The 52,260-nt window shown below is 37.8% G+C and overlaps 2 protein-coding genes across 2 annotated transcripts; one reads left to right on the top strand and one right to left on the bottom strand.

The window, feature by feature from the left end:
- The first annotated feature begins 9,054 nt into the window (after positions 1 to 9,054).
- Positions 9,055 to 13,200, top strand: mrpl52 (mitochondrial ribosomal protein L52). The gene is made up of 5 exons (XM_038270393.1): positions 9,055 to 9,139; positions 9,374 to 9,443; positions 9,817 to 9,884; positions 12,840 to 12,904; positions 12,991 to 13,200. Exons 1-5 carry the CDS (start codon positions 9,106 to 9,108, stop codon positions 13,138 to 13,140), a joined length of 387 nt encoding a protein of 128 aa, XP_038126321.1. The 5' UTR covers positions 9,055 to 9,105; the 3' UTR covers positions 13,141 to 13,200.
- Positions 13,201 to 31,506: 18,306 nt separating this feature from the next.
- Positions 31,507 to 51,056, bottom strand: mmp14a (matrix metallopeptidase 14a (membrane-inserted)). Its single transcript, XM_038270322.1, has 10 exons — positions 50,618 to 51,056; positions 39,395 to 39,543; positions 38,852 to 38,974; positions 38,390 to 38,697; positions 38,149 to 38,310; positions 35,709 to 35,848; positions 35,412 to 35,550; positions 35,169 to 35,319; positions 32,157 to 32,272; positions 31,507 to 32,046 (listed from the first exon to the last, which is right to left on the bottom strand). The coding sequence occupies exons 1-10, from the start codon at positions 50,693 to 50,695 to the stop codon at positions 31,739 to 31,741; spliced, it is 1,674 nt and encodes a 557-aa protein (XP_038126250.1). The 5' UTR covers positions 50,696 to 51,056; the 3' UTR covers positions 31,507 to 31,738.
- Between the last annotated feature and the right edge of the window lie 1,204 nt (positions 51,057 to 52,260).

Below are 52,260 nucleotides of genomic sequence, written 5' to 3'. Positions count from 1 at the left end.
AAAATTTAAATGAATAATTAATTTATATAATGGATTGGAGAGTCTAGTATGGTGGCCCTGAAGTGCAAACTGCAACTACAAATCTAAAAGCGCAACTACATAAAGGAAATTGCAACTACATAAAGCAAAGCGCAACTACATTAAGAAAAACCAAACTACATAAAGCAAAGCGCAACTACATTAAGAAAAACAAAACTACATAAAGCAAAGCGCAACTACATTAAGGAAATCGCAACTACATAAAGCAAAGTGCAACTACATTAAGAAAAACAAAACTACATAAGGCAAAGCGCAACTACATTAAGGAAAACACATTTACATTAACCTACCGGAAAAGGTAGGTACCAGTGGGAAACATGAGACATCGCTGATTGGACGACGGCGCCGTTTGACCCTTGAACCGGAAGTCATTCTGCCTGCTGCGGCTTTTGAAAACATGGATATTGTCGGCGCCCCAAACATAGCTGCCGTTATCCAGGAACATTTTGAATCAGGACATACGTACGAGGTGATACTGGATATGCACAAGACTAATCACGAAATTTCAGTTAGTTTGCGTCCACTGAAGACACACTTAAAAGAAGCTGGACTGTTCAGACGACGCAACTTCCGGTTCAAGGGTCAAACGGCGCCGTCGTCCAATCAGCGATGTCTCATGTTTCCCACTGGTACCTACCTTTTCCGGTAGGTTAATGCAATTGTGTTTTCCTTAATGTAGTTGCGCTTTGCTTTATGTAGTTTTGTTTTTCTTAATGTAGTTGCGCTTTGCTTTATGTAGTTTTGTTTTTCTTAATGTAGTTGCGCTTTGCTTTATGTAGTTTTTCTTAATGTAGTTGCGCTTTTAGATTTGTAGTTGCAGTTTGCACTTCAGGGCCACCGTAGTCTAGTTTAAGTATGCATATCATATTGTGGACAGGAAGCTAAAACATGCTCCAGGGGTTTAGAGCATTAATTCTTTTTTATTACTTTTATTTTTTTTATAGTTGCCAGATCAGTAAATTTTGTGTTTCAAAGATGGTAACTCAATTTTGATTCGTGTTAATGGCTTATTTTAAATTTCACCGAATGTCTGTACAGAATTAACATGTTGTATGGACTTGCAAAGACTTCATTAAAGAAAACATTAATCATTTAAATGAATAATTAATTTATATAATGGATTGGAGAGTCTACAGAAGAATTTCAATTTCCAAGTTAAAATTTAAGTAAAAATGCCCTGAAGGACAAAATTCCAATTGTTATTAGCCTTGACATCCCAACACACTGCATTAGATAAAAACACACTATTATAAATCCCAAAAAATTAACAGAACAATCTTTTACTTTATACCTCTTTACACCCCAGTTACAATAGACTGAAAATCAGATTTTACAACTTGACATCACGACCATTTTTTAGAACCTGATTTTGTGATATCTTATATTTCAAGAATGCAATACGTTACCAGAAACACTTCTTTTTTCAATTAAGGAGAATGGATTTTTTTTCTTCTTCTTTTTTTACTCACTGGCACTTACCAGGCTCCATATACTTACAATTTGCTAGGACTTCTTAAGACTTAAGCAATCATTCACAAAAGCTTCTAAGAGGATGAAAGCGAATGAAGATCATTGTGTTAAATGATATGCTGTCAACCTTTGATAGTAATTGCCTTTGGAAACAAACATCAATCCATCTTAAATATGCCAAGCCTCTGAAAAATGTCAACTGAGGCTTATTTAATCTGCACCTCCACATTTGGCATCATACACTGATGTTAATTTTCAAAATGATGAAAAAAGAACTTCTCCTATATTATAATTAGTGATAAATGAGGCCTCCATAGCAATTAAACCAACATGTATAGCTGAAAATGAAGGATTAAAACTATCACTAAATTAGGGTTGTATGAAAGAAAAGCATGTTTTTATTTTTAATATGGGTAAACTGTCTTTATTAAACATGATCTTTTATTTTTTTCAAAGATCACAAGAAGAGCTTAGTAGTTGCATGTTTATCTTTGTTTTGCTTTAGTTAGCACTCTGAAAGCAGGGAGCCAGTCAACACCTACTGCTCCAGGGTTAATGCTTATTGTGAATCATCTCTTTATACGGATGCGGTATATTGAGTCATTTCAATGGAAAATAACTTCCAAGCCAGACCATGATAAAAGAAAAATAACAAACAAAAGAAAAAAAATGCTTTGGTCCCTGTTTTCCCTCATCTTATTGTAGCCTTAAAGGTTACTTTCTGCTGTATCAGTGTAGCTTTCAGCTTTTAACCATTGTACAGATGACCTGCTATTCTTAAAACAAATAGATTCCGTGTGTTTATGATCTCTGGTGTTTTTAAACCTCTTTATTAGAAGGAAAATCCTCTGTGGCAAATGCAAATATACAAAAGTTTTTTTCGTTTAGTTTTCAAGACAAGGTGACAGAGGATTATTTTACAGAATCCTTCTGGGAGGCAAGATTTAATAGAAACATACAAACCTAATGTTATAAAACCTTTATGATTTTTTTTTTACTGGCAGAGGGGGTTCAACTGTCAAAGCTCAATCTAACTTTAAAAAAAAGGTTTTTTTGTAACCTTTAGAACACGTTGTCTTTCCTGAGATTGCACAGACTAATTTTCTTTTTATGAACTTCAAAGGAATTATAATAAATTAATGTTAGTGTTTGCTACAGTTAACTTTACACAGAAACATGGCATACTGTCTTTTTATATTCAATTGTTAATTTTCATGCTGTTAATAAGAAATATTAATGAGTTGTTTAAAATCTGTTTTTTTTTTTTTTTTTTTTTAACACAACCACCACTTATTATACAACATGTTTTTATTACTTTAATTTGTAAATATTTCTAGAAATTTTAATTCAAACTTTTTTTTTTTCACTAAAACCTAAAAGATTTATTAATGTAATGCCCCCACCCCCAGAAGCATGGCGTTGTTTAGGCAACCAGACTACTTTCTAGGGCTGTGGAATGCGCGCAGGGACACAGCGGGGTGTGATGAGGCTGCTGAATTTTTGCAGCTAGTCTGAGTTCTCCAAGGACGATTCAGAGTAAACATCCCGCCACTGTGTGAGGACAACCCGGCATTAGTCAGGCCTGATTCCGGCCTTTTTGTGGCAGTTAACGGACACACCATAACTCAACAAGCGCTGATATAGTACCACTGTGTCCGGTTTGGTGTGTTTGAATAGCCTTGTTGGCTAACTGTGTCCCCCCTCCCTTCCCCTCCCCTCCCCTCCGCACGCGGTTCACCGAGGAGGCAGCGACCGCAGCCTGTCTCTGCCGAACCAAGCGTTCCATCCCGGGGCTGCAAGTGGGAACTTGTCTGAAAAGCTAACATGAAAATTCTTTAGAGCTTAGTCCCGGAGCTGCTCATTCAAAAGCAGCACTTTGAAGAGCTTTGAGAGCGGCAGGCCTCTGTCAGTCATTGTTCCAACACAATTCACTCAAGAACATAATATTTGCAGATGAGCTGCAGCTTCTTCCACCTGCCCTCTGTCTCTGCCTGTGCTTCTCTAATTATCTTCAAAGGCCGGTTAGGCACGCACAATTTAACCGCACACCCTTTAGTAATTAAACTTACCAAGAGGAATGTTGGCTGCTTTTTTTTTTTTTTCTTTCTTTAAGCAGCTTTGAATGCATACAAATAAACACATAACATCAAGGCTGGTTGTAGACGGGGGGGCCAACGGGTGCCAGCGCCCCTGTAGAACTGGTCCTGGTTGTGGCCGCTGTACTGAAAACATAAACAGCAGAAGTTCAAATATAAACCAGTTTCTCTAAACTTAGACAGATTTATTTAGACACATTTATTTTGTCATTTTGTATGAATGAGTATAAATAAAAATAAATGTATTTTAAAACAGCTCTAGACAATTTCATTTTTGTAAAATGCAGCCTTGAAAACAGTAATAAATACATAAAAATATGATTGTATATTTACAGTTCTAACACATATATAAATTTTTATGAATAAAATAAACAATTTTACACAACATTCAGCAGTCTAATGTCAGTGGGGAAGAATCTGTTATGGAATCCACAGGACATCGTTTTAAAAAATGGGTTTATTAAATTTGTTCATGGAGGTGGTTAAGATAATTTGGAGATGTGATTATTTATATGCATAGAGCTTTGAATTCTGAGTTTCTAAGTTCGAGCCCAATTGATTGCCACTCAGGGTCCTTGAGCCAGACCCTTAACCCCAGACTGCTCCTTTGGCACCGCACCATGGCTGGCAGCCTTAACAAAAAAAACTAGGGATTAGCGGCCTAGGAGTTAGGGCATAGAGCTTGGAATCCTGAGATCCTAAGTTCAAGTCCCACTCCCACAGGCTGCCACTCTGGCTCCCTGAGCAAAGACCCTTAACCCCACACTGCTTCCCGGGTGCAGCACAATGGCAGCCCACTGCTTACCAAGGAGATGGGTTAAATACAGAGAGTGAATTTCATTACTCTGTACTTGTGAGAGTGTAATGACAATAAAAGCTGGAAAAGAAAAAAAAAAAGTAAATCAAGAAAAACTTATATCTTATTTCAAGTGCATGATATCTAATCATCTTATTTTAAGGGTCAAAATCCTCCTTCCTTTGGCAAGTCATCTTATTTACCTTCTCTAATTAAAGGCAGGAAAGACGATTCTGTGGCGGAAGATATGTCCAACGGCTGCTTGTGTATTTTTGAATTTGAATTTTTTGTAAAAATGCTCTATGCTGGAAACGCCTCCGTCGGTAATTTGTATCTCACCTATAGAGGCAGCAAAGAGGCAGGATGCACCTAGTCAGCAGGAAATCTAGAGAAGAAGAGGTGTCTGCTGGCATTATCACTGCGAGTTATATTGGCTCTGTTCGAAAACCTAGGACGCATCCTTAGAAGACCGGATTCGAAGGCCGATTACGTCATAGCGCGGCGCCGAGGTCTGGTCGGATTCCAAGAGTCCTCGTTATGCGGCCTTGAAATGCGTCCTTCTTTTTGCCCGATTTAAAGGACGGGTCCGATGTATCCTCGGTATTCTTGGATATCCCAGGATTCATTGCGAGACCAAGCAAGCTGTGATCAGAGGAAGGGTTACTTGGCGCTGAACAGTGGTGAAAATTGGAAGTTCAGTTTAATATAATACAACTCTGTGAATAGTTCCGTCTGAAATGAATGAAAATAGTTGTTTTAATGGTTATTGAGTCAGATATGTGGCGGTAATGTTTGGTCTATCTAAAGGTTTTAATCTGTTACTGTGTAAATGGGTTTGGCTGTAATTTAAGGATAGATTCTAATATATCTGCAGGGTGGGGACTATAAATCTGATAGGATTTTTATCTTTTTATTGCTGTTTTGCACAATATGCTTAACTTTGTATTTTTTGTTGTTGAATATTAGAGATTTTGCAGATATATTTTTTATACATACATTGTTTAGATTTACTTATATCTTTCTACCCCTTTTATAGAATAGAATAGAAAATCCCTTTATTTTCCCACAATGGGAAAATTTACAGCAGCAGAAAGATTATTGAAAATGGTCACACAAATGTGGACCTTAGAAAAATGTATAAGAATAACATAATAGGGAAGAGTTAAAATATAAACAATAAAATACTGTAAAGTGTTTTAACAATATAAAAATGGGAAATAAATAACCAATATGCAGCTATGGACATTTTTACAGTGATGGATATTTGAAAATAGCAGCAACATCAGAGATGTGCAGAATGACAGCAGCAGGTTATTTAACTGACTGAGGTTTATATCATTACATTTGATTTTATTTGTTCCAGCTCCCGGTGGTTGGAACATTTATTCCACTCTGGATTCTTGTGAGTGTAGTCTTCGTTCACCTCACAATAAAAAATAAATAAATAAACAGTTTTGAAAACTTCTGTTTTCATTCTTTTCCTGCTTTGTGTGTCAACGTTCACGGTTGCTATGCAACAGAGCATACGGCGGTAAAACCCGCCAAAGGGTAGACCTGGTCGAATTTACAGCCAAAACTCTTCCGGTCTCCTTATTTTCAAGGACTTCGAAGGATCCAGTCTAGGTAGACCGCGTCCTTGGAGGAACCGTCCTAGGTTTTCGAACAGAGCAATTGACAAAATTTAAAGGCTTTCTTTTCCTGTTAGGTTTGTCGTGATTGTTTTTGGTCATTGATGCCTCAGTTTGCACAAAATTGGGGAACAAATAGCTAAAAAAAAACTGCAGCAGAAAAAAAAAAGCATAGGAGTACTTCTTTGTGCTTTGCTGCAAAGGCGAATCGCTAGCCAAACAGCATGTGATTTATGCTTGGAGCCTACGTAAATAACATCATGGCGCAGGTATGCAAAATATTTGATCGACAAACAAGTAGCCAATCCACTTTGGACAGTAGGCAAAGTGGATTGGCTGATGTTTTCAATTCAATTCAGTTTATTTATATAGCGCCAAATTCACAACACATGTCATCTCAAGGCACTTTACAGTTCAACCAGATCATACAGTCAAATTGATTCAAAGTTTTCTATCTAAGGAAAACCATTTGATTGCATCGACTCATTGACTCAAATACAATCCCTCACACTAAGCATGCTTGTAGCGACAGTGGAAAGGAAAAACTCCCTTTTAACAGGAAGAAACTGCCAGCAGAACCAGGCTCAGTGTGAGCGGCCATCTGCTGAGGCCGACTGGGGTTCAAGGAGACAAAAGCAGAGACACAAAAAGCAGCTGTAAAAGGCGGCTCCGTCCAGGAAACACACAGCCAGGCAGACGAGCTCCAAGCCAGCTCCCATGTCAGAGGATGAAGAGAGCACATCCAGCCAATCAGAGAAACAGGACCACACTGGAAAACAGCCCAATCTCCAGCATTTTGTAGGCACCACCACTTTTTCTTTTTTTTTTTTTTTTTTGCGAGGGGGCATAAATGCAATAAGGCTTCCATCAATTTAGTCATTTTAGATGAATCTGGACACTTAATTTCTGAGGAAAATCTTCTTTCATACCTTTAAGGACTAATACATTGATTTTAAGGAACGTTTAATTTTTTAAATACTTTTTTGTAATGTAACACCAAATCAATTTGTTATGACTACATGCAATGAAAAACGAGACTGTTAAGGATTTGTTACTAAGACCAATTAAACATTGCAACTTTACAATTTACTTGAACAATTATTTTAGTATACCGGGTAATAGAAATTACCAGTTTGTGACTCACGTGATAAACTAAAAAGATGTGCTCTTGCTTTGTTCTTTTTTGTGTGTTATTCTTTTGTTTTCTGCCCCCATGTAAAATCACTATTCTGTGTAAAACACCAGAACTTCCTGCTGTAAAACGATCCCAACACCATGATACAGTCACTTCTGTACTTTACAATGAGGAGGCTGCTCTGAAGGCATTTAAATGTTGCCCGTTTTATATAAAAAAAAAATGTAAAAAAAAAAAAACTACAGATGATCATTATGAGATTAGAGAGGTTCTTTTGTTGTCTTTGGACTCTGTTATTACAACAACATTAATTTGGTTCACTGGCTGCATAATAAAATAAACAAAAGACATAACAAGGATGTAAGTAAAAGTCATAGAAAAAACAATGATAACATATGAATAAATAAATGACAATAAAGCTTGCCTAAGTCTATGAGGAATGGGCATTTATAAGCAAGATCTATGTGACATTTTAGCATTAACAAAAAAATGGGTAAACAAACAGGCAAGACAGTCTGTTTATATCTAGATACTGAATGTGGCAGAGACAAAATAAAGTAATGAACAATGTCTAAGAGCTGAACTGCACATATCCTCTGCACTTACAAGCAGGAGGTAGATACGCATAATTAGGATACAGAAGCCATGAGTGTATTTATAAACAGTGATTAAGGTTTTTATTTTGTGATTAATGGCTTCTTATAAGACTGACTGATTGATTTAAAATGAGACGATCTGAAATACAGCTCCAGTGTTGTTGCTTGGCTTAAGCTTAATGAAAAGTTATCTTTATAAGCATGCCGTTATGTGTATAAATGTTCAGTAAGCAAACAAATACCAGTCTGTTTATTTAGAAAAGCACATTGAGAATTGGAAGAAGGGGGATTCATTATCAGAAGGCCTTAATAGACTTAAAGTCAGACATGATCTTATCACAGAGAGAAACACTGACATTTAAATGAATTTAACTTTATCAACTCACTTCAAATATAGTGCAATGAAATTGCAGTTAAAATTGTCATCATTGTTCCCCAGGACGTCGGAAACTCTTAGGTTTATTTAGGAAAATGTCCTGTATGAGGGCAGCGTAAACCGATATAGTGACAGAGGTTGATTTGCATGCCAAACGTAACTGCATTCAAAGCTGGCTTACAGATAAAAAGAGAAGCAGAGATGCTCTGTGTTGAATTTTGTGGACTTCTCTACATGATGCAAATTTCAATCATGCTTTAATGGTTAGTTTTAGCACAGAGCCATACTAGATGCTAAGTCGGGTATGTTCGCAATTTATAGCTTGTTTTACTGCAGCTTGAGAAAGAAACTGGCATTCCAGTGTCTCCAATTTATCGTAGGCTAGGGCATTAGTGTTTCCGGGACATTGTAAGCTTTTTCCCTTCATCTGAGAGGAATTGTTAAGTCAAATGTTTGAAACTTGGACACTGTTGAATCTTTCAACAGATCCTAACCGAACAGGGAAAGAGATATTCAAAAGGATAAAAGAGACTGACATTCATTTTCTCTGATCTTCCCTAGACTTAAAACTATCAAAACATTTTGCAGAATGCTTAAAGCAATGTCTGTGAAAAACTTTGTAGAAATTAATCTAATTTTGTAGAAATCATTCACAGACATTGCTTTAAGCATTCTGCATTCTTGCTTCTATATATTCTATCTACCCTGTGTTAGTAAGAAAAAAATGCACAGAAATTGCAATTAAAGCTTTTGCATTGAGCTTAGATTTCTGTGATATTGTGCATTGAAACTTCATTCCAGCCTGAAAACGAAGGTTTAAATAAATATAATTCATTGTAATGATGATTCATTATAAACCATGGCAAATACTTTCAAGCTGTGTATATTGCTGAAGTAAACGGAAATAGGACCAGGGCAGAGTGCGTCTTTAGCGCCCCCTGGTGGTCATTACTTAATAGTACAGGCAACATGGCGGCGCCCGTCAGGACTTTGTGCTGTTCAGGTGAGACAGAGGTTAAACTTAAAAGCTCTTCATCCGGAATATTGAAGAGTTTTCTAACTGCCAATATCTATTTTATATTGTTGTTTTTATTTTTGCTGTTCATAGTTTTGCTTGTGTTAACAGTGGAAGCTAATTGCTAACGCAGATGCTAACTGTTTGTATCAGCTTATATCAACTAGCAGCTTTTGGAGGTTCGGGTTAAATATTAACTTTTCCTTCATTTTCTCTTTGAAGCTCTGAGGCTTTCCAGCAGACACTTTAGCTCTACATGCGGAGTACAAGCTGGACAAAAATGGAGAACGGAGTAAGTTTTGCAACCACTGCCGCATTGCATTGAAATATCACAAATTTCTAATAAAAGTGGTTAAAAATTGTATTAGAATTTTATAATTTTGTTCCCAACTAAATTAAATGAGCTTCCAGACAGATTTAACAACATTCGGCTTAGAAACTGCTTTGTAATTTTGCTTTTAAACACATAAATTATACTGAAATCACTAACCTGAAACATCTGACATGAATGGATTCTGATTTATAAACAGCTAATGCTGAATTAAGTTTGCTTTTGGATACAGTTCCATTAACTTTGTTTTTGCTGCTATTTTCAAGCTAAATAATGATGACTGGAATTGTAATAATTGCATGGAGAATTGTATTGCTTTATCTCTGTTTTGCAGACATGGACTGTCCAGGAGTGGCACAGAGTATGGACCCCTGACGGATCTGCCTGATTGGTCATTTGAGGGTAATTAATATAAACTGTGATGATCTAAATGGAGGTTAATGTAAGAAGTAAGGTTGTTGTTCACTGTAGGTCAACTGTTAGCTGATTACTGGTTTCCTTTGCTTCTCTTGCTGTCTTTCCTCTGGATTCTTTTTGGGGTTCAGAAAAGAGCAGATCTCTTCCTATTTAATAGCAATATTTGTTTTATATATATATATATTTTTTTTTTCCCCACCTGTTGGAGTCCCATTTCACCAGGGTTTCCACAGTCATACATTTTTTATATTAAGGCCTTAAAGGCACACTATGCAACATTTTTCAGTTAATTAATATGTTCCATAACGTTATGGATGACTAAATGAGTCATTTCAGGTTGAACAAAGGTATTCTCGGCCGCCCTGGTGGTCTGTGGGGGAAATACTGCACCTGCAACTGCAGGAGCACCGACCCGCACCCACAGGCTCAGAAGTCTCGTGAGAGTCAGTCTTGCTTTATGGCGAGAACTGCTACACCCCCCAGTTATAAGCATTCTCGTTGCTAGCACAGTGGCAATCTTTGTGCAGTTATGCTACGTTCACGCAGCAAAAGCAGCAAAATCGCGTCTGCCTCTTCATTTTTGCTGCTTGTACCAGTTAGTTCTGACGCGCGGCTGAAGCAGCTTTGCTGCTCTGGCTGCGCGGTGCAAAAGTGTGTCTGACGCGCGTTGGGCGGAGCTTCACTATCCTTTCTCTGCCTTGCAGCTATATTTGCTGTGATCAGTGGGAATAAAGTAGTTTTAATGTGTTTAAGTGAGAAAATACACCTGAAAACGTAATCAGTGCCGTCAGTTCATTCAGATTGTTATCCTGCCTTCAATATTTTTTCTGTCGGAGCCACTCAGACCCCCACATACCAGCGGGGCGCCGACAGTATGGATCCCTTCATCAGCAGCGGTTCACCGCGGCAGCTGGTAGGTGTTTTTCATCTAAATAATCCAAACTGCATATTCTGCCGGCAGATTTCTGCATTTTAAGTTAATTTAGGCGTCAATAAACTGTTTAAGAGGAGTGATCATCAGCGCTGTGTCTCTCTCCCTGCGTTAAACGCACCCGACGCGCTGCTTCAGCTGCTCAGACGTGCTGCGCCTGGTGCTCAAAACGCGCCGCGGGACCTTTTGCTGCGCCTTGACGCGCGTCAACCATTGACTTTGCATGTAAACTCGCTGCTTCTGTCGCGCCAGCTGCGTCCAGTGTGAACGCAGCGTTAGTCATTCGGTGCTAAGCTCAAAACAACCGCGCCTGGCTTGACGGAGAAACCAGGAGAACAGCTGTGCATATTTACGACAGTGCACTTTTACTTTCGCCCTCTGGAGGGAGCCTCACTGGAAAATCAACACCGGTTGCATAGTGTACCTTTAATTGGTATTAAAATTCATTAAATGTGGTTATAGTGCCTTTTAAAATGGTTTATGTAAAAAAAAAAGAGAGAGAAAAAGCTACAGAATGGGGAAAATGCAAATTTCAAAAGGCTGCAGCCTGTCCATGGTAAAGATGATGAAGGATTTTGCCATGTTTTCTATCTATCTATCTATCTATCTATCTATCTATCTATCTATCTATCTATCTATCTATCTGTCTGTCATGGGTACTTGTTGATGACGTTAAAATTATTTCTAAGGGCATTAAAAGAGCATTAAATTAGAGTTACTCCTTCCGGTATAAACCCTGTGTACAGCCTAAAGTGAACAAAGTTGCAAAGAATAGAAACATGTAAACAAAGTATTTTACTACTAATAATAATTAAACTTTATTGATCTTACATTGGAGAAATTTCCCTCTCATGCAGCCATTGTGTGGCGCCTGGGGAACAATCAGGGGTTAAGGGTCTTTGCTCAGAGAGCCAGAGTGGCAGTCTCTGGGAGTGGGTTTGGAACTCACAACCTCAGGATTCCAAGCTCTGAGCCCTAACCACTAGGCTGTCACTGCCACTTTAAATTTAAAAGTATTAGAATAGAATAGAAAAAAACTGTATTGTCCCAAAATGAAAAAATGATGGCGTTACAGCAGCAAAAGATTAAAGCAAACTAACTAACAAATGTGGCCCTTAAAAAAAAAAAAAAAATGTATAAAATAGCAGAATAAGTGAAATAAAATACTATACAGTGTTTTGCAATATAACTATTGTGAATCTGGAAAGAATAAGTATATAATAATAACATTCTTAGTAACAGCAAATTGGATATTCAGCCATAAATATGTAATTAAGGTATTATTTGATGGAAAAGGCCTTTTGAAAGTGAACATTTTCCGAATTTTGTCTCATTACTCCAACAAACTTCAGAGTATCTAACTGAAGTAATAGAGAAACCCAAATAGGGATTACATCTTGTTTTTTGTTTGTTTGCTTAAACCAAAACAACATTTGATTATTTTAGGAATGTATCTACCAGGTTTGCACATCTAGGCTAAGTCCTCTTTGCAGAATAGCTTTGGTTGTTCTTTCAGGATGGATGAAGCATCACTCTTAGTTTATAAGTTCAAGTCTTAACACAGAATCTTAACGCAATCGACGTCTGAACTTGATGCTGTTTGTTCACTATAACAATCCTCCAAAGCCTCCATAAAGCAGCTGGAATTATCATTGAATTCCTTACAGGGTGGACTCTGTTTAGCAATGGGGTGATTGTTGAAGACGACTGAAAGGGGTTGGGCTTTATTTAAGGTTGTTCTGTGACAAAAAAGGGAAGAAGTTAAAGGCATGTAACACCTTTGGCAGGCGCTGTATGGGTGATAATCCCCGTGTTGGAGCCCAGCTCGGTTTCACACTGAGAAGAAACAAACCATAGAGTTCAGTTCTGATTCGCTCCACTGGAGCTCCTCTCTGTACCCGTCACATTTTTTTATTATGTTTTGATTTTTTTAAAGACTTAGAGGGGGAAATAATATATTTAATCCACATTTTGTTTTATCATTGATCTCTGTTATAATTTGCCAACAGACGGGCGTCCGGCACCTCCACTGAAAGGCCAGCTGAGGAGAAGGAAAGAGAAAGAAGAGTTGGCCGTAAGCACCACTATTAAAGTCTCTCTTTGTCGCTCGGCTGTTTCCTTCTCCTTCACACCCATCAGCTCCCTTCTTTCTTTTCTCAGAGGCGTATTGTGATGCTGAACTCTGAGGTGGACCGAGGAATAGAAGTCTGGGAAGAGAAGCAGCAAGAGGCCAAACGGATGGAGGAGCACAAACAGTCTCTTTTACTAAAACCTAAAGGGAAGTTGTTAATAAAGAAACCCAGGAGTTAGGAACTGATTATTTGGTATTTGTTTAATAAATGCTGTTTCTGTTTTGTCAAAAGTAAAAAATTTTCTTGTCTTTGTTGCTTCTGGATTAAGATGGTTGGGGGGGAAAAAAAAGAAAGACAAGTGCTGCATTGTTTATACTCCACCTCCACTAGATGGCAGCATTTCTCCCTTATGAAAAAAATTATTTTGTTGCGGAAAAGGACTGTTTAGCATAAAGCATCACTTATTTACATCCCTTTTACTGAAAACTCAGCATATCATACCTTTTTTGCCTAGATAAAGATGTATGAAATGCTTTTTTTCTCTAAATCATTTTATCTTGTGTTCTCCAGAAAGGATTGTTTTGCTCTGCTAAGACATTTAGCTGCTGCTGAAAGCAACATCTGCTTTAGAGGTTCTGAGAGCTGAGGCAGGCGACCCAGTTAACTGAACGTGTCCAAAATGAGTTCAAAGCTTTTAAACACATATAGCTTTGAATTTTTGTTCAGGAAAAGGAGAGTCGGATCTCTTAAAATGTATTTCTAACGACCTCAAAAGAGCCATTGAAGACAATGTATTTAGCTTTTTGTTGTTTGCAGAGTTTTGTTTTCCACTGCCACTCGTTCAGACTCGTGCTAGCAGAGGGGAATATTTACTAAAACTTCTGTTCTTCCTGGAAAAAAATCCACCAACATCAGTCCAATAACATGGTGTGTAACAGATCGAGAGCTTAGAGAGGAGCCCTTTAAGTGTTGTTATTGTAAACAACCATTAACATACCGCAGCTGTTGCCTGTCTACAGTTTGACCATCTATCTGTTTACCTTTCCAAATAGGTTTTTGATGCATATAAGGCAAGAAGACTTAGCAATAGCTAAGCTTCTTATTTTTTTCCACATAATAATCATACATGGTTCATGTCACACTTGGGGTTTAGAATAATTGTTGCAGTTTAAAACCTGGCTTTAATCTGATGTTTTTAGTGTTTCCTGTTGCTTAATAAACAGCTAAAGCTGCACTTTGTCAAACTTTTTTTTAGCTTCTTATCCCCAAAATAATAAAGTAGCTGCTTAATTTCATAACGGATGCCTTAAATAAAGTATTAATGTAAAATGATTTTATATCTCTTAAAACAGTTCAAGAAGTAAAATAAAAATCGATGTTTAGACTGACTTTTTAAAGCTTTTGTTAATTATGAAGGTTTTAAAGCTCACATGTAATGAAAACATGTCTAAGATTATATTACATCACAAGGTTTTTATGCAGATGTGTTCAGTACAGTTATTTTTAATATCTGCATAAAGTCTTATAAAAACAAAAAACAAAAACACTTTTAATCCAACAATTGTGCTTCAGAACTGATTGTAAATAGGCTGGTATAACGGACCAAATTTAAGCTCGTTTTTATCTGTCTCTAAACAGTTGAAGATTTCTGCTTTAAACACTCTTTAGTTTTTCTGCGTTGACTTCCTTCCACTTCATATGTTTGTAAGCTAATTTAAGAAGTGAGATTCCTCACTGTGGGATCATTAAAATCTTTTCTCAAGTGGTTCTCAAATGCTCCACAGCCTGACTGCAGCATCTAAGAGTCGGTCCTCCTTTGATCAGAGTAATGGGATCTTGCCTTTTTTTTTAAGCTGTTCAATGGTTACAACATCATGAAAAATATCCTGGGTCAGTTTTTCTTTTCATCTCAGTAGTTTCATATCATAAAACCAAACTGTTTAATATTTGATCCAGAAATGGTTTCATATGTTTCATTGTAAATTGAACCAAAGCTGGTTCTTCTTCAAACATTGTTCCCTCCCATGTTCATGATCTACTGTCTGCAAACTGATTACTGCCTGAACAGTAAAATCCCTTAATTTGAACCTGTCTGTCAACATGAAGTAGGTTGACATAAATAAGTCTAAATAAGAACAGATGACAAATAATGTTCTGATAGTTACTAATCTGGAAGTCTTTGGGATTCCAGCAATCTATAGAGCGAGTGAATGCTATCATTGAACCAGGCTCGGACTGGTAATCGGTGATACCGGGCATTTGCCCGGTGGGCCTGTCCTAATTTCAGCGTGCGAGGGACGACCCTCCTTACATCATACCAGGCCCAACACTTACTCTACGACCAAAGCTCCTACCTGTCACAGTAAATAATTAAAAAAGCTTGATTAGTAATACAACATTAACTACTAAATGATGCATGCAATATGTAGCCCTTCCTTGTCATGCACATTCTTGAGACGGTTGGCATATGGTGTCATTTTCTATTTTTTCAAACTGTAAAATCCTTGCAACAAACTAAATTATAATAAAAGTAAAATGCTTTCTTTAAACCAAACTAAGATGTTCCTCTTATATTTTCCAAATTTATGTTTGAATATTTGGCAAAAATATGTTGCAGTGCATGATGGGTTTTTGCATCTAAAGGCTAACGTTTCCTAGCCTGGGTGCCATTCCGAACTTAGTCCCGCCCACAAAGTTTGAGGTCGGGAAGTTCGGTCTGGCTCTGCTCCATAGTAGCGCAAGTATGATCGCCCACTGTCAGGCGATCCAATCAAATTGTCAGGGCGGACTTTATACGATGATGGACAGATGACCAACAGTAACCTAATCAACCACGTGACCAAAGCGCGCATGGGTGACAACAATAATGGCTGCTGCTGGAGAGTTTAGGTGAGTAGATTCTGCTATTAGGTCTGTTCTAGAAGATATCGACAGCAAATTAATTTTAAAAGAGGAACAGAGAAACACGATCAAGTCTCATCTTCTTATTATAGGCGTGCAACTGCACGCTTTGATTTTTGTGGACAACAACTATGCCTCGCTTAACATACGTCACGCACTCCGTTGCTCTTATTGGTTGTAGGTCTGTCCAATTGAGTGCAGAGGCATTTTTTTTCCTGGTTCGTTCGAAACACGCCCCATAATCGCAGCTCTATGGAGCAGTATCAGACTCATATTCTGACTAGAATTGAGTCGGACTACGTCAGGCTAAACGTTTCCCGTCTTACGTGCATTGTTGCCAGGTTGGGATGTTTCCCAATCTGGCAGTTTATGATGGCCGTCTATGGGTAAAACATTTTTTTTTCTTTAGATTAATTGCCTAAGAGATCACTAGACTTTGGATCAAATTGGGTGAGATTTCTTATATCCAGGCGGTTTATGAAAATTTTTTGGGCTGGAAAACGTGAGTCAGTGACATCTGCTATTGGTTATGGTTGTCGTGTGATGCTTGAAGATAGATTGGTTAATCCACAATGTGTATTCGTATTGTGTTTCACATCTGAGATGGGTCCATAAGTAGGCCGGTGTAGATGGAAAAATCCCAGGGCCGAAAATCATTCCCAGTCCGAGCTTACATTGAACGCACATAACATCAGAGCCTACCCAGAAGTGGCTGATTAAAGGTATAGTGGAGGATGTTCTTTTTCCGGGTGGATCATCAAAATAACTCAATCATTCTGGTGATATTTTTACGTAAGGCCATCCTACGTGCTCGTCCCCATCTTCACTTACCAGTAATGAGTCTGACATAGTGGAAAAATTGCAAAACAGCAACTTTTAAACAGAGCGTGCATGACTGAAATGGACTTGTGCATACTCTCACACACGTTTAATAGGCGTTCCCTCTCGAGGGTGCAGGTACAGGGTTGTGCATGTGCATTAAAAAAAAAAAGTGGAGAGGATGGGTCTTTTTAAAGATTCATGAAAATATCTCTAGCAAAATTACTCCTAAAGGGCTTTGACGATTCATTCAGGAGGTTAAAAGAACCCATAATATCACCTAAAGCCACACAACCCTCCCACACAACTCTTTGAGCCAGTGTTTTTAATTCATAATTTAGAGAGAAACTGGAGAAAAAATGGCATTCTTGGTAGCGCTCCAACAGCAAAACCACCACCATTTTAATGACCCCAAAGACTTTTGGGAATGTATTCTACAGACTGACAAACCAAAAATTTCTGACCTCAAACTATTCAAGTATGTTCAAAACAGACTGATTCAGTAACATGCTTGTAGCAGTTTGTTGGTCGGGACATAGAAGCCCTGCTGTAATCGATGGAGCCATGAAAGCCGCTCATTACCAGGAAATCCAGAAGGAGAAAGCCCATCTTTCTTTTAGTTCTTTCTTTCTTTTCCATCTTTTTTATACTATTTTTCAAGGCTTCACTTTTAAAAAAGATGAAATTGTCCATAGAGCTGTTCCAAACTAACTTTCTTTTTGTTTTACACTTGTGTAAACAAAATGACAAATAAAATCTAAAGTCTAATCTGTCAATAAGTAACCGTTGATACAGCATTGAATAAAATCAAATGCTCCTCTAAATGGAATAAATGAAGTCAAAGTTCAGACCTCGATTTTATGGCAACGCTGAATTACGACCATAAATGGACGATTGCTCCAATGTGGTCAAAATAAAAACAAGTGAACAAAAAAGACTGGCTCAAAATTCTTTGGGGTTGATTACTTTTCCACGTTGGGTCCGTTTGGTTTTGATGACTCCTCTCCTTCAATAAATCATCTAAAATGAGATTCTTTTATTTACTCAGCTTGTCCCTGTCTTAAATGTGCTTAATGACCTTAAATATGTGAGACAATAATGCAATAAAGCAGAAAAAAACATTTTTCGCAGAACTCCATTAGTGGGAAATGTAATATTACATAATTTCCTTCATAAATTTATGACCAAGTGGAAGGTCTTTGGGGAGTTTTTGGTCCTATTTGCAATGAAGTCTGTGGCAATGTTGCTCAGCTGTGTTTTCATGTAGTCAGCATTAAATTGGTGTGACTTTAACTCATAAAGGGACTGTTTACAATCTGAACTAACCCTCTCCTCTCCACCACTCCCCCGCAGACTCTGCTCACCCTGACTTTCAGGTTTTCTTCTCCCTTCTTCGTGGTTTTTCTTTCTCTCTGCCCTGACTTTTTGTTGCAGACTTCAGCAAAGCCTCACTGTAATTAGGGCAGCTGCAGCCGCTGAGTTGCAGATTCTTTCCTGTGGATATGGGAGGGTTTGTCCCACCTCCCCTCCTCCCTCTTTATTTCACTCAAAAAAAATTTTTTTTGTCATATTTGACCTAAAAAGAGCTGAGTGCAATAAAACCTCCAATAAAAGCTACGTTTTCTCAGAGTGGTCACACCTGCCCCTTCAAATTGAGAAATGCAACACCCCGTTGTTTTCCCCCCACGTTCCTTTTTGTGCAAGGAAGGCCCTTTCTTTCAGCACCCCCCCTCCACCCTTTTCTTCTCCTCTTCGTGTTGTTTTGGTTTTAGGGAAATGAGAAACAGATGTTGCTTATTGTGCAGAAGTCAGCGCTGAAGGGAGGTTTAAGGGTAGAGGCTGTTAGGTGAGGCTAAAGGACGACACAGATGTGGTTTCTTATGAGCATCAGCCCACAGATCCAGACACAGAGTGGTTTTCCTGGCACATCTGAAGCTGCCTTGGGACGGGGGGTGGGGGGTGGTCTTCTGATCCAGCAGCCTGGCTTATAAAGGCCTCTTCCTGACCTTGGTGTTCCTAGAAAAAGCGTGGGGTAGCATCTGTAGCATGTCTGAACACTTTGAACTCTACATGACTTATGAGAGTGGCCTCTGCTGCCTGTAATTATCCCCGTTTGTTGCTTTTAATACAGCGCCGTCCTTATTTCGAGCCACTTTCCACTGACAAAGAGGAGTATTTCCTCATGATTTCTAACAATAGTTTTAAATGCCATCAATGTTTTCACTCTGTGTCCAAAAAAACAGGCTCCAATGCAGAGTGTTAAATTGAGGCCAAACGTGCAAAAAAAGGGGCTAATAAATTAAAAGTAGAAAGTATGCAGAGCCATGATGTAGGTAACCTAAGCAGACTTCCAGGTCAAAATGCAAGCAGCCATCCTGGCCACTTCCTGCCTGGCATGAAGAAGGCATGCAGCGCCTGATGGTTTGTTTCTGCAACACCCAGCCACGGTGTATGGGCTCCAAGGTAAAATGGCTGACGGTGGCAAAGGAAAGCGAAGAAAGGAGAAGGGGGAAAAAAATGGCTCATGAGTGAGAGAAAAAGCAGAGCCGATCTTTCCTGGAGGATGAACATCATTCCAGATGAAAACAGATAGCATGAGGAGAAAATGTGATGCTGGCCAGAGGCGGTGAGGGTTTATGTAGCTGATATTTAATCGACATTACTTTAATAAAACATGTCCACCTTGTATTTCACTACTGTTCTTTGGATTTAAAGCATGCAGAAAAGTTTTTTTTTTAACCTCTACTTGTCAATTTTCGAACAGATTAAGTTCAGAGTTGATTATGTTGAAGGAAGGTCTAATTTAGAGGTTCTGGGATCATAGAAACCAAAAAGAATTAGTTGGTGATCCTCCTCATAATTTTTTATGCATCCTTTGAGGCTGTTCACTTTCTCTTATTGTTTAGAAAACTGTCAGATGATCTGGCAACTGCCTGCAACATCACGCTATACGTGATGCCAAAAATTATCCATTCTTGTTACTCACAGAGAAAAAATTGGTTGAAAAGACATTGAAAATAAACTACAGGGTTTACACCCGGATGACGTCTACATTTGGTTGAAAAGTGAAGTGTTAAAAGCAGTAATTTGAGATAGTTGAAAAGACGCTGAAATCTGGGTTTGCAATGTCTTTTTAACTATAATCTGATTAAAGACGGACAAAATCATCCATCTAATATCTTCCACTTTATCCGGGGCCCAGTCATTGAGGCAGCTGTCTAAGGAGGGATACCTAGACTTCCGCACAGGACCCTGAGGCGACACCAGGCCAGCTCAGAGACATAGTCCCTCCAGCGTGTCCTGGGCCTTCCACAAGGCCTCATCCCAATGGGACGTGCTTTGAACAATTACAGAGGGAGGCGACCATGAGGCATCCAAAACAGCTGCCTGAGCCACCTCAGCTGGCTCCTTTCGATCGAGGTGGAGGAGCAACAACTCTACTCCGAGCTCCTCCCGGGTAACTGAGCTCCTCACCAAATCTGGAAGGGTGCGCCCAACCACCCTGCAAAGGAAACTCGTTTGTATTCCCAATCTTGTCCTTTCCGTTATTACCCAGATCTAATGAGCAAAGGTGAGGGGGGGAATTTAAACTGAGAGACAAAATCAGACCAAACAAAACAACCCAATTTTTAGCAACAATTTCTGGACTAAATCAAGATTATGATGAACTGACTAGATTTAGCCTAAAAGCCAATATCTGAATGATGTCTGTTGTTTAGGGGATTTATCTGCTGGATTCTCCTTTATTATTGTAAATTGTTTAATAAGTGACACAGTGGGTAACACTGCTGCCTTGCAGCAAGAAGGTTCTGGGTTTGATTCCTGGCCCGGAGTCTTTCTGCATGTGGATTTTCCCCAGGTACTCCAGCTTCCTCCCACAGTCCAAAAGCACGACTGGTAGGTTAACTGGCTTCTCTAAATTCTCCTAAGGTGTGATTTTGTGCTTAATGGTTGTTTGTCTCTATGTTACTCTGGAATGGACTGGTGACCTGTCCAGGGTGTACCATACCTCTTCCCTGTAGACAGCTGGAGATAGGCACCAGCACCCCTTGTGACCTCGCTTGGGTTAAGCATGATGGAAAATGGATGGAAGGATGTTTAATGAAAGGTAAGATGTGACCTTAAAAAGCCACCAGGTGTCAGACTGCAGCAACAGATTCCAACCTGAACCTGTTTATAATTTGATCTGATATCCGCCTCAGATATAAACCAGCTCATTAAAATCAGAGTAAACCAAATAAGGGTGAAATAAAATCAGGTTGTATTGGAAGAAAATGGAAGAGCTTAGAGTAAATACTAAGGTTCAAATAGTTTCCATTTCATTTTTCCTTGTTTCTAACTAACTTAAACTGTTAATCCCAGGTTTACCATGAAGTGTTTCTCTTTGAACTGTTGGCTTTGGACTTCCTCTCGACTTAAATCTGCTTTGTACCAAAATCTAATAGATATTAAAATTTTGGAAATGTTGTGTTTAATTATTTAGTAACCCTGAGTGGTCTCAGTGGAGAAACCTTATCGGCAGTCTTAAGTGATAACACTGCCAGAGGTAGAAGGTTTGCTGCATCTCAAGCACAGTCTTAAGATTGTTTAGGAGATTCTAGGAGACAGATAGTTAATTTAGTAGCCTGACAAGGCCATTGGAGGTCAACCAGTCAGCTGGATCAGTGTCTACTCCTTTGTGCAAGAAGGAGCAGGATGAGCCCTAAAACAAGCAACCTCCAGGAGGCCACCAGCATAAACATCGAACCAAACCTTTAAACAGACTTTATGAGTGTGGCTTAAGGAGTTTATGTCCTATTTCAGGCTTGATGCTCACTGCCTGGCACCATAGACATGCTATGAGTTGGCAGGTTTTGCTTCACTACCCCCTTCTTTTCACAGGCTCACTTTGAGCTCATGTTACAAAGTAAAAATAATCCGGAGAGGCTGCAGTGAAGGTTATGCTGCCTTCAAAATTGTTCACCTTTTTCATTTTGGTGGTGGGTTCGATCGCAGGATGTGAGGACTTTTATAGGATAAACAATGACATCCTGACCTCCAGGAATTGAGTTTAAATCCTCGGATCTATTGTTAGATTCTTTGCTAACACAGCGGGTGCTGGGTTCCTCCAGTTGTATGATTATAATCAAACTCTATGCTCCACTGACCTGAATCCAACAGAACATCTCTGGGACATCATGTTTAGATTCATCCGAAGCTCCACACTGCAAAAATCTAAATATAAGTTGGTCTATTTATCTTGAAATAAGTGTATATTCGCTTGATTTGAGCAGGTAAGTAAGACAATATGCCAATGGAACAACAGGATTTCTGTTTAAAATAAGGAAAAGGAAAACACATTATCTTATTTCAAGTGCATAATATGTAATGATCTTATTTTAAGGGGAAAATACTACCGGTAACTTTAGTTGCTAATCATCTTTTTTTTACCTTTTCAAATTCAATTGAACTGATAAAGGGACTGATAAAGGAAAGAAAGCATTCAGTGTGTTGGTTCCAACAGCGTGGAATCAGATCCAGTCTGAGCTCAAGATGTCGGACACTATTTCATTGGACTTATTTCAAGCGGTTCTTAAAGATAGACAAAAAACTTCTATGAAACAGTGTCACTGCAGTGCATATGTATTAATTGGTTTTATTTTTGTAACCAGGCTGCAGGGTATTGCAGATCTCTGCCCAGGTCCCCCTTGAAAATTAGATCCAGATCTCAAGGGGGTTTACCTGGTTAAATAAAGGGGAAAAAATTAAAAATTGAAGTAAAAAACTACCTAACTAATCCTGTAAACTATTAAAATTGAGGGCAAAAAAACAAATTTCTTATTTTTTGATAATTTCTTGCAGTGCAGGGTGCAGCTTTGGCTCAGTGAAGCGATGATCAGGATCTGGAAGGAGATATAAATTTCTTGTCTTTCACGCACTCAGAAGGTTTTTCTTCTCATATTAATAGATTTAGCATTTGGCATCAGCATGGTCAACATCAAAACCCACTCATTTCCTCTTGGTTGGTCAACTGTAAAGGAAGTAATATGAAAACAGTGAGAATGTCGTCATGGTTTAACATAAAAATGGTTTGAATATCAACAAAAATAAACTTATTTGTCTGTCTCATCTGTGTCAGAATAACAGAAGGAAGTTAACTCAGCCTGCGCTCACCCAACGGCAGGATGGACTCTGAATGATCTCAGTCAGGAAGTTTAATGTTCTTTTCACAGTTTCGATGTTGAGCAAAGGATGGTTCTTACATCAAATTCCTCTTCTGCGAGCATTTAAGGAATCAAACCAGAGATGATCAAATGTCTTCTCTATTTCCAGGAAACACCTACATTGACTCAAGACCAATTTGAAATGTTTAATAACAGTTTTAAATATCTTTCCAATAAAAGGAGAGCTGCGGTTCGATTTGTATTCAGCCTTATTTGCTCTGAGGAACCAAAATAAAATGATTCTTACGTAGTAACCACAAAAAGATTATTAAATTGAGTCCATCTTTAAGTAACTTTATGTTAAATACCAGGAAGCACCACAAACAGCTCAGGAATGAAGTTGTGTAATATTTTAATGCAGAGTTAGATCATCAAATAGTTTTTGTAGCTTGCTGCAATCTATGTGAATGGAAGCTCTGTGGTCAGATGGAAATCAAAATGTAACCTTTTGTTGTATATCCAGGATGGTATGGGACTAACTGCAGAGGAAAACATGGCGGTGGCAGCATGGTGCTCTGGGGAGGTATTTGCTCAGCAGGAAGAAAGATGGATCTAAATCATCTAAGCCTATTGCAGGGATCAGTAGATTTGAGCAGCGGTTCATCTTTCAGCAGGACAACCATCCTAAACATAAAGCCAGAACTACATGGAAAGGTTTAGAATAAAAGTATGTGTGTTACGATGGCCTAGTCAAAGTACAGATGGAAATCTAAATCTAGAATGCGTGGTAAGAATGAACATCGATCAGAAAATAGATCGGAACTGACTCTGACCTAATGGGGGGGTAATTTCATCACTGGAGTAACAGTTTCCAGTTCCCCTGAATTTCTAGCTCATGGTACGAACAGGAATGCCTTAAAATGATTCCTTCCTCCATCTAATCATATGCTACTTTCTGGCGGTTTAGGAGGTAAGGGTTCATCTTGTAACCGATGGGCCAGTTAGAGCCCTCCCTCTATCCATCTATGCTTTGTTTCCGTGAGTAAGCCTCTTCGCCTGCCTTATCTGCTACTGGTGGTTTGACGAGCAGGTAGTGCTGACCGTATGGCAGCTTCACTTTGGTCAGTCTGCCAAAGGGCAGCAGTGGCTAAAATGTAGTGTACCACCAGCAGCATGTGAATAATTGACTGAATATAGTATAAAGTGCTTCTGGTCCTTGGACTTGATAAGGCGCTATTTGGTTGGTCGCATAAAATCTTACTACAAAACATAAAGCCTCACATTTTCCAACAGTGCTGTGCACAGCGGTTGAGTAGAGGGGGTCTTTATCCCTTACTTTGCGCTTACAATTTCTGGTTTGAAAGAGGGGCAAAGAGAAGATCTTTATGCATTTGTAGATGGGAAAAATGTCTGTGCTTTTCTTCCAACAGGATTTGGAAAAAGTTTGATTTATCAGCTTAATCTGCTAGTTGTGAAAACACTAAAGAAGCTGCAGACGAATCCTATTGTTGTCATCATGAAATGTCAAGATTTGCTGTTACGATTGGCTGAAAGCATATTATGGAAGGCGGGTACCAGCTGGCCTGCACCCAATCAGCTCAAAGTATTGTACTAAACGTTCCTCCTTTTCACTTACAAACTGAAAGGCAGCCATCCTAGATTGATAACATAGAACTCAACTCAGTTCTACACATCAATCTGGATGCTGCCAGGTTACCGTACTTTATCCCGTGACAACCCAAAAATAATCAATGCCTCCAGCAGGGGTTCATTCTTTAAAACTACTATACTGCAAATTTTAAATCTGCATTCCACCCAAATTAAATTAATTGCTTTTTACAAGCTCTTTGCAGAGCTGAATGAAGGACATCTGGATGAATGAAGCAAATCTGGCCATTTTCTTTATGGAAAAGTTGTAGGATTGCAGCTCTCAAAGATTGAATGTAGGCAGCCTTAGTTTAATACCTAGGAAAACCAGCTCAACATAGGTTTACAGCAACATACTGGTTTTCCTTGGTGGAAAATGCAATGATTTAATCTTTAATCAAATTTCTTAAAACCTTACAGCTCCTACATAGTCATCTTAATATTGATCGTTTGACATCTGTTTAAAGAATTCTACCATTTCAGTTCATTGAAACATAATTCGTAGTTTTGGTTTGGAGACACACTTGGTGCTAATCCCAAATGTGGGGCAGAAACACCCAGGAGTCAAAAATTGTAAACACCACATATATCAGATATACCACTACCAATAAAAATAGAAAACAACTGTTTGAAGCTAAATCACAGCCTCATGCTTTCCTCCTATTTGCCTTGAATTTGTGGTTGTTTACTGCTTTGCTGACAGAACATCATGAGTTAAAACAGAAAGGAATGAAAGGAAGGAGGGTGGACGAGGCAAAAAAAAAGAGGAGCATAAAAACAGACAAGACATAGCTGTGGATGGAAGGAGTGGTTTGAGGCCGAAGCTCATAAAGGGAATAGTTTTTCAGATGGTGAAGAAATAATGGTGGGAGAAACAAAAGGAGGAATGCAGAGGAAACTTAAACTTCTACAATCATCTCTCTCTAGCATTTGATTCTGCAGTAACTTTTCACAACCTGATTTGTTCAGTGTGTTTTTTTTTCAGCAAGAATTTCCCCTACAGATACTGTCTATACAAACACAGGCTGCGGCAGGCCCAGATGAGGGGCAAAGATGTTTCTAAAATACCAGATGCTTGGCTGGGGCACATTTTTCTGTTGCGCTCCATCACTTTTTCCACCCTGGTTCTCCAGCGCATGACTGCTGGCCCAGAGCACGGAGAGGGCTGCAGTGTAAACTGTGTCCAGACTGCTCCTCTGTAGGCCACTGTGACCAACACCTGGAGACAACCTGCTGGAAATTCACACATAAACCCTGGATGTTTGACACAGATAACGTCTGTCTGCAAATCTGTGTCGCTCTATATTTAAACTTTCTTTTTTTAAGGTCATCACTATATATGAATATAGCTTTTTGATTTTTCTTTTAACAAAGTTGATGTTTGTGCATTTGAATTTGTTGGTTGTGTAGACTTATAATAATGCTAAATCTCATCTGTTGGTTTGTATGATAAAAAAACAAGAACTTAAAATCTAAGAAAGAGAATAAAGTAATTTCTAAACATCTGCTTGATTGCTTAGTAGTTTAATTCTTACTCAGAGGCAGAAATGTTCACATTTAAAGTTTAGGTTTTGCAGAAACTCCTGAAAAATGTGAAAGCTGATTGTGTCAAACAAAACGCAACCTAGATATCCAATATGGCTGCCTTTGGTTTCAAAATGAACCAATAAAATAGCTGTTCTAAAAATATTGCAATTACTATACATTACGATGCACTTTATTTTCCCTTTCAGGAGTTTTGTCTTGGAATCTAGGCTGCAGACATCAAAAACTGCCATGGGGTAATAACATAACTCATACATATTGCACACCCTCTAATTTCACAGTAGCCTCACACAGATGATTAAAACAAAAAATACTGATGACAAAGTAAATAAGAAAAAGTATTTAATAGCAAAGACACCATTACATTAATACATAATCCCACAAATGAGTTTTTGAAGCGTTTCAATCTACATCTAGGATCTCTGTATCAATAACCAGATGGTAGAAGTTCGAATTCTGGGTTCGAAGGGTCTGAAAAAGTTTGCTGTACTTGTCTAAAAACAGACTGTTCATACTTTGACTGCAGGGAAGAGTTTTCTGTCCTTCCTTCATCCTCCATGGCTGTCTTCACCAGCTGAGCAAGCTTAGTTTTAACTGGATTACCGTGCCATGATGACATATACCCTTGCAATGCACTGGTGGACCACTAGAGGTACGCGTACCCCCGGTTGGGAATCACTGGTCTAAATGAATGCCTAGATACCTGTAAACGCTGACCTGATTAATCTTTTCATCACGGATTACCAGGGGGGGTACGATCAGCAACTGAAGGACGATTGATTCCCACTTCCTCAGTTTTCTTTTTAATAATCTAAAGCAAATTAACATCAAACCAGTGGACAAAAGACTTCGCCTCATTAAAAGAAAGTTATGGATCTGTTTCCCTTGGGATTGACTATTGCCCACAACCCTGAGGAAAAACCTGTGCTGAGTTTTATTTTGAATCAGAAAAAGTTGTTTAGTCTGACAGTTTGAATTATGTTTTTTGAAAAGGAATAAAACAATTTGGTTATTACAGGCTATACTGATGGGTGAATATGTTTTTAAATAAGTAAATGAGGCTGCAACGTGTTAAAAGCAGAACTAAAATCTATAAATAAGAGACATGCATAGGCTTTTGGGCCTTCGAGGTGTTTTAGTGCCAGATGAGTGGTAACCATTTATGGCATTTTCTGTGCCTCGCTCTCTCCTAGAAGCAAACTACAGGGGATAGACAATATCTATTACTGACTTTTTCATAACCCCTTCTACTGCATTTTGCACCATATTTATTTATTTGCACTGCACTGAACCTTTCCATATCAATGCCTTTTGCACCATGACTTTAAACTGGTTTCCTTTTCTCTTACACTGTGTACATTCTTGATCATTGCTGCACTTTATAAATGGCAATGTTCATTTCACTCCAGCTTTCAATTAACACAGGAGGCTCGTCGGCAGCAGACCAATCAGACAACATTTTAGGGAGGTTTCATTACGAAGGCAAAGCAGACATGGGACTTGTGTAAAAAATGGCCTCTAATAAATGGTCATTTTTTTTCACTGGGGATAATTAAAATCAGATTTTCTTATTTAGTATTGATAGAGCTTCCAAAACCAAAAAGAAGGAGCCTTGAAAAATTTTTCTGCAAATGCAACACAAATGGGCTTCAAAGAATCATACACAGCCTATTTATATAATCCAATAAAAAACAGTTTATGTTCACTCACAGCCAGTTTGACTTTGTGTTCTTATTCTACCTCTCTTTGGAAAACGGTTTTAATTTTTACACTTTAAAATAACTATACTGAATTAATGTGGAAATGTCTTGGTTTAGTTTGCTGATCAGGAGAAATGTGCCTAATTAAATGCCTTAGGTAACACCATGTTTCTCTATGATTCTGGAAAAACATCCTGCGACATACAAATGACTTCACGTCAATTATTGATAATGTTAAAATTATGTTTTTTAGTGCATCATTAAAGGCAGTCCCTATATCACTGGAGTTCAGAAAGAAAAACAAACAAAACAAACCCACAAGGGCTCTCAAGACTTGTAAACTGGACACTGCTGGGAAACCAGCGTCAAACTCTAAAATTGACCTATTAAGCCGAACAGAAATTAGCTTATAAGTTTGAGCCAAACACCCAGTCAGAGTGAGGCTTAGCACGAAAGTACAATGTAATGGCTGTCAAATCATAGTGGTGGGAACTTTAAACTGAAGGTTGGGACTTGGACACGGTATTCTAACTGGACAGTAATCCAAAATATACATCTAAACTGGTTTTGATGATTAAAAAACAAATGAGCACAAAACGATCTTGGATAGCTTTCCCAAAGCCAAGACCTTAACCATGTGTAGAACCATGCCAGTCCAACTTGTCATAGAACACAAACCAATCGTCAGTCATGATGTTTATACATTTAACCATTAATGCATAATTTTGACCCATTATTATGCAATGAAACTCCATTTTTTTTTTTTTGACAGAGAAACCTGTTAGCTTTGTGGCAGCAGTGATTTTCTACATTGAAAATAGGATTTACACTCCAGTTAAGACAAAATTAATTACTGGACCTAAGCTCTTTTTTCCTCCTTCAGATAAATGTTTATTTTAGTAAAGTAAATGTAATGTTGTTAAACCTTAAAAAAGATTAAAAACAAAACAATCTGTTTTTTTATTTTCTGTTTCTAGGGCCAGCTTTGTAGAAGTTGGGCTATTTACAGTTAAAGAAAAATGGTTAGATTTCCTAGGGAAAAAAATCATCTTTTATTTTTAAGAGTACTTTCATATGCTCCTTTCTCAGCAAAAGAATTAAGTTTTGCTTTGAGAAGTTGAATAAAAACAAAAGATAGTACTTTCAATTTCATTTTTTTTAATCAGCTGTTCATGATTTCTTTAACTGCTGCTGGGAAGGAGCAGCGGAGTCTGAGGTGAAAATATGATCTGTTTGCAGCGTGAAATGTCCTCCAGCTGCAAATAAAGTATGGAAAAATGGCAGATGTTGATCTCCCATTCAGATGGGGAATAACCCAACATGATATCACTCTCCAAATTTATTTTTTTTTATTCTTTCTTTAATCAGTTTAGTATTTGCCATAGCAATAAAGAAATAATGTACTGTAGAAACAGAAATGAAAACAGGAATAGGTAAAAACTAGTTTATTTTGTCGAAAAAAAACCCAAACAAGTGAAAAAATCTCATTCCATTTTATTTATACGATCATCACTATAAATATTATTACTATTATCATTGTCATTGATAATCTTCAGTTCTAATTGGTGAAAAACAATAAAGAAAAATCACTGAGCACCACTTGATTTTAAGTTCATGAGCAGGTTGCTTGATATTCTCTGCAAACATCTTAGTGATCTTCAGGCGTTTCAGTGTTAAAAAACATCCTGGACTCAAACGGATCTGATCTGAATGGAAGCCGAGCTTCATTTCCAACATTGTCACGTTAATGCCTCTGTCCAGCAGGACTCCAAATGACAACACATAAAACCAAAACAAACATCTAAAAAGTGACTCATTTTTCTTTCCAATACAACAATAATAACAATAATCATATCTATAATAACAATTTAGGATAAAAAAATTGCACCGTATTGTGGAAACCGTTATTAGCTCTGCTCATGTTAAAGAGCAAAGCATGGGCATTTCAAGTTAAAGCATCACAATTAAAAATGAATTTTCCATCTAACTGCTTGCACTGAGTCATTTTTCTCTGCACATTTAAATGTCTTCAATAAGAAACACATTTTACAGACATAAAAAAAAATGATATTTTAACCGGCATAAGCATCTTTTCTTTTTTGCTTTCAGACATTTTTTCTTCTGTTTTTTCTTCTCATATAAAGTATGACTGATGTCCATAAATGATAAGCTGTTAAACACAACTCCATTAAAACCATTTATCTTTTACAAATATAACCAATATATAAAACTTAAAAAAATGAGCATTTTTTTATCACAAAAAAGAGAACAGAGTAAATGAAGAACAACCTCAGTAACAAAACAAAAACTATTTTTGTACCTTCTTTTGACAGTTTTTTTTAAACAAAGAATCTTTTAAAACAATATGACAAACTTGTAAGACATTAAGTCTAGGAAAATTTACCTTTAAAATCTGAACCAGATACTTACAGTTGAAACCAGATAATAATCTATATTTTCTAAAAAAAAAACCACAAAACTGTTTATATTTAGTTTCAGGGCAGTTAGTTTTACCAGTGTTTTTAATATTTGCTAAATCATGGAATAAAGTAAGTGTGGCATTAGCTTTTAGAATGGTCTAAAAGGCCACTCAGTAAAGAAGAAGTCATGACCCCAATAGATTACATTGTTGGACATGTTTCCTGTGGTCAGATGAAGCTAAATATACATTATTTAGCCATATATGACATAAAGTGGAAAAAATATAAATTTGTCAACAACCTCTAAATACAGTATAGCAAGCAGGAAGTTAAAGTGGGGGCACAAACAAGTCTCTAAAATGGTCAAAAACATTAATCAATCACCCATTGAATATGACAATCTTTTCTGGTTTAGCATCAGACTATTTTTGAGATTGAATAAAATATTATTGGCATCATAAATAACAATATCCCCTGTGACTTTCTGGCTGCAGGCCGACAAAATGGAAAAGATTACACATGCAGTGTTTTGATTGGCTGACTAAGATAATATGAGCACCTGTATCACCTGCAAAAGGTCATCGTAGCATCGTTGAAGATTATTTTAATAATCGATTAATAACAATTGTTTCAGCCCTAATATATATTTATATTCCATTTATTTTATTACTAACTGGCTTATTCACAAAGTTGTTTAAGAGAAAAAAGTCCACATTTTACAGCAGCTCTGATTATTCCCTGGTCTGAGTCCACTGGAAAATGTGTTGGCTGAGGTCAAAAATGTATTCCTGACTCAGTTACACCAGTTCTTTCAAGAGAAATGGGCAAAAATCCCAGCAATCTACTTTAAGAGGATTATGGGAGATCCAAAACATTTGGGAGATCCAAAATACTTAAGAAGAGGAGGCAGACTTCTTAAATAAAAATAAAAATATTTAACTACACCACTATGATTATAATGAGTTAATCCAAACTGACCTAAAACATAAATAACTTCAGCTTAATATGTCAGAGAAAAGGTTTGTCAATCATATAAAGTATTAAGAATCTGGTTTCAACTGTATTTCTATATCTGATTGGATGGAATACTGATTGGATAAAACACCTAATAAAGTCATTTTGTGCTTAATTTGTATTACGGGTTTTATTTTAAGACTTTAATTTTACTTCTGAGGAAAGTTAAAAAGAAAAAAGTACTCTGAATGCAAGATGAATCAGGCAGCAGTTCAGCTGGAGTCGTCGAGATAAAAATGAAGGGTTGGGGGGAGTTTTTAAGGAAATTGCTGATGAGGAATGGGTCTATCGAACGCTTGCCTTCCTAATGTAAGTCTGAATTTCTAAACTCAAACAAAACATGTAAATACTCAAAATACATATATATATATATATATATATATATATATATATATATATATATATATATATATATAATTTCCTGATTTCAGTTTCATGGGCTTTTTTTGTGGCACTTGCAAACCTCCCAACATGTTGTCCCCCTTTAATCCCCCCTCTCCCTCAGTCATTCTTTCCCACAGTTGCATCTTTCTCCTCTTCTCACCATCAAGTTTCAGTCCTCTTTGCTTTCTAAGTTTTTTCATGATCCTCCTGTCTTTCACTCTGTCCATCTGTGCAGTCTGTCTCTCAGTCACCCGGCGGTCCGTCTACACCTTGTCCAGCAGCGATCTCTGACAGTAGAGGAGGCGTCGGGGCGTGCCGTACTTCCTGAAGAACAAAAGTGCTCCTAGCGTGAGCAGCACAAGCACCAGCAGGAGAAGAGGAATCACCACGCCCGCCACCCAGGATCCTCCCTCCGTTTCTTCGATGATGATCACCGTCCGACCCTTCTTGGGCTCCTCGCTGTCACAGCCCATCCAGTCACGCAGCACCGACTTGGGGTAGCCAGACTCCACCTTCATGTGCTGGTTGTTGAACTTCCAGTACTTATTAGCCTTGTAGAAGTAGGTGTAAGCTAAACAATACAGACAATGAAATTGGTTACATGTGATCAGTCAAAATTGAGGACACATTTATTTTATTCCTTTATAGTAAAATGCCTGCAAATAGATAAAAAAAACTTACAACTATCTTCACTCATGAAGGCGGCTTTAATGTTATCTGGGGCTCCGCTCCACTTGCTGATGGGCTTTGGATAGCCCGTATGCACTTGGCGAGTCTGCTCGTTGTAGCGGTAGTATCTACATGGAACAGTAATAATGAGCTATTAACATTGAAAAAACAACTATGGCTTTAACAGATGTATGTATGTAAAAACAACTGTTAATGTTTTGAAATCAAATGAGTTAAAGGGATTAAAGAGACATTTACAATGAATCCGAATGCATTCCCCTTTCCCCCTACCCTTCATCATCAAGCCTAACCCAGCGTGATGGTGTCACCAGACACGCAGCTGCGGGGGGACAGAGGTTACGCAGCTTGCCAGTGAGGAGTTAGACACAGCTTTTTCTGCCAGTGGGACGGGAGCCAAATGCCGATTGTTAGCGGCTCGACCCATGTTTGAAAAACCCGGTTTAATATGCTTTTTCCAGTTGGAAAGAGGTTTTACAGAAACTTGGCTGCAGCAAGAGGATTATTTGAGCATACATGAGGCCACACCCTCTAGTTATTTGAATTTTCACATACCCAGAAATTCTGGGCAAGGAGGTAGGAATAGCAACAGTCTGACTTACTGATCAGTCTAAAGACTTAATAGTTACAACTCTTTTGAACATTTATTACTTCCCTTTTCCAAACTGCAAAGGAGAAAAACATCTTTTGTTTGTAACTTTGTATTGCCCACCAGGTCTTTAATCAAATTTTTAAATGAGTTTTCAAAGTTCCAATCTGATTGGTGCTAAACACTTGACAAGGTCATTTTAACAGGGATTTTAACATCTATGCCGATATTGAAGTTGATAGCTTAAATGCATCTTTTAATGCTATCTTAGACCTGATTAGCTTTGTTTAAAATGTGAGTAGTCCCACACATTCTCATCTTCATACTTTGGACTTTAGGCTGACATATGGCATTGAATGTGCAGAAATAACAGTATTTCCTTACAACCCTGTCCTCTCTGACCACTTTTTAATAACCTTCAGGATTACTTCTCCTATGTAATTATAAATAACGAATTCTAAGGCAACGCAAATATTAAGGTTAAGAGGCTGAGCTCGTAGATGATGATAAATAACATAGTTATGTATAATATATTACATTTCTGACTGTATATCCCTGTAATTATTACACACTGTAGCTTTAATTTATTTTCCTTCACAAATTGATGATTTTGTTGATGGTACCTAGTTGCCTGCGAACAGCCTTAGACAATGTAGCCCCTTTGAAAAAGAAAATATGGCTCCTTTGTTTATTACAGAGTTACGCACTTTGAATGGAAAATGCAGGGTAAGTAAACCGTTTTGTTTTCCAAGAAAGTAAAAAAAGTAAAAAAACAAACTGCTGTTTTTCAAGTCTGAAGACGTTTCACTTCCCATCCAAGAAGCTTTTTCAGTTATAAATGTCTGTATTGTTTTACTATTTAAATAACCATTATTTGCCTAGATCAGCTCTAAACATGTCTCTAGTCTTTATTTACTGTTTCAAAATTAAAAATGAACACAATAAGAATTTTTTTTACAAGAAAGTAACAAAAGTGTGCATTAAGATGAAAAAATTAGACAATTTTTCCCCTTATCTCCATTGTTTATGTGGATGTAGCTTTACATTTTTTTTTTTTTAGCAACAGGCACTTTTTTTTTAAACATTTCAAAATTTCCATACCAATGATAAAGTAATTGGAGCAAATCTGTACGGGATTAGATAGCTTGTGCTTTCTCTAGATATTACTTCGCCACTTTTGCTAATGCTTGCTCACATTGACTTCCTCTCTTTCTCTGCATATAATGGAAACTTTTCTTTACTGTTTTCTTTACTGTTTTGTTTGTGCATCCATTAACCCAACAATACCAACAAAACCATTTTGGTTCTTTTATGTGGGACAGAACGGTGACCGGGCTCCTTATGCATTCACAACAGCACTGTAGTGCTTCAGTACGCTGGACGTGATTTCAGGTGAGATTGACCTATTTAAAATGACCTGCTGTTTGAAAGGATGCATGATAACTTGTGTCCTAACATGATTTCAATGGTATTTGGGAGAGAAACAGGCCCACCGATGCACTGCCCTACATAGCAGTCGTAGCTCTGCTTCAACAGGAGGATTTGTCCACCAACACCTTACGAACGCCGACTGAATGTAAAAAAATGTTGTTTTTCTCCCGACCTTACGATTCCTAATCGGGAGGTGGTCCTGAGAGGCTAATCACCCCTCCATTACCCCCCTATATACTACACGATGCAGGACGCACTATGAGGCTGAAACTCGGCCTGATCGATACATTCTCACACGACTGGAGAATTGGCCGAAAAAGGGCAAAAAAAAAAATCGTACAGTGTATGTCCAGCTTTAACGAAAAGCTCTTAAGGACCTGATCCATTTCCTACAGCATTTAAAGGGCTCTGCACATTTACAAATGTCATAGCAGAAGTGAAATATTGTTTTCCCCTAGTAATTATCTTTTTATTGGTCTGATGTTAAATATAAAGATCTTCTAACTCCAAGAGGTCAATCTATGCATCAGCTTTCTGACACTAATTGTTTTCTTTCGTCTTTCCTGACCATCTTGCTCACTGTATGCAGTGACAGCATAAATACAGGCCCTCATCCAGTATATCTGACAGTTGGAACAGCAATGGACCGCAGTGCTAGATCATATTTATACTTCAGTAAAACAGGAAGTGATGGATTACTGTTAAAAAGTCCCTACATAAAATTTGCAAACAAAAAAAGCTTAGCTGCGTTTACTGTAAACAATTTTTTTAGGAGCAACCATCCTTTCATAATGTCTCACATTTATAAGCAAAATAACATTTCAGGGAGATTAATCTGCAGCAAAAAAATATGAATCCAGATATTTAGCAGGGAGGGCTATCCATATGGTTGATATTCAAAAATATATATAAAAAAAAGAGTTTTCTTAAGTTTCACCTTCACTGGAAACACACAAAAGGACCCTTAAAAACAGGGATAAACTCACTGAGTTCCCTTGAAGAAGTACGTCTGTCCTGTTGGGGTGTAAAAGAGAGCAGCATCAATCTTGTCTCTGGGTAGGTCAGGGCCAAGCTCTTTCAGTCTCTTTGGGTAACCCTTATCCAAGGTGGCTTCACTGTAAACCCAGTAATTATCACCTAGACAACAAAAATCAACACAGTTAAAGAAAATAAAGAGTAGAAGTCAAGAGTAAATCTATCCTACATCTGCTTTTTGTTGTTTTCTTTACCCTTAAAGAAGACAAACTTTCCATCGCTCCTCTCATAAGCTGCATTGATGTTTGAAGGAAGGCCTTTCCAAAACTGAGCAGTGGGTCGGGGGTACCCGGGTAAGACCTTGTCATTACGCAGACGCCAAAACCACTTGTCCTGCAAAAGACAGATAAATAGAGGTTCATTTTGTTTTCTTTTCTGTCATTAAATATGATCCTACTGTTGCTATTGGTGATGTTTAAAGGAACCAGAATAAGTGAGAGTTTGAAATTACATCTATGGCTTTAAAAACAGGAATAAAATGCTTCCTGTACCTTAAATACAAACTTCTCCCCTCTCAGGATGGCGATGGTGTCAAAGTGTCCCTCACAGATGTCAGGGCCTTCATCAGGCTTGTCAGGCTTAGACGGCCTTGTGGGACGAGGGGGAGGAGGGGGGACTCCAGATTTAACACCTGTGAAGAAATAAATGAGAAATAGTTTAATAGATTCCCTGACTTTAGGTGAAACTTGACAGATGATGGAGGGAAGGAAAGAAGTAAGGAAAGAGAGGAAATGCAAAAAGATATAAAGGAAATTTGAGGTAAAAAGAAAGACTTTAATTTTTAATGACTCATTTAAAATAAACAGAATACCCTTACAATCCAAATGTTGTTTCAGAACCCCCAACTTATCCATTTTGAAATACAGGTGCTGGTCATAAAATTAGAATATCATGAAAAAGTAGATTGATTTCAGTAATTCCATTTAAAAAGTGAAACTTGTATATTATATTCATACATTACATACAAACTCATATATTTCAGATGTTTATTTTGTTTAATTTTGATGATTACAAATGACAACAAATGAAAATCTCAAATTCATCATATCAGAAAATTAGAATATTACTGAAGACCAATAAAAACAAAGGATTTATAGAAATGTTGGCCAACTGAAAAGTATGAACATGAAAAGTATGAGCATGTACAGCACTCAGTATTTAGTTGGGCCTCCTTTGGCCTGTATTACTGCAGCAATGCGGCGTGGCATGGAGTCGATCAGTCTGTGGCACTGCTCAGGTGTTATGATAGCCCAGGTTGCTCTAATAGTGGCTTTTAGCTCTTCTGAATTGTTGGGTCTGGTGTATTGCATCTTCTTCTTCACAATACCCCATAGATTTTCTATGGGGTTAAGGTCAGGAGAGTTTGCTGGCCAATTAAGAACAGGGATACCATGGTCCTTCAACCAGGTACTGGTAGCTTTGGCACTGTGTGCAGGTGCCAAGTCCTGTTGGAAAATGAAATCTGCATCTCCAAAAAGTTGGTCAGCTGCAGGAAGCATGAAGTGCTCTAAAACTTCCTGGTATGTGGCTGCGTTGACCCTGGACCTCAGAAAACACAATGGACCAACACCAGCAGATGACATGGCACCCCAAACCATCACTGACTGTGGAAACTTTACACTGGACTTCAAGCAACGTGGATGAAGTGCCTCTCTTCTTTTCCTCCAGACTCTGGGACCTTGATTTCCAAAGGAAATGCAAAATTTACTTTCATCAGAGAACATGACTTTGGACCACTCACCAGCAGTCCAGTCCTGTTTCTCTTTAGCCCAGGCAAGACGCTTCTGACGCTGTCTGTGGTTCAAGAGTGGCTTGACACAAGGAATGCGACAGCAGAAACCCATGTCTTTCATACGTCTGTGTGTGGTGGTTCTTGAAGCACTCACTCCAGCTGCAGTCCACTCTTTGTGAATCTCCCCCACATTTTTGAATGGGTTTTGTTTCACAATCCTCTCCAGGGTGCGGTTATCTCTCTTGCTTGTACACTTTTTTCGACCACATCTTTTCCTTCCCTTCGCCTCTCTATTAATGTGCTTGGACACTGAGCTCTGTGAACAGCCAGCCTCTTTAGCGATGACCTTTTGTGTCTTGCCCTCCTTGTGCAAGGTGTCGATGGTCGTCTTTTGGACAACTGTCAAGTCAGCAGTCTTCCCCATGATTGTGTAGCCTATAGAACTAGACTGAAAGACCATTTAAAGGCTTTTGCAGGTGGTTTGAGTTAATTAGCTGATTAGAGTGTGGCACCAGGGGCCATCAATTTTGAACCTTTTCACAATATTCTAATTTTCTGATATGATGAATTTGAGATTTTCATTTGTTGTCATTTGTAATCATCAAAATTAAACAAAATAAACATCTGAAATATATGAGTTTGTATGTAATGTATGAATATAATATACAAGTTTCACTTTTTAAATGGAATTACTGAAATCAATCTACTTTTTCATGATATTCTAATTTTATGACCAGCACCTGTAGTATTTATATTCTAACATTACTCTCACTCTAACCAAACTCTTAAAAAGCGTTTACATAATTAGTTATTGGTTCATCTTCAAGCTTATTTTTCCTGTCCCAGTAAATTGTCAGTTTAGTTTTACCAAGGTATCATCCTTTTTAACTTTCATGCCTTATGAAAATTCAAAACTAAAAGACTGCTCCTTCTCCAAAGATTCTGCAAATGTCACTAATTAGTGCACATAAAATAAAGAGAGAAAGAAAGAAATAAACAAAAAGAGACAGAAGGTGAGAAATAAAGTAAGAGGGGCAAGGAGGGAATAACACAGGGAGAAAAGCAACAGGAGAAAAGGAGACACAAGGATTAGACGGTGAGATAGAAATGTTTTCCATTTATATATAATATATAGATTTTTTTTTTAATATTCTGAATATTAACTGAAAAGTGCATCATTCTGTCAACAAACCACCAACCATAGATAGCCTGGATGCCTCTGCGGTCATCGTCCGGCAGCTGGAAGTTTTCAGTTTCGAACCACTGATAGAAGGGAGCCATGATGGCTGAAGGGTCGTCTGAGTGCTCCAGACCCAGAGCATGACCGAGCTCATGGACCGCCACCAGAAACACATCATTCCCTATAGAGAATGATAAAATGCTGTGAGATGGAGTGATGTATTTCATTTGTAAAGCAGGAGCACCTTGTTTCTGTCTTACCTCCCTGATCCACTCTCCCTGTGGTCCACGGTTCAGCCAGGTCAAAGTGTGTGTCTCCACCGATGCCATTACCAGGGAAGTAAGCGTGTGCCAGGAAGCCACCCTCTCCATCAAACGGCGTGCTGTCCCCGTGAAAACCGTCGGCAAAGGACAACATGATGTCTGCATACTTGTCAACTTTGCCCCTGATTTGGCTGAAGGGGATCTCTCTGAAGGTGAGGGGGATGGCGTTCTCCCACACCTTGAAGGCCTTTCGGATGGCCTCATATGTGGCTCTTTCACCCACTTTGGGGGTGTAGTTCTCTATGCTGTGAAGGAAAGCAAAGCAGGAATGGTTTCAGACATAATACCTGAAAATTGTTCATTAGATATTTTATTTAGGGGCGTTTTATTGACCTTAATCACCAAGATATCCGTATTTGCACCAAACATATAAAGAAGATAATGAATGTAGCTCCTGACCTGAAAGTGACCTCAGACTTGTCCCACTTCAGACCTTGCCTCGCATATCTCTTCCTCCTCAGGTTAGTTTTCAGCTCTGGACCAAACTTGTCTGGGACTCCACAGCGCGGCCGACTCATGGCTCTGCAAAAGGCATAAATAAAATTACACCTCTAATAATTAAATGATTTAAACTGATTTAAAAACACAACTAAATTCATTCTTGGTCTAGACTTTCCCAGTTGTTTTTTTTCGCAACCCGTAAATTGTTCTGATTATCAGCTCTACAAAGACTTACAGATGTCGTTATTTTACAAGAAAATAATTTTATTTTGGTTTTTAATTATGTTTTATCGCCTAAAATGCTCAGTATCACCAACTAACTTGAAATAGAAAAGAAAAAAATCTAATTAAGCGGAAAGAAGCCATTCATCTACTTTCTGATTTAATATATGGATATGATAAACGCATCTAAGTACATCTTTAAGGCTTCAAGACAAGATGACTTTTTAAAAGAAAATACGCAATACATCTCTGAACGACTGGTAATCAGGGAGCACTTACTCTATGGTGTTGGTATCTATGGTTCCAGTGACAGTCAGTCCGTAAAACCTCTGCATGGCTGAGATCGCTGTTTCAATAGACTTGGGAGAGCGGATGGCCTGGGCTCTGACATCACCAGGAGGCAGGTAGCCATACTGCTGCAACCATGCCTACAAAGGGAGGCATCAACAAGACAGCAAAGAGGGGAGAAGGACTGATTAGACAAAAACCTCTTTCACTTCATTACAAAATGAATATCAAACTGATTTCAATGAAGGAAAATAATAATCTCCCTTTTTATTTGAGTTGACACAAATCCCTAAACTTTCAACAGATGCAGGAGGAGTATTTGAAACCCTGGTTAAATCATAATTTAAAAATTCTATATCACTAGTTACAACCAGGCATGATCCAGCTATCCATCCCTGTTTACTTGCTGTGTCACACGTCTGATGGATTCCTCTAGTGATTATTGGGCAAGAGGCAGATCCCTAGACCCCCTATTCACCACAGGGAAAACATCCAGACAAATGATCCTGCATACACACTTAAGGAAAACTTAGAGTAATAAAAGTAATCTCTTTTGGACTTCAAGAGAAGCCAGTGTACTCTGAGTTAATCGACGGTTTCAAAGGAAAACCCTGAAAAATCCACATGGAAAGAATCAATGCTGGGATTCTCAACCAGGATCTTCTTGTTCTATGGAACAAGCTTTATTGAAATCTGCCTGACAAGACGAAGCCGACCAAAAGGTCTTAAAAAGCAACACTCCATTCCCCAATCTTAAGCTGTTCAAAAACAGACCAGAAACAAAGTAATTAAAATCTATTTAGTTGGAATAGATTACAAAGTAATTTCTAAGGCTTTTAAGGGAAATACACTGATCTAATTAATAGCATGCAATAAGGAAAACTCCCAATCAGTGGACAGCCTACCAAAGCTATTGCATCAGCATCCAGGATGTTGCAAAAGTGCCAAGAACAACATCTATAGCACAGAAGGACCCACTTGCTTCAGTTACCAAAATGAGAAAAAAAAGCAAAATCCTGATTGACCAAAACAAACACAAATGAAGGTCTGCAATTAATAACAACATATAAATAAATCACACTATGTCACCATATACATATAGAGAAACAGTGATTTTTTTTTTAATCCTAGGATTAAATCTTCAAACTCATTTATGTCTTAAAAGCAGAAGAAATACAAAAAAATCTGAGAAAATGCACACAGATCCCCTGTCTTTTAAATGCTATTGACTCATTTTGTTGGGTTATATATATTAGCATATATGTCACCATATTTGGAAACGGTAGTCCTGTTTTCGAAAATGATTGCAAATAAGTTTTACACATCAACAAACGACTAAATTAGAGTTGGATAGTACGACCAAAACTTATATCACAATATTTTTCTTACTTTATGCTGGTACAATAGTTCTTTGTCTAAATGTGTGCCTTTTTGGTAAATCAATCATATGCTAGAAATGACATTTATGTTCTTTTGCAGCTATAGAGGAGTTTGGTTTCAACTTTGAGCATCTCAGAATTGGTCTGGTCCTGCTTTTTCAACTCAAATTAATTATGCAAACTTCATGAGGATGCAAGCAAACAAAGTGTTGTAACAGCTTATAACCAACACCAGCATATAACTAAGAATGCTTGATTTATAACCTTATTCCTCTTGTGATTCAGACCTAACCCTGTTTACAAACTCTTTAAAGCGACACGGCTTATAAAATGTTCCTGTGATGATATTAAACTTGTTGAGAGAGACTTTATTGTGGGTTAGAAGGAGACAGAAGAACCAAAGCCAAATAAAACACACACTCAGCAAACACTGATGTCATTTTAGTCACGATGACCCAGAAATCTGTCTAGACAATCCTTGCCAAAGAAAACTGGGCTGGTTGATGGTGGAAAAATGAACATTTCAGCAACATTTGAGTTCTTCAAAGCTTGACCTTAAGCTGTACCAGCTACCATCTTTGTCGGCTGTCCTGTGTCTACGTGTCAGCTTTAACCACAACTATTTTTGTTCACACATACAATGGTTAGGCTTATTTTCCACAGTTTACTGTTGGTGGTCTACCAAGAAACAGCCAAAGAAGAAAAGAGTTTCAGATTCAAAGAAATGTAGAATTAGCCACCCCCAGGAACAGTCAGGACTCAGCGAGCCTAAAAGTATAATCTGAAAAGTGCGGTGTGTCTTAGAACTTCTAGTTAACGCGACTTAAAGTTCCTTTCAATCAAGACTAAAAACACATCTGTTTAGGATTGCCTTCGACTGTTCTGGTTAAAAAGTTTAACTGAAACATCATTAGTTCATTTTTTCTTTATTTTCTTTAGTCCAACTGCTTTTAATGTTCTTTCTTCTATTTATTTATTTTTGTTTCTTCTACTTGCTCTGATTCTGTTTTATTTTCCTATATTTTAATCATGTAAAGCACTTTGCATTGTCTTGTACCGAATTGATCTATACAAATCATTTTCCTTGCCTTGCCTTGCCTTAAAGACACCTTTCTTTCTAGTTAAACTACAAGTTTTTTGAAGTATCTCCATTAGTTTTGAACATCTAGAGAAGAAAATATTTATCCATTATTTGAGTATGAATGCAGACTTAGTCGGCCTGGAAAGATAGTGCCTATGAATATCCGTTTTAAAAAAAAGTCTTAATACCCTGAAAAAAATAATGCAACAACTTTTGGTATCTACTAAATCATATTTATTTCCTTCATTGTTTCATGTCCTACCCTGCTAACATGAAACTATTGCGTTGAAGTAACTCAATATTATTAACTAGATGCAAAAACGATTGCTTTATCTTTTTCAGTGTATAATTTATGTCTAAACTTTGATTCTTCTATATTAATAGATGATTATGCTTTGATTTACACCATTTCATTGTAGCTCCTGTTATATATTTGAAAGTTTATGTTAGAGATCAATCTATACAATTTTGTTTAAGGTTGATGCATATACTGATTACTTTAAATAAGTCTACCTGACCCCTGATATGTATCGACAATATTTTTTAGCTGATTCTTTGCTCCAATATTGCTTTTTCTTCCTCCGATTACATGATAAAAATGGCACAATAATAACAAATGTAAAACAGGTCTCAATTTTAAGAAAATAGAAATATCTAGTAACAAATCAAACAAAAAATTACAAATTTTTTTAAAATAGACGGGAGTGGAAATGAGTGCACTCCACACCATCTAAAAGCATGGCTGCTGAATGCACTTGTGCATTGGCTAATGCATGCATGCATCTGCTGATACAAATACAAAAAAAAAAAAAAAAACTGCTAATATTGCACAAATATATGGTTCGGTCAATGTATCATCTATCTTTACTCATTGTTTTCTGCTTTCCTGATGCAGGCACTGCTGATCTCAGAGCACTATCTTCCACTTGTTTTCTGTGTTCCCTATACTGTTTTCTTTAAGTTGCATTTGTCATTTTTCCATTAAAGCCAGGTTTGTGCTGTCTTTCCACTGAGTTAACACATATTTGCATCTTTGCCACAAATTAATTGATGGGATTCCGATGAATGCTTTCTTTAGCATCATCTAAACCTCAGCTATTACCCTTTTTCCACCATATGTGCTGCTTTTCTCTTCAGGCTCATCTCCAAAAACAAAAAAAAGTGAAGCAGGAGGGAAGTGGATGGAAATGTAGAAACTGGGTTGAACTATCAGGCCAAAGAGTACACAACCTGTGCACACACAGCTACTGTTAGTCATGTGGTGGGAAGCGAGGCCAGAGAACAAGGTTCATTTATGATAGGCTGCAGAGGGGCACCTAATCCCCCTTCTCTCTCCCACTCTACTTATTCAGTCTAACAAGTTCTCCGGGATTTCTCAGGATTATTTAAGCACCTACTAAATCTAATTCATCCACTGACTCTAACACGTTTACTTTCTCTGTCTCCGAGCTGACTGCACCTAGTGTGTCCTGTGGCTCCAGTCTGATGACGTGTCCGCTTCTATAAAAACACCCTTCCCACAAACCATCAAGACCTCCACTTCTCTCCACTGCTCCCAAACTACTCTGCACACCGCCGCCACCTCCGGTTGGCCTTCCAGGTATCCCAGCATCCTCCCCCTTCTCTGGAACTCCCAGCAGCCTCCATCAAAGCTCCTATTTATCCAGACTTCTACATGGCTGCCATTGTTGGCCAGATAGCTTACTACACAGCCATGTGTGGTCAAAGAGCTGGCTGCTAGTTTGGTAAACACAACCCTGGGTCTTACTCTGGCATGTGGTCTGGATATATATAATGCACCAGCATGAAAAAAGTCCAATCTGATGTACAGATGCAAGCAGGGACTCTTCTAAGATGTGCAGGACAGTTGATGGAACTGAAAGTAACAATCAAATGTATGGATGGCATTTTTTATGCAAATAAGATTCAGTATAAATAAAGAATATCTGATGTGTTTTTTGGTTTATGTAGAAGCATACATATTTTTAAAGATTTCCATCTTAGATTTTCACTTTATATCAATATAATGTAAAGCCATGACACTTGACTCACAGTTAGAAAACCATGGAAATTTCCTACCATCTTTTAATTATCTTGGTTTTAAAGCTGCGTTAGAGACTTTAAATGGCTGGCTTACAGTCTGGTTTGCTTAATCCATCTAAATATCTATATACTTCCACACTCCTTTTTCTAGATTACAGCAAGTTTTCTGCTTAAGTTAAACTATAAACCCTTTTTCCCAACATATGTACATTTTTATTGCATAAGACCAGTTTTATTTTTTCTAAAATAAAAAATAAGAATTGAAGCTAATTGATTTCACAATGGAGAAATTAACTTTCTGCTTTTAACACATCCCGTTTGGGGAGCAGTGGGCTGCCTCTGTGCAGAACCCAGGGAGCTATCAGGGGTTAAGGGTACTGCTCAGACACCCATAGTGGCAATCTGTGGGAGTGGGTTTCGAACTCACAACCTCAGGATTCCAAGCCCTATGCCAAAACAACCAGGCTGCCCCTTCACCCATAAAAGTGTTTTTTTTTTTCTAGTTAATATTTACACTAATTAACATCACTCCTCTAAAATTATCTTTTCATTAATTGGAAGTTACTGATTACAACTTTAGATTAATAGACTGGGGTTTTATTTGCCTTTAGGGTATTAAATGAGTTTGTTTTTTCTTCATTTATACAACTGAACCTGCTATATTTGTAATAGTTTGTTAATTTAATTTATGTACAATTAACTTTTGATTACGTCTGTAAAATCTAAGCAGCAAAATCTTTTTGTTACATAAAAAAGAGAAAATCAGCTCACTTTTATCATTTAAAATAACATATTAATCCCAAAAACCTAGTCTATGACTGAGAGATGGGAAAACATGAGAATCAGGAGACCTTCTTCAGGAACAGCCCTCTAATCTCTCTGCTCATCAACCCTGATGAAATATGCCAAAGCCTCAGAAATGATACCAGGACCATGATGGCGTACATGACTAATGCTATTTCCCTGCTGGCTATCACACATCACTTGACATGTAGGCGGCTGCTATTGTAATACCAAATTACTAACATTCTCATGAGACTGTCTTGTTTTCTGATTTCAAAAGAATGTGAAGCCAACCACAGGTTCCTGTGAGCCTTATCGATGTGAAGCAAGAAAAAAAAATCCAAGCACTTTTCCAGTTTTTTTATGGAAATAAAAACTATGCCATAAAAAGGCGACATGTGGGAAGTCTCTATTTGTGCAACGTAAGAATCCCATCGGAAACGAGATAGAGATTAGCTGAACAATTTTCAGCTGTATTTCTAAATCTTACGGCATCACAAAATAAAATAAAGAGGAGCAAAAAAAGGATCTTAAAAAAAACAGGGTTACATTGGAAAGAAGTAAAATTTCTCTAAGGAGGAGTGGACAGAGGGGTTGGGAATAGCGTTTAAGTTTAAGGGCCTGAGTCAGTCGTTCCTCTTTCACGGTGCCAATGGAAAAAAACCCAGAATTCAGGCTGACTTTTATATTACCTTAATTTCTTGGCATCATCGGGCTAGTTAGCTCTCACATCCACACCGTCCAACATGGTTTCCAGTTTTTTTATACATCCTGGTCAAAGAGGTCAAATACTACAGACTCCTTGATGATTCGTTCCACATAATGTGAAACAACAAATACTATTACCGCCCAAATAACAGTCTAATAATTTTCCCTTGGAAAAGAGTTTGTGAACTTTTTAGCACAAACACAGCAGTTAAACACAACTTTAAGAATTTAACATGTTTTTTTTTTTTATTTTTTTTTTTTTATCTTTGACTAACTTGCTCTCAGGGATGTTTTTCAAAGGAAATACAAAACATTTTTACCCAACTTTTAAATAATATCTAAGGATGGGTAAAGAAAAGCCTCCACATTATCCCTGAATGCTCAAATACGCAGTCTGTCATGTAGTTTTGGGATTCGTCTAAAACTTTTAAAAATGCCGTGTTGTATTCTAGCATTGGCTTGTCTGCTCTCCTGGTGCCGACCTTTGGCACAGCCTCATTCCTAAAGCTATTCTTGGCTTTCATTCCTTATAATATCCTTCATTCTTCATAACTGATGGTGGCAAATATTCTCCTCCTCATGGAAAGAAACTTGCCCCAAAATCAGCTGTATTTAAAGCAGACGGTTATACAATCTAATTTAGACCAAAAGAAAAAGATGCAACTCTTTCTATCAATGAGTATTTCTTATATATGATCAAATATGTCTTTATTTATCTTTTAGTTTTGCTCATAGTTTAGTATGTTTTGATGATTTTTACAATGTGTTAGGGGATTCAGGTGTTTGAGGGGAGTGGCAGCTTAGTGGTTGAGCTTGGAATCCTGAGGTTGTGAGTTTGAAACCCACTTCCACAGACTTCCACTATGAGCAAGATCCATAAGCCCTGATTGCTCCCCAGGCGTCCCACGATAGCGGCCCACTGCATCCCTAAGGGAATGGGTTAAATGCAGAGGTAAATTTCTCCAATATGAGATCAATAAAGTTTATTACTATGTTTAGAACTGCTCTACTTTAATTTGTCCCTATAAATGTCTGCCTTGTAAAATAGAGTTGCAGTATAAAAACGACATCATACGGGAGTAAGAGCAAGTTTTGTTAATAGAGTTCCACCTCAATATCCTAACATAATTTATATGGTATAACAACATATTACTGATATATTATTATTACTGACGATGACTACCACAAAGATTCATATAAGCTTCAATGAGCTTTTTACTGGTTAAGTGTTTCAATACATGAATATAATGATATTCTACTGCTAGGCAAGATATTAAAAAATAACACAGTTAATGATTTAATTGGAATTGAAAATCTGAATAAAAAATAAAGAGAAAGTGGATGAAAACTGAAATTTCTGAGGAACAAGAAACACACATTTCTAAGAAAATAGAGGAAAACATTCACTATCTTTAGTATTTTTGTATAAACGAATCATGTTTGATGTAAGAAATATAGTTATAATTTTTTAACAATAAATATCTACAAGCAGGAGGTTATTTTGGTTTGATCAGAGACCATTATATGCTTTAATTTGAACGGGGTCAAATGGAGTCAGAACCCAAATAATTTGAAACAGGATGTGGTATAAAGTCTTAGAACATCAGCATAGAGTTTATTAATTTACACCTGAGATGTACAGATTTTTATGATGATTTTTACAGCATACAGAAGCATTTATGGACAAAGAAAAAAAAGTAATACAATAGTTTAGTACATGGGTATAAAATGGGTTGGTTTACTGATAGGTGTCAGTTGAGGTGGTTACAAAATGGAGGGTTTTATGTTTTTGTTTTCATTATTCAAACACAGGCTGTTTTCATTTGGTTTATTTTTCCATATGTCATTTTTCGCAGAGCTAATGGTAGGCCACATGGATTTTTTTATAACAAGAAAACACGAATATACACTAGTGGATATTAACCCAAAAAATATTATTGGACCTTTTTTCTATAATTTGTAAAACTGTATCAAAAAAAGAACAGAATTTTTTATCTGGATTTATTTCAGAAGTGAAGCATCCTCTGTCTTTTATTTGCCCTGATAAAAGATTTTTCAAAGTTAAAAACAACTACAGCATTCAGAGAAGTTTTATTTCAACTAAAAAAAAATTTAAAAAAATTAGCTTAAGCTGAAAAGAATGAGACTGCTTATATAAAAAATACTAAAAATAATAACAACCTTGTTTATAAAACTGGTAAAGATAAAAAATTTTTACTTTGCTTCATTTGCAGATATTTTTTTACATGTTTTTTTTTCATGCCAGTGTTATTCTAAAACACCTTCTGAAACATATCAACATTATCCTATTAAATTATCTCCTCTGACTAACCTAGCTTTAATTTTTAGGCCAATGCTTCGTTTTCCATAAAAGAGAGTTTAGACTTAATGCACGGCTGTATAAAGCTGTTTAATAAAATTTTATTTGCCTGTATTTAAGGCAGACTTTGCGTCAGCACATCTGGACAACTGATGCACATCTAACCAGCGGAGAACCTGGAACCACAAGCCACCTGAATGCAGTTTGTGATCCAAATCATGCAGAAATGCAAACCTACGCAGAGACCTTTTCTCTTTCATGTCCTCTGCAGGACCAAACTGGACAATTTTCTTTGAAACACGTGCAAAGATAGACTTCTCTTGAAGTGCATCGGTTTCCAATTAAGCCAGCTCCAGATGATTATTTTCAAAAAGTGACAGCAGCCTGATCCTGAGCAAAGCTTTCCTTTCATGCTACATCATCAGCTGCTCCTGTTGTGATAAAAGCAATGAAATCCAGATGTGTTTGGCACATATCTCTGATCCACAGCTGGGATCATAACTCATATGTCTTCGAATGATAACAGGAAATCTCAAAAGTTTATTTCCTGCTATGGGACGTGTTGTTTTCATGGCTGACCACTTCCTTCGCTCACGAGCTCCAACTAAGCATTTTTATTTAAGTGAGAAAAGCTTACACCAGGCAAAACGATGAATGAAAACAGATGCTGGAAAAAAAACCTTTAGATTTTTTGAGTCTGTTGGAGGCCTAATGCCTCTCTTGGTGGGGCTCCTCCTTTCACTCAGCATGGATTAAGCTTGTTTACTCGTCACGATGAAGTCAGACAGGGAATGTCTGAGGTTGAGAAATGTTGATAAACCACAAAACTTCTCTGCCACATCAGCTTTTTAAATCTAAATTAAGATTGTTGTTCCTTTAAACACAGAAACAACATCATCACTTCCCTTCAATTGAACATTTGTTTCTTCTATCGTTCCATCCCAAACAGGGATGCATCAAACTGATTATAGGTTTCATGCAGTGATGTAATCCTAAAGCCGTAATTAAAGCTTTTCTTCTTTCTGCATCAACACTGAGTGCAGCATCTGCAGACAGTCAGCACCAGCTTCATCTGATAAGTGCTGGAAAGGCTGCTTCTAGCATATTCATCCAGCTGAGGAGATGTGTTGCTGCAGGGATGGTTTCTGGTTCTGTCCTGCAGCCCTGAAGGAGGTTGTTTTTCTGGCTGTTTACAGACACTCATAAGTGTGTTCGCCTCAGGCCTCTTGTAAACCGGCTGACTTATCCACCTTGTCTGGCTTGACTCACATGCCAGCCACTTGCGGTCAGTGACTAAGGTCTTCTTTGGCTCGATCCTGCTTCCCGTGTCCAGCCAGAACTGACAATGTCTATCTACTAGTAAATGTCACCATTTGTGATTTTTTTTTTCTAGAAAGTTGAAAAGTGTTATATATTTTTTTCTTTTACTGTTTTTTGCATGTTTTTGGAGATAGTTCACATCTACCCCTCCATACTGTCACACCAAACCATGACTGAAGGCAATTCAGTTTAAATGTTTCCAAGCAGTCTTGAAATCCATCCCTCCATCCATCCAATCATTCCATCCATCCATCCATCCTTCCATCCATCCATCATTCTCTCATTCCATCCATCCATCCATCCATCCAATCATTCCATCCATCCATCCATCCATCCATTCATCCATCCAATCATTCCATCCATCTATCCCTCAATCGATCCATCCATCCACCCTATCATTCCATCCATCCATCCATCCATCCATCATCCTCTCATTCCATCCATCCATCCATCCATCCATCATCCTCTCATTCCATCCATCCATCCATCCATCCATCCAATCATTCCATCCATCCATCCATCAATCGATCCATCCATCATCCTCTCATTCCATCCATCCATCCATCCATCCATCCATCCATCCAATCATTCCATCCATCCAATCATTCCATCCATCCAATCATTCCATCCATCCATCCATCCTATCATTCCCTCCATCCATCCTATCATTCCCTCCATCCATCCATCCATCCATCCATCCATCCCGTCCATCCAATCATTCCATCCATCCTATCATTCCATCCATCCATCCAAAATTCCATCCATCCTATAATTCCATCCATCCATCCATCCATCCATCCAATCATTCCCTCCATCCATCCGATCATTCCCTCCATCCATCCCATCCATCCTATCATTCCATCCATCCATCCATCCATCCATCCATCCTATCATTCCCTCCATCCTATCATTCCATCCATCCATCCATCCATTTATCCATCCATCCATCCATCCATCCATCCATCCATCCTATCATTCCCTCCATCCTATCATTCCATCCATCCATCCATTTATCCATCCATCCATCCATCCATCCATCCATCTATCCTATCATTCCATCCCATCCATCCATCCATCCAATCATTTCATCAATCCATCCAATCATTTCATCCATCCATCCATCCATCCATCCATCCATCCATCCATCCATCCATCCATCCATCCATCCATCCATCCATCCATCCATCCATCCATCCATCCCATATTTAGAGTTATAAACTTGTCAGATTGAACTTTTGTTTTTGCACTTAGCCAAATTAGCCTAAAAGGAACCTGTGGAGGTCTGTTTGAGTCCTGAAAGTAAACAAATTTGAAAGGACAAACACAAATAGCCCAGGGCTTCCTTTTATTATGACAGTGTCACGTTCACTCAGCAGAGCAGCCTTCAAGCCTTCAGTTTATTTGGTCTAAAGAGGCAGATGAAACCCAATACCCTCCTTTTTTCCCCCCCAGAACAAAGCAGCTCAGCAGATACTTCCTGACTGACATCAAAACCACAACACCCAGCACACAGTGTAAAGATCCAAGAGTAAAACAGTTCTTGTAAATATATTGAGTTGTTTCTTTGTTGCGTGGCTTACCTCAGCTTTTAGTACATTTGCGTTGACAGAGTGGAGGCAGAGTATGAAGCAGGCCAAGCTGAGCAGCTGCGGCACCATTCTGGACACTGGAAAATACCTCCCACAAAAAATCAGCAAACTCTCTTCAACAAAGTCTCCCAAAAATACAACGACGACTGTTTAAAACATGGTGAAATTGACCGATGCTGCTTCAAAACGTGGCAGGAAATTTTCTCGTATCCGTATGGAAACTTTTCGCGCACAGTTTTCCCTGCGCAAAAGCCAATGGAGTCAAAAACTGGAGGAAAAAAACAAACAGACCAAGAAGCGCTAAAGCATTAAGATAGACACTGGAACTGCTGTGTAGTTCAATGCAAAAAATGAACTAAAAGCTTCACAGTTTTGCTTCCGTTCTTTTCTCCAAGGCTGCCAGCAGCTTGTGGACGACGAGTGAAGGAGGCAGATGGATTTTCCCTGAAGGTCCTCCTCCAGATGTGCGCATGTCATTTGGACACTTTACTTATTGAATATCGGGTTTACTTCACATCACCCAGCATCAACACACGCTGACATACTTTCCCTGTATTAGAGCAGATTTTATTCATTATAATCTCCAAACTGATATTTATATTTTGATCAGGGGTGTTCAGCTCTTGCTGTAATTTTAGACTTTTAATTTTATTCCCCTTTTTAAATTTTTCTCCTTAGATTTACCTCAGCCCATCATTCTATCAACTCTGATCAGCTGTCATGTTCCTTTAGAATAAAACAATCCCCACAGTATGATGCTGGCACCACCATGCTTCACACTAGGGAGGATTAATCTGGAGAAATGTGCCCTGATGCTTTTTTTTTTTTTTTTTTTTAAAGCTTATATGAGCAAGACACCTTCTTCCTCATGTTCCGTGTGCCCCCTACCGAATTAGTTTATTTAGTTTATTTAGCAAAAAAGAATACATTGAATACACATTTAAAAGATAAATTCAGTGCAGGAAGAGGCAAAAAGCCAGTGTGTCTTCTCTGAAGCCTTTGGCAAAAAAAAAATAATAATAATAATTGTAAATGGAAAAAAAGGAAAACAAACATACATGTAGATGCAATTATATTTTATATAGCATAAAAAAGAAGATTTGTAATCTTAAATGGAAAATGTTTATATTTTACTTACGCTATGTTTTAAGCGTAAGTTTAGGTTTTTAATAGTAGGCTTTTTAAAGTGTTGATACTCTGAAAAGCATCAATACTCAAACACTGTAATCAGAAACAATGCTAATTTGGCGGGGTATAAATACCAAATACAATTGTTGTTTGCATATTTTTTGCTTTTTTTAACTTTAAATTTCTAGATTATTTGCACATTAAAAGAATAATACCTCAAACAACCTAATAATCTTCTCATATTGTGTTATATTTTTACACTTATTAATTAAATAGAATCTGTGATTCTGTTAAGAAATAGTGCTCCATGCTAAGATTGGATAAGGTGAGTTTTCAATGGTATTAAAAATATTTTGATGCCTTTAATTGTTTGCTATTTGTTATTCCCCTTTTATCTAAAATAGTAATGTATAGTTTTACGTATTAGTATGGTGCAACCCTTGTGCCTGGAGTCTTTCTCTCTAGGATTTCATTCAATTATCAAATTAGTTGACAATTATTTCAAC

This window comes from Cyprinodon tularosa, unplaced genomic scaffold (genome assembly GCF_016077235.1).
Source record: "Cyprinodon tularosa strain WSP-4 unplaced genomic scaffold, ASM1607723v1 ctg76, whole genome shotgun sequence".
Lineage (NCBI taxonomy): Eukaryota > Metazoa > Chordata > Actinopteri > Cyprinodontiformes > Cyprinodontidae > Cyprinodon > Cyprinodon tularosa.
Note: the sequence above shows the minus strand (reverse complement) of the source record. Positions and strands in the feature narration are given on the sequence as shown.

Bases quoted from the DNA above. Each gene is read 5' to 3' on its own strand.
- mmp14a (XM_038270322.1), bottom strand. From the start codon at position 50,695: ATGGTGCCGCAGCTGCTCAGCTTGGCCTGCTTCATACTCTGCCTCCAC. The intron at 39,544-50,617 runs GTAAGCCACGCA...CTCCCTTTGTAG, and splicing joins CAAATGTACTAAAAGCTGAG to GCATGGTTGCAGCAGTATGG. The intron at 38,311-38,389 runs GTAAGACAGAAA...CATTCTCTATAG, and splicing joins AGGGAGAGTGGATCAGGGAG to GGAATGATGTGTTTCTGGTG.
- mrpl52 (XM_038270393.1), top strand. From the start codon at position 9,106: ATGGCGGCGCCCGTCAGGACTTTGTGCTGTTCAG. The intron at 9,885-12,839 runs GTAATTAATATA...ATTTGCCAACAG, and splicing joins GCCTGATTGGTCATTTGAGG to ACGGGCGTCCGGCACCTCCA. The intron at 12,905-12,990 runs GTAAGCACCACT...TTCTTTTCTCAG, and splicing joins AAGAGAAAGAAGAGTTGGCC to AGGCGTATTGTGATGCTGAA.